This window comes from Gigantopelta aegis, unplaced genomic scaffold (genome assembly GCF_016097555.1).
Source record: "Gigantopelta aegis isolate Gae_Host unplaced genomic scaffold, Gae_host_genome ctg2967_pilon_pilon:::debris, whole genome shotgun sequence".
NCBI classification, from domain to species: Eukaryota; Metazoa; Mollusca; class Gastropoda; order Neomphalida; family Peltospiridae; genus Gigantopelta; species Gigantopelta aegis.
Window position 1 is genome coordinate 1 of NW_024533119.1, and position 53,692 is coordinate 53,692.

General features: G+C 36.7%; 2 protein-coding genes across 2 annotated transcripts; one reads left to right on the forward strand and one right to left on the reverse strand.

The window, feature by feature from the left end:
* Positions 1–3,998: 3,998 nt before the first annotated feature.
* Positions 3,999–10,554, reverse strand: LOC121391792 (sushi, von Willebrand factor type A, EGF and pentraxin domain-containing protein 1-like). The gene is made up of 4 exons (XM_041523293.1): positions 10,512–10,554; positions 9,168–9,347; positions 6,641–6,820; positions 3,999–4,293 (listed from the first exon to the last, which is right to left on the reverse strand). The coding sequence occupies exons 1-4, from the start codon at positions 10,552–10,554 to the stop codon at positions 4,076–4,078; spliced, it is 621 nt and encodes a 206-aa protein (XP_041379227.1). The 3' UTR covers positions 3,999–4,075.
* A 10,750-nt stretch (positions 10,555–21,304) lies between these two features.
* Positions 21,305–38,717, forward strand: LOC121391791 (asialoglycoprotein receptor 1-like). The gene is made up of 4 exons (XM_041523291.1): positions 21,305–21,381; positions 23,095–23,162; positions 35,396–35,487; positions 38,625–38,717. Exons 1-4 carry the CDS (start codon positions 21,305–21,307, stop codon positions 38,715–38,717), a joined length of 330 nt encoding a protein of 109 aa, XP_041379225.1.
* Positions 38,718–53,692: the final 14,975 nt, after the last annotated feature.

Below are 53,692 nucleotides of genomic sequence, written 5' to 3' on the forward strand. Positions count from 1 at the left end.
CCTTTTCAACAAGTTGGTCATTGGGTCGGGGTAGGGGTCGTACCGATTCATTTGTCTTTGAAAAACGCGATGTAGCTTTAATGTCTAGTCCTAAACGGGAATTAAACCCTTGTTTTGAAATGGATGCTGGTACGCCTATTGCGAGTAATCGTAAAGTATCGTTAGGAACTGGTTTAAACGAGCGGTCGGTACAGATTGTTCAACCGGGTACGGTTCTTAGGCCAGAACCGTAGAATGGGGAAAAGTCGGAGGATTGGGCCGAGTGGTTGCAAACTTTTGAACTCTACGGATATTTAAACAGGTGGAACGATGACGATAAACCTAGATTGTTGGGGATTTGTTTACGTGGAAGGGCACGTAAGTTATACTTTGACATTGGTGGCGATAAAAGTGATAATTGTGAGGAATTGACACTAACCTTGAGTGATAGATTTCACTCGAAAGGAAGTGGTCATTTAGCCAATGTAGAGTTTAGACATTGTCTGATTCGACGGCTAGCACAACAGACTTATCCGGGTATAGGCGTAGTTGAAATGGAACAGTTGTGTGTTACCGAATTGATTGAAAAAATAGGACAAAAGGCGTTGCGTTTGCAAATGCGTCATAAACATTTTAAAACTTTAAATGATGCCGTAGCATTTGCAATTGAGTGGGAAATGATCGAAAGGGCGGATAAAGAGGGTCGACTAGTCTCGGTGACATCTGTTACTTCTAAATCAATTGCTAGTACCGATATTGAAATCGATTATTTAAAAGATATGGTACAGAAGTTAACTCGTGAAATGAGGGAACTTAAGGTATTGCGAAAAAAAGAAATACAAGATAACACCTTTAAAAGGCGAAGAAATAGGTCTTGTTGGAATTGCGGCGATACAAATCATGTAGCTAGATTTTGTACCAACTCGAAAGACCCAAAATGGTCCCCACAAATTATTCAGACCAGTCAGAGACCCAAAAGGTAAGTATTGAAAATGAGGTCCAATTTTCAACACCGTGTTTTAATGGGACCAATATTTACTGTCCTAAATAGTTTGTATTGGGGAGAATGAACGGTAGATTGGTAGACATGATAATAGACACTGGGGCCGCTATCACGATGACAAGCGAGACGTGTTTAAAATCTATAGGTGGAAGTTGTTCTTTAATTCCATTAGATTTGGATTTAGTGGAATTGGGGAAACGTTCCTTGCAACATTTGGGGATGGTAGAAGTTAGTCTGACCTTGGGAAATAACCGGCTGGTTGTGCCCATGGTGGTCATAAAAGACTTTAGCTATAGGGTTATTTTATGTGTAGATTTTCTTACCAAATGTGGGGCAAAAGTGGACTTGAAGAACGATAAACGATAAACTTAAACTTATGTCGGGAAATGTGCCAATCCATCGTAGGGGAAAGGTAGTGTCAGTAGATGTTGTTACCAAAGAGACTGTGTTGGTTCCCGCTAAACATGAGATGACGTTTTTCGCAGATTTAAACGGTGAATTCTGTGGTGAGGGGTGCGTAGTCAGCAACAATGTGTTTGAAAGGGACAATACCATTGTCGTCGCAGGTTCCCATTCGGGTTGCGAATTTAACGGAAAGGGAAGTGAAAATTCCCAAGGGAAGTTGTTTGGGGAAGTTAGTCGAGGTGGAAGATTTATGTGAAATGGTTTCGGAGATCAGTCCCGTGAAACCGAATTTTGATTATGCTAAGTTTGGAGAATTAAATGTTGATAATCGGAAACTGTTGGATAGATTGCTAGAAACATATCGGGATGTATTTTCTACAGGTGCAGATGATATAGGACGTACTAATATTTTTTATCATAAAATAAATACCCTCGATAGTGACACAATTAAACAATCTCCTCATCGAATACCGTATCATAAAAAAAGTGAGGTGAAGAAAATAATGGATGATATGATAGACAATGGTATCATTAAAACATTAAAATCACCGTTGGCTTCTCAAATTGTCTTAGTTAAGAAAAAAGATGGTACTACGAGATTTTGTGTAGATTATCGTCGATTGAATGACGTCACCCTAAAGGATGCCTATCCATTACCACGAATCAATGACGTGTTGGATCATTTATCAGGGTCAACCTGGTTCTCGCCCCTTGATTTGGCCTCGGGGTACTGGGAGGTGGAGGCGGACCCCGAGAGTAAAAACAAAACTGCGTTTTGTATACCAGGGGGACTGTATGAATTCAATGTAATGCCACTTGGTTTGTGTAATGCGCCAGGGACGTTCCAACGATTAATGGATTGAGTTTTGGCTGGCTTACAAGGGCAAACTTGCATGATTTATATAGATGATTGCATTGTTTATACGAGTGGCCCGTTTGATTAGCATTTAGCCAGTCTATCCCAGGTATTTGATCTTTTGAGAGAAACTGGTTTAAAGTTGTGTCGAAATGTGGGTTTGCACTTAAAGAAGTGTCATATTTGGGATATACCATTTCGGACAAGGCGATTTCAACTAACCAGACAAATACAGAGAAAGTCGAGAGTTGGCCTATTCCCAATTGTGTGGGAGACTTGCGTAGTTTTGTAGGTTTAGCGTCTTATTATAGACGGTTTATTGAGAACTTTGCAACCATTTCTAAGCCAATGACAAAGTTACTTGAAAAAGGTGTTAAGTTTGAGTGGTCAGAGGAGTGTCAGTTAGCATTTCAAAAACTTAAGAAATCCCTAACAACTAGCCAGATTTTAGCATACCCGAATTTTAAACTAGATTTCATTCTGGAGACTGACGCTAGTGATGTGGGTATTGGGTATGTGCTGAGTCAAGTACAGGAAGGGAAAGAGCGAGTTATTGCGCATAGTAGTCGCACTTTATCCAAGCAGGAAAGAAACTACTGTGTAACACGTAGGGAACTTTTGGCCGTAGTAGATGGTGTTAAACATTATACGCATTATCTATTGGGTCGAAAGTTAGTCGTCAGGACAGACCATGGTTCGCTCACGTGGTTCATGAATTTCAAGAATCCGGAGGTACAGGTGGTGAATGGAAACATATATTCTAAATAATAAAATGTAAGTAAAGTGCAATTTTATTTGTGAGAAAATGGGCTTAGTAGCGAAAAACAACGGCGTAATGATTAACAACTAGCGCGTGTCCCTTTAATAATTTCATAAAGTTGATACTTTTTGCCGTTTTTCTGATTCACACCAAAATATACAGAAAACGATTTAATTGTGTCCTTATCGATGCAAGTCATACTCGTTTCATTTGTACACCTGACTGACAACAGGGATATCATTTTCGCTAATGGAATGGCTTTTTTTCATCTTCCTGAACAAAATTTTGCAGTAACAGTATACCCGGTATATTAATTTTATCATCTGATCATGGGAGTGACGAATTACGGCAGAAGACAGAGTTGAAGGAACATCAATACGAAGCGAACACTTTTAATGACATGCACTTACAAATGACCGACTAATCAATTTATATTATACCAGGTGTTCGTGAAAGACGATGAAAAAAGCACAGCATATATTGCAATAATGATGATTTTATTTTCTACCACAGCACAATTAAGCCGGCTTTACACAAGGACACAACCGACAGAGGTCATACCTTTCAAACCATTAACAGTGGAATTAGTGCCTGTTTTTAAATGGTACAAATGTAATTAATTGCAAGGTTAACGCGATTTATCTGACAACAGTGGTAATAAAAGAAGAATCAAGGTGAACAAGAAGTGCAGGTATTTCAATAATTAGTCGAGCAATAAGGACCCAGATTGCATAAGGCGTGGATGCAAAGCCACAAACCTGTCACAAATCTGCTTTGTGCTCACTGCACTAGAAAATCCATGCATTGCGATAACAGCCAGGTCAGCTAGTCTGTCTGTAGTCATGGTAGTACGAAGCCATGTGTGTATTCGTCTAAGGCAGGAGAACGATGTCTCTGCCTCTGTACTGCCTATGGGTAAGACAGCAAGGACCTTTAGAAGCTCTGATGTTGGGAAAGAACATGTTGTGTGCGTGTTCGGAAAGCAGAGTGGGCACGGATGTATATTTGATATGTAATTACAATCGTTAAAAAGATTCTGTTTGTCGATAGCATCTTAAAATGTGCAGCAAACTCAGGAATGTCCCTTTAGTAATAACCTAATACCCTTACCAGTACATGACATGATCACTGCCGTCCATTGTCCAGTCGATTCACACGTAGATGACGTCATGGTTCCGTTAGACATGACGTAACCAACGTCACAACTGTAATTGGCTACTGAATTAAACTTTGTCCCATTCTTAGACTTGATGGCATTTGGAACAACGGGAGGCTCCCCGCAATTAATGTCTGAAATGTTAATATTTATGTTAAAAATAGAATTTGGCATTGACAAATTTATTTTGACATTCAGTTGTGTTGATGGTTAATTAATGAAAATGTTATACATATAACCAGCACTGGTATAACGTTTATCTGAAACGTCCAAGTATATTTCCATTACTATTAGGGGTGTCTCAATAATTCTAATTCACAATACCAGTGGCAGATCTAGAAAATAATAAGGGGGTGGCTCGATTGGGATGGAGTGAACCGGCTCAGGCTGAGTCATGGTGGAGTTTCTGGGGACAAATACCCCTGCAGTTTTGGCATTCGGGACATTTTAGAGCCTTATTTCACTGATTTTCGAGGATTTAATTCCTAATTAAAAGTCGCACGCCCTACTTTCAGCCCGCGAAAATTAATTCCAATTTTGGTTAATTTACAAAACTGTAACACACTTAGATCACGTTTTTTTATGAAATAGAGTGATAACACAGGTTTTATTTCGATAAATACCATGGGAATCCTCGTGACCTAACTACTTGAAATAATTTTGAAAGTTAGTATTCTGATGTCACCGGTATATGTCGCTCGAAGCACAGATATGCCTATATCACGTAAAATTTCCCAGAGTGCACACAGACTTGGGGTGCGTTCCTATCACCTCTCCTGGGCATGTTCCAACTGTTCTGTCCTGGACAGCGAACGGAATGAGTTTGGGTGCTTCTGTTGAGACAGTGGCTGCTGCAGCAATCATGATACTTGAATCGGAATAAGACGACAATGATAGTCCGTCACTGACCATGTTGACTATACTACAGTGTTTGAAATAATAAATTTTATATATAAACCGCAATTAGCCTATATTTGCTATTCGGCACCGGGTACTATTGGTTTTAAGGGTTTGTAACGTTTTGTATTGAGATACTTTCTTATCTGAACTATATTGTTAATGAAAATGTTCACGAACTGTGAAAAAAACCCTTACAAGTGAAAGACAAGCAAACGACAACAAATCGGATGTTTATTGCGCGAACCGTGCACGAGAAAACAAACCGAACCAAATTGATAACGGTCACGTGGTATACCAACGTATGTGACGTTGAAACGGGAAGATCCCCTCTAAAAATAAATTAGACTGTGTCTGCTCAACGTTTTTTTCTCAAACGCGCCTGCGTTTCTAAGAAATACGAAAAATGCATTTTGTGGTATTACAAACACCTGGATTACCAAAAAACACTTCAAGTGAATGGAAACATATATTCTAAATAATAAAATGTAAGTAAAGTGCAATTTTATTTGTGAGAAAATGGGCTTAGTAGCGAAAAACAACGGCGTAATGATTAACAACTAGCGCGTGTCCCTTTAATAATTTCATAAAGTTGATACTTTTTGCCGTTTTTCTGATTCACACCAAAATATACAGAAAACGATTTAATTGTGTCCTTATCGATGCAAGTCATACTCGTTTCATTTGTACACCTGACTGACAACAGGGATATCATTTTCGCTAATGGAATGGCTTTTTTTCATCTTCCTGAACAAAATTTTGCAGTAACAGTATACCCGGTATATTAATTTTATCATCTGATCATGGGAGTGACGAATTACGGCAGAAGACAGAGTTGAAGGAACATCAATACGAAGCGAACACTTTTAATGACATGCACTTACAAATGACCGACTAATCAATTTATATTATACCAGGTGTTCGTGAAAGACGATGAAAAAAGCACAGCATATATTGCAATAATGATGATTTTATTTTCTACCACAGCACAATTAAGCCGGCTTTACACAAGGACACAACCGACAGAGGTCATACCTTTCAAACCATTAACAGTGGAATTAGTGCCTGTTTTTAAATGGTACAAATGTAATTAATTGCAAGGTTAACGCGATTTATCTGACAACAGTGGTAATAAAAGAAGAATCAAGGTGAACAAGAAGTGCAGGTATTTCAATAATTAGTCGAGCAATAAGGACCCAGATTGCATAAGGCGTGGATGCAAAGCCACAAACCTGTCACAAATCTGCTTTGTGCTCACTGCACTAGAAAATCCATGCATTGCGATAACAGCCAGGTCAGCTAGTCTGTCTGTAGTCATGGTAGTACGAAGCCATGTGTGTATTCGTCTAAGGCAGGAGAACGATGTCTCTGCCTCTGTACTGCCTATGGGTAAGACAGCAAGGACCTTTAGAAGCTCTGATGTTGGGAAAGAACATGTTGTGTGCGTGTTCGGAAAGCAGAGTGGGCACGGATGTATATTTGATATGTAATTACAATCGTTAAAAAGATTCTGTTTGTCGATAGCATCTTAAAATGTGCAGCAAACTCAGGAATGTCCCTTTAGTAATAACCTAATACCCTTACCAGTACATGACATGATCACTGCCGTCCATTGTCCAGTCGATTCACACGTAGATGACGTCATGGTTCCGTTAGACATGACGTAACCAACGTCACAACTGTAATTGGCTACTGAATTAAACTTTGTCCCATTCTTAGACTTGATGGCATTTGGAACAACGGGAGGCTCCCCGCAATTAATGTCTGAAATGTTAATATTTATGTTAAAAATAGAATTTGGCATTGACAAATTTATTTTGACATTCAGTTGTGTTGATGGTTAATTAATGAAAATGTTATACATATAACCAGCACTGGTATAACGTTTATCTGAAACGTCCAAGTATATTTCCATTACTATTAGGGGTGTCTCAATAATTCTAATTCACAATACCAGTGGCAGATCTAGAAAATAATAAGGGGGTGGCTCGATTGGGATGGAGTGAACCGGCTCAGGCTGAGTCATGGTGGAGTTTCTGGGGACAAATACCCCTGCAGTTTTGGCATTCGGGACATTTTAGAGCCTTATTTCACTGATTTTCGAGGATTTAATTCCTAATTAAAAGTCGCACGCCCTACTTTCAGCCCGCGAAAATTAATTCCAATTTTGGTTAATTTACAAAACTGTAACACACTTAGATCACGTTTTTTTATGAAATAGAGTGATAACACAGGTTTTATTTCGATAAATACCATGGGAATCCTCGTGACCTAACTACTTGAAATAATTTTGAAAGTTAGTATTCTGATGTCACCGGTATATGTCGCTCGAAGCACAGATATGCCTATATCACGTAAAATTTCCCAGAGTGCACACAGACTTGGGGTGCGTTCCTATCACCTCTCCTGGGCATGTTCCAACTGTTCTGTCCTGGACAGCGAACGGAATGAGTTTGGGTGCTTCTGTTGAGACAGTGGCTGCTGCAGCAATCATGATACTTGAATCGGAATAAGACGACAATGATAGTCCGTCACTGACCATGTTGACTATACTACAGTGTTTGAAATAATAAATTTTATATATAAACCGCAATTAGCCTATATTTGCTATTCGGCACCGGGTACTATTGGTTTTAAGGGTTTGTAACGTTTTGTATTGAGATACTTTCTTATCTGAACTATATTGTTAATGAAAATGTTCACGAACTGTGAAAAAACCCCTCACAAGTGAAAGACAAGGAAACGACAACAAATCGGATGTTTATTGCGCGAACCGTGCACGAGAAAACAATCCGAACCAAATTGATAACGGTCACGTGGTATACCAACGTATGTGACGTTGAAACGGGAAGATCCCTTCTAAAAATAAATTAGAACGTGTCTGGTCAACGTTTTTTACTCAAACGCGCGTCCGTTTCTAAGAAATACGAAAAATACATTTTGTGGTATTACAAACACCTGGATTACTAAAAAACACTTCAGGTGAATGGAAACATATATTCTAAATAATAAAATGTAAGTAAAGTGCAATTTTATTTGTGAGAAAATGGGCTTAGTAGCGAAAAACAACGGCGTAATGATTAACAACTAGCGCGTGTCCCTTTAATAATTTCATAAAGTTGATACTTTTTGCCGTTTTTCTGATTCACACCAAAATATACAGAAAACGATTTAATTGTGTCCTTATCGATGCAAGTCATACTCGTTTCATTTGTACACCTGACTGACAACAGGGATATCATTTTCGCTAATGGAATGGCTTTTTTTCATCTTCCTGAACAAAATTTTGCAGTAACAGTATACCCGGTATATTAATTTTATCATCTGATCATGGGAGTGACGAATTACGGCAGAAGACAGAGTTGAAGGAACATCAATACGAAGCGAACACTTTTAATGACATGCACTTACAAATGACCGACTAATCAATTTATATTATACCAGGTGTTCGTGAAAGACGATGAAAAAAGCACAGCATATATTGCAATAATGATGATTTTATTTTCTACCACAGCACAATTAAGCCGGCTTTACACAAGGACACAACCGACAGAGGTCATACCTTTCAAACCATTAACAGTGGAATTAGTGCCTGTTTTTAAATGGTACAAATGTAATTAATTGCAAGGTTAACGCGATTTATCTGACAACAGTGGTAATAAAAGAAGAATCAAGGTGAACAAGAAGTGCAGGTATTTCAATAATTAGTCGAGCAATAAGGACCCAGATTGCATAAGGCGTGGATGCAAAGCCACAAACCTGTCACAAATCTGCTTTGTGCTCACTGCACTAGAAAATCCATGCATTGCGATAACAGCCAGGTCAGCTAGTCTGTCTGTAGTCATGGTAGTACGAAGCCATGTGTGTATTCGTCTAAGGCAGGAGAACGATGTCTCTGCCTCTGTACTGCCTATGGGTAAGACAGCAAGGACCTTTAGAAGCTCTGATGTTGGGAAAGAACATGTTGTGTGCGTGTTCGGAAAGCAGAGTGGGCACGGATGTATATTTGATATGTAATTACAATCGTTAAAAAGATTCTGTTTGTCGATAGCATCTTAAAATGTGCAGCAAACTCAGGAATGTCCCTTTAGTAATAACCTAATACCCTTACCAGTACATGACATGATCACTGCCGTCCATTGTCCAGTCGATTCACACGTAGATGACGTCATGGTTCCGTTAGACATGACGTAACCAACGTCACAACTGTAATTGGCTACTGAATTAAACTTTGTCCCATTCTTAGACTTGATGGCATTTGGAACAACGGGAGGCTCCCCGCAATTAATGTCTGAAATGTTAATATTTATGTTAAAAATAGAATTTGGCATTGACAAATTTATTTTGACATTCAGTTGTGTTGATGGTTAATTAATGAAAATGTTATACATATAACCAGCACTGGTATAAACGTTTATCTGAAACGTCCAAGTATATTTCCATTACTATTAGGGGTGTCGCGATACTTCGAAGCAACGCTGTTACATTTAACTAACGCTGTACTGGGAAAATAGTTTTAGAATTGTCGACAATAAAATATCGATGATAAAAAGAAGTCCGAAAGTAGCTACTGAAGCTAAGCATTGTCCGTCCCTTAACTTTTCTTGTTCTGGGATATCTTCTCATTGGTCAAACCGTAGCAAAGCGACTTTGTTCATTTCTGGATGAACGTAAAAATTACGTCAGTCAGTGAACATTCATATCTGATGACGCCGCTATATTTTGTTGTTTTGTCTTATTGAACGTTATTGTTTTAGAGTCAAAACAATAATTCAAAATAAAATATGAACTTTCAACGTTAGTATTAGTAAGTATGTTTTAAATTTAACAAAGAGTGCTTGTTATTTCTGTTACCATCATCTGGGTATGAACAAAATAATAAAAATCATTTGCAAAGTTATTCGTGAACAGATTGTTGATGGTGTATTCTAAATGGTTACATAATAACCGGATACTCCATAATTTAGCTTTAATGTTGACGGTGTATTCTGAAGGGGTCGTGCACTGATTTTCGTGAGACTTGCGTCTACAAATAGACTCGTGCCATAAACTATTATTCTAAATGCTTAAATAATAATCGTATCCTCCAGATTTCAAATTTAATGCAGATGGTTTATTTTAAATAGTTCACTGAAAAATATCCCTGAAAAAACAGAACCATGCCAGAAACTAGTATTCTAAGTGAAAGAAACTCTTTGTAGTCCAGTCAGTTTGACCCAGAACTTACGTCAACCCAAAACAAATTAGAGGAGAAATGATTTTTTTTTGTTTCATGCATTCATATATGTATCTAGTATAACATATTAAAAATCCGCTTTTGAAAGTGTGTGCTAAATATGATTTTGGGGAGTAAAACTTTGAAAAATAAAATGTGGTATTTTCTAAATATTTGTTTTACAAGTTTGTATTATGATTATATTCCTTCACACTTTGTTGTCATTGAAGGAAAACGTACAGCTCAGCGTTACACCGACCATGCAGGTCTTACGTCCCATCATGTTACCGTTCATGCAGGGGCACCCACGGGATTTTGTTTCAACAGGACAATGCAAGACATCACACAACTCGTGTTGTACAACAGTTCTTAGCCAGAAACAAAACAAGTGTCTTGCCATAGCCAGCCCGTTCACCTGACATGTCATCCATAGAACATATGTGGGATCATCTTAATCAGAGAATTCGACACCGACCCAGTCCTCCAATAAATAGGAATCAGATGGTACAGGCATTGAGGGAGGAATGGAGGGCAATACCTGATGTTATCATTAGACGCTTAACGAACTTTGTCCGACGTTAAGTTTGTGCTTGCCTACTTGCACGTGGTGGGCATACTCGCTACTGAAACATTGACATTCATTTTGTTACAGTCATGGCCATGTGTATTCGCACTTCGTCATTAGTAATTTTATGTGAATTTACACATCTTACCTCCAGTGATGTTTGGGAACTGTGATGTTCACATTTGATGGTATACCAGTGTTCGTATCTTATCAAATTATAATAGTTTCAAAATACAACACTTGCATCAACTTGTGTTTTGTGTCGTTTTTATTGTTTTTAAAACGTTATTGGTATACTTTCTTTTGATCGTCAGTTTATATATACTCGAATTTTTAAAAACTAAATTTTAAAAAGCAATTCCACAATATATGACCTAGCAAACTGCCATGTGTATACACCTCTGCCTGACAATCATACTGCTATTTCACTTTTGGTGTTATCCATATTTGATATATTTACACAGAACAACAGTTCGATCAGTTATTATTACTTTAACAATACTCAAAAACGAGAACAATTTGAAAAAAAGAGTTTGTTTTGTTTAACAACATCACTAGAGGACATTGCTTTATTAATCATCAGCCAAATATATTATGATAATTCTCACATATAATATTAAAGAGGAAACCAGCTACATGTTACCATTAGTAGCAAGGGATCTTCATATGCACCATCCTACAGACATGACAGCACATACCACGACCTTTGATATACCAGTCGTGGAGCACTGGCTGGAACAAGAAAAAGCCCAACTGCCCGTCAACGAGGATCGATCCTAGACCGACCACGCATTAAACGAATGCTTTACTACAGGTCTACGCTCTACCAACTCTCCTCAAACAAAAATAAACAAAAAATCAACCAAGAATGAACAATCAAATAAACACAAGAGCCAAAAATAAAAATAAAACAGAAAACAATATATATTACACCTGGAAAATGAAATACCGAAAACGAATCGAGAAGATGGATTTAAAGTGACTGTCCCGAGTTTGTTTCCATTGTTAAGATGTTGTCAACTAATAGAGATGTCTTTATGATTAAAATTACCATAGGCGTACAGGCTCCCATTTTTATATGGGGTCAGGATGGGTTTCTCCCGAGTTAAACGAAAATGCCCGAATCTGTATAACAACATTATCATTACTACCAAACAGTTATATAGGGTTGCAAATGAATCACTACGCATTTGTCCATGGATTACAACTAATTTTGTGGGTAGAATGATGGAAATACATGGTAAAAAGGTCTCAGGTTAGCTCATTTTGTCCGAATATCTCTATCATTTTTATTCGAATTGAGGTTTTGTTACAGCACTAAGAGGCAACCCCCCCCCCCCCCCAACTTTATTTTGATGTAAGGACATCCAAAATGACGTCATTCGAGTTTGACGTCATTTCCATTCAAAAATACACCGCGCCACATATTCTTACGTCATTTGAATATCTAGTAATGGCGGACTGGAATTATAGTTGCGTGTACAGTTTACAAAAACACGTTGTATTAAGCTTGAGATTATATGATAAAGAGATTATTACCCTCGTGCATTTCGGTATCATCAATATCATATATTAGTAATACAAATAATGTATTATGCGAGCCTCCTAACATATGATACTGACGATACCGAAAAACACTGGTAATAACCTCTATATATATTAGTGCTGCAACGATAAACCGGTATACCGGTACACCGCGATAATTGATCAGCTCGATACAAACCGCGGTAAAGATCATTAAAAAGTTATGGCTTCTGTTTTCATTACAAAAACAACCCATAAATATTAAATTTAAATAATATCAACTATATTGCAATACATATTGCAATACAGTTTCTTATATCGCAATATATCGCAATACGGTTTTGACCGTATCGTTGCGCCCCTAATATATATATATGTATATTTGTTCGTACGTACAAAATTATTTGGACACCCAATGCAATCAATTTAACGGGCGGGACGTAGCCCTGTGGTAACGCGTCCGTCTGATACGTGGTCGCTCTAGGATCGATCCCCGTCAGTGGACCCATTGGACTGTTTCTCTTTCCACCCAATGCACCAAGAATGGTACATCACAGGCCGTGGTTTGTGCTATCCTGTCTCTGGGATGGAGCATATAAAATATCCCTAGCTACTAATGAAAAAATGTAGCGGGTTTCCTCTCTATGATTGTCAAAATTACACCCAATAGCCAATGATTAATAAACCAATGTGTTTTAGTGGTGTCGTTAAACAAAACAAACTCAAACAATCCAGTTTGGGCTACTTATAAACATTCTGACTTCCAGAAACACCGTGAATTTGCAGACACTGATATATCCTAAAGAAGAAAACTATATTTAGAATGTGATTTTACTCTTTAAAGAGATTTTATTATTCAGAAACATTTTAAAATGGTAGGAAACTCGCGACAGTCTCTTTAAAAAAATAAGAAGTAAAAAGAAAAATCAACGTAAGAAGCAAAGAGAAAGTTCACCAGCGACATATCCATGCGCAGCTCCAGCCTCCGTTCCAACGTTACAATATGTAGAACATATTCCATTTTCATCATACGTGAAGAGAACACACCGATCGTCACTTGAACAAGTTACAGAACAAACCACCTTACTTGGAACCACACCTTTCCAAAGATCGCAAGCATTCTCTACCACGGGAATACTGAACACTCGTCGAAATAATTTTTGTTTCAATGCAATTGTTCCTGGCGCGAAAATAGTAATCACTATTAAGTTGATTATAACTTGATGTCTAACTGTGCAAAACATAATTTGCATTAAAGTATTATTTGAAATAGCTGTCGCTAGTGTCTTGACACATGATTTGGTCACAGCAAACCACAATCCGAGAAGTGTATTTTGTTTCGTGTAGTCACTTGACAAATCTGTACACAACAATCAAACTGTACGCTGGGGAAATGCGCAAAATTCTAAAGTTGGAAATGCAGCATTCAGTTAATTGTATATGTGTCGGTGTGTTCTGATAATCAATATATGTATTATATATGTATTAGCATTACACAGGCACGGCGTAAGCAAATTGACATTGGGAGGGGCGTGTGTGTGGGGGGGGGGGGGGAGGGGGTGACTGAGATCGAGGGCGCAAAGCACAATTTCTAGCCCCACACCCCCTGCTCCCCCGTACCTGTAAGGAAAGGCACAACAGAACGTAAACGAAGAATACTGTTGATTAATAGAAAAAATACAAATCAAGTGATCAGTAATTGATGTTTTGCCCAAGACCTAAAAAGCACCCACCCCTACTCCCTCCAAGAGAAAAAAAAAAAAAAAAAAAACCCCAACGACAAACAAAATAACAACCATCCAAAAACACAGGCAAACAAACAAAAATAGCATTACATATTGACAACTGCCGCACTTCCACGTGAAAGGTCGGCAACAGTGTGTATGTGCGTGTGTGTGTCTGGTTAAAAATCTACTAGCCCTACTTCTGTAGGGGTCAGCCCTATGTTCCCTCAGATCTCTGTTCCCTCAGGTGTTAGGGTGAGGGTTCCTCAGCTCTATGTTCCCAAAGGGTTAGGGTGAGGGTTCCTCAGCTCTATGTTCCCTCAGGGTTAGGGTGAGGGTTCCTCAGCTCTATGTTCCCTCAGGGTTAGGGTGAGGGTTCCTCAGCTCTATGTTCCCTCAGGGTTAGGGTGAGGGTTCCTCAGCTCTATGTTCCCTCAGGGTTAGGGTGAGGGTTCCTCAGCTCTATGTTCCCTCAGGGTTAGGTTAGGGGAGGGTTCCTCAGCTCTATGTTCCCTCAGGGTTAGGAGTGAGGGTTCCTCAGCTCTATGTTCCCTCAGGGTTAGGGTGAGGGTTCCTCAGCTCTATGTTCCTCAGGGTTAGGGTGAGCAGCTCTATGTTCCCAGGTTCAGGGTTATTATCCCCTGCGGTAGTAGCGTTAATATCTATATGTAATAGTCAAAGGCCAATATATAGATCTATGTTTAGGGTTAGAAGAGTCAGAGTCAGCAAGAAAAAATACTATTTAGCGGTTTTTTGTTCTTCTTCTTTTCTAAAATAGCCATTATCATAAAAAAAAATTGCCACAATAATATTGTTGAGAGGGTCGTGTTTTAATAGTAAGTAAAAATATTTTTTCTTTTTCTTTTTAAAATAGCCATTATCATAAAAAAAAAACCCATTATCTCCAAAACATATTTATATCCATAGAGGATACAACGCCTTTCGGTGAGTGGGGGATTTGCCGTGAAATGTTGACAGTGGCCAGCTGTTGGCATACGCGTTACATGTAAGGGGGTGTTACTAATTACGTAACGCTCTAGGGGTAGAGGAACAGGGTACTGTGTTCGATTTACGTAACATTTTTCAAGACTATATGTTATTTTTATTCATTACGTAGACCTAATAAGGTTTTTTTTTAAATGCGCGGTCAGTCTAGGATCGATCCCCATCGGTGGGTATACAAAACGATCATGGTATGTGATATCCTGTCTGTGGGATGGTACATATAAACGATCCCTTGCTAAAAATATATGTAGTGGGTTTCCGAGGCGCGTGTGCAGGGATTTCAGCGGGGTTGGGGTTATAGACTGTGTTAAGCGAAGTTTGTATGGGGCCATGCTCCCCCAAAAATACATTTCAATTTTGTTTAAGCTTAGGAAAGTAAGGGTTTCGACCTCCAATACCCTCCCCCTGCACATGCACCCGATTCCTCTCTAAGATTATATGTAAAAATTACCAAATGTTAGACATCCAACAGCAGATGGAAGGAAGGATAGGATATGTTTTATTTAACGATGCACTCGACACATTTTATTTACGGTTGTATGCGGCCGGATGATTATTAAATCATATGTTTTATCTTTAATGTCGTTAACCCCCCCCCCCCCCCCCCAACTTTACCCTTTCCAAACGAAATAATATTTATTTGAATTTGTCGATTTTGACACGTAAAATTAAGAAGTGAAAACGTTCATTGTCTACTTCAGTATATTTTATTTTAAAAATATATACATGATTAATGTGTTACTAGTATACAAACTAAACTTTGAAAGTTCTACTAACACTTTTCTGAAATAGGAAGGTACGACTGTCGATAATACGTTGTCAAGATCAAACCGGTTTTAACTAGACTCTAGTACAGTATCCCCAACCGAAAGTTCTTCGTACAGGGCAATATTTCTCTTTTAATTTTTTTGAGACGAACCCTACAATTTGAAATCGGCAAACGCATGTGTTAGCTGAAACTGACAACAGGCTGTCGTTTGTGCGTTGCCGAGCTATGGCGGCACAGGCGACTAATCAAGCATATACGTTTGACGATATCCGTTCACAGCGAACACACACAACTTTTTTAAAAGTGCATTTGAGCTTGTATTTTACATTTGTACAAATTGTACAAATTGGTTTTCAAAAATGTGCAAATGACTAGACCAAACTCTAGAAATAAATACACTTTAACGAAAGTTTTTTTTTTTTTTTTTTTCTCAGTTGAATGTTTAAAATAAATTATGAAGTACACAACCGTAATGAGGGCCGTATCTCTAAACAGTGTAATTTGTTGACGTGTAAGTGCCGTCCTCAGTTGCGTCGTTGTTAAGCCATCGGACATGAGCCTGTAGGTACAGAGTTAGCAGCCTGGTACCGGAGTAACGAACGCAGGTCACTGGGATCAGTAGTACTATCGGACCTCCATAGCTTAGCAACCATAGTCCTACCCGGACTTTCATACCTGGTTTATTTTTAAGTAGTTGTTTTTTCCTAGGACTTGTATTCCTACCGGACTTAAATTCCTTCTACATAAGTGAGAGAAATACTTGTCCGGCAAATTAGATGTCCGTTTGTTATACACTGCAATTTGCACGAGCTGTCAGAAAGACTCGAGGAAAAAAGTAAGGTTTTGGCAGCCTTTCCTCGTAGTGTGATGGATACTCTTAAGATTATTGTGGGTTCAAATCTTTATATATAAAAAAAAAAATTTAAGTTTGAGTATCAATTTATTTTGTTTACGTCATAGATTTGCAGATCAGACACGTGAGTGAATTTTTGTGATCGTCTTACATTTGTGTTAGCATATTGAAGTGAGACGAGCATCTTGCTTTTTTCAAAAGTATATAATGCAAATGCAACTACAGATATAAAGTAGGCTATATGTCAGGTGTAAAAGTGTCATGAGTAGTTAGACTGTTTACAAGTATATCTGTAAATTATGTGTGCATATTATTGACAGTATGATAGTTGTTCAAGGGTTACTGTTTTGTTTTAGTCGTGTAGTGACCTATTGATCTGTTAAAGCCCACTCTTAATCACTGATATTTCTATTAATTGATAAACCTTAAAGGAAACCATTTTTTTTATCGATGATATGGTTGGTTCGGACTAAGATATCATAGAGTCCAATATGCACTGGGGTGTTTTGTGTGTGTGTGTGTGTGTGTGTGTGTGTGGGGGGGGGGGGGGTGAGTTATAATGTGTTAATATTAATTTTTGAAAATGAGCAAAATTGACAAAGCTAAGCAAAGAGGGTCGGTCTAGACTGTGGTAAGTAGAACTTTGCTTCCCACATTCTTTGTACATGCACCTGCAACATTATAGACAAAAAGGCACACACGTAAAATATAAAATAATACGATAATTTATATAACGCAAATATCACATTTTTTAGTTTATTATTATTATTATTATTATTATTATTATCATCAAATATCAGTACATAATGTCTAACAGATAATTTCGTTGGTATATCATATGGACAAGTTATACTTATTTGCGAGTACTAATACATGTAACATGCTTCCAATTATGGAAAATGTTTTCGAGTTTTCAAACATTACTTTTAAATGTGTAAGCATTTATTAGTTGGAACCACGCGCAATGAATAAAGACCTTGGTTCTGCTCATGTAATAAAGTCAACATAATGTGTACATAATTTTGAAAATTATATAAATGGAAAATATTAGAATAAATAGAAAATATTTAAAATAAAGAGAGGCGCCGGTATCCTAGGTTAATTAAATAAACCATAAAGGAATCTGCTTTTGTTTCGTTTGCATTATAATTTAATTTGTATGAGTACCACCGGACTTAAATTTTGATTGTCCAGGAATGCAAGTCCTTCGCGGACTTGATATCCCGGCAGTCAGACCAGTATTCCTAAGGAACTTGCATTCCTAGGTATATTAGACCTAGGACCTGCATTCCTAGGAGATTAAGTCCGGGCAGACAACTGTTGCTACGGACTTGCATTCCGTTGACACTGGATCCCACCCAGAGCGACTTCTGACGACTCAGTGGGTAGGCTTAAATTCACTACACCCTCTTTTCTATCACTAACAAATAACAATTAACAAATAACCCAATGTGCTGGACAAACAGCCCAGATAGCTCAGGTGCGTGCCCAGGACAGCGTGTTTGTACCTTAATTGGATATATGCACGAAACAAAACGAAATGACGTATAAGTAGTCATTAATATCATGATTGAAATATCAAAAGTTTAGAATATTTCTATGAGATTATAAATTATTTATGCATGCTGTACAGTCACCAGCAACAGCTTCACAAGTCAATTTATAACACAATGAATGGAAATGAAAAGCATACCACTTGTCTGAAAAAAGTGTGTTTTGTTTAACGACACAACTTGAACACATTGATATATTAATATTCGGCTATTGGATGTCAAACATTTGGTAACTCTGACTCGTAGTCAATAGAGGAAATCCGCTACATTTTCTTAATGCAACAAGGGATCTTTTATATGCACTTTCCCACAGACAGGAAAACACATACCTCGGCCTTTGACCATTTGTTGTGCACTGGTTGGAACAAGAAAAAAAAAACTCAATCAGTTGAACGGATCCGCTGAGGTGATTCGATCCTGCAACGCAAGCATCTCAAGCGAGCGGTCAACCGACTAAGCTAAGTCCCACCCCACCACTTGTTTGACGTCGTACGCTTCTTTTTGATTTTGCGTTTTACAAGTTTTCACTGATTATTATTTTTTTATGTGGCTTTTTATATAATTAAACCATTACTTTCCATACAACTACAGCGTGCTTTGACGTTGTTTCTGATGAATATTTTATAGTTCGTGTGTAAGCGTGGAAAATAAATGCATTGTTACAAATATATGCTCACAAAGACAGGACATTTAATTATTAAAATATATATTTGTTTATATGTAGCTTTAGATATTGATTTTGATATTGATAATGAGGAATAATCGGGAGCACTGAAGTGCCAGGTTTTTTTTATGTACAAAAACCGCTAACGACAGTGTCAGTTATATTTGTGTGCGTGCATACGTGATTCCGTGAGTGAATGCGTCTGTCTGTCTGTACGTATGTATGTATGTATGTATGTATGAATAGCTATATGTTGTATGTATGTCGTATTTAACTATTACATACATAGATATTAACACACTGGCGCAGGAGATAATTAAATCCTTTCTGGCCTCACAGATTATCCCATGCCGCTGCTGAGACTCGAGCCTATGACACGGTATTGCCTGCAAATTGCAGGATCGACCGCGTACTGACTAAATGGTGACTATATTAAAAACATTCAAAATGGCATTTGGAAATACACAACTTGGAGGAGTGGGAGGCAATGGATTGGAAAATTCAGATATGTTACCAATATTGAAAACCTTTGAGGATTAGGGTCTCATATAACACTTTTTCTGTAACGTTAAAAAATACAACAATTCACAGTGTTAATTTTCAGTAGACATTTTACATAAAGTTTAGGCTCAGCACCTCAAATATTCTTTTTGATGGATCTTATTGCAGCAGTAGCTTGTGGTTACATCTACGGAATATTTATATCCTATATTTAAAGTTTTCTTGGAAGAGGTTTTGTGTAATGACCCTTGTAATAACCCTACCCTCTTTCCTCAGAAGCAATATTTCAAAGGACTTGTTAACAGAATAACTAAATGAAAACATCAATAAATATTTATTAAGAGGAACATGGCGAACCTAAACATAGATGTAATTGGTATACATCTGAGAAATGGAAGCAGTAGTGACATCATTTGAAGAATAAGGTCTCACACAACACTTTTTGTTTGATGTTAGGTAATGCCATTTTCGCCATTTTACAACAGTAATTTCAGTTGAAGTTTAGGTTTACACTTGTTTTCAGGGCTTAAATATACCAGAATGTTTATTGTACTCCCACGCATTGTTTACATCTTCTATATATAAAGCATTTGTGAAGCTATTAACATGAACATCCACATTTTTTGTTTACATACATATATATTTTAATACAATTTTTTTTTTTTTTTTCTAATATAAACCCACTAAAGGTTCCCGTCAACTTAAAATGTACTTTGATCACATATTTATTGTTACATGCAGGCGATAATAAAGATTATTATTTAAAGTCATAACAACCAATCAGTTGCATACATTGCTCTCATAGATTAAAAATACCATGATAAAGATGGATGCATATTTTGCAGATGTCAAAATTCAGTGCTCCATTTCCATCAATGTCTTCATTTACAACCTGGTTGTCACAGTCTTCAATTATGAACATCATATCAGTCTATATAGATGCTATACAGTCTTCTTCTGTTTCCACTTTCCAGCCTGTATCAGCGGCACTCGGTGTTACTGGGTCATACTGTACATACAATCTGGATATCGGTCTCGATGGTGTCGTGGTTAAACCATGGGACATAAGGCAGGTAGGTACAGAGTTCGCAACCCGGTACCGTCTCCCACCCAGAGTGAGTTTTAACGACTGAGTGGGTAGATGCAAAACCACTACACTTTCTTCTCTCTCACTAACACTAACAACTAACCCACTGTCCTGAACAAATATCCCAGATAGCTGAGGACAGCGTGCTTGGACCTTTATTGGATATAAGCACGAAAATAAATTGAAATGAAAGTGAAATGAGCAATCTGGCTGATTGAATATTGTGTATGTTTTATCAAACAATCCCTACATAGTTACACTTGGTATCTTTCGATTTGTTTATTTGTTTAACGACACCACTAGATCACATTGATGTAGTAATCATCGGCTATTAGATGTCAAACATTTGGTAATTTTGACATATAGTCTACGAGGAAACCCGCTACATTTTCCACTAGTAGCAAGGGATCTTTTATATGCACTATCCCACATAGATGATAGCACATACCACGACATATTATATATCAGTTGTGGTGCACTGGCTGGAACGAAAAACAGCCCAATGGGCCCACCGCCGGGAATCGATCCCAAACCGACCTCGCACCAAGCGACCTCTTTACCACTGGGCTACGTCCCGTTCCTGGTGTATTTCGAGGTTGATTGCATGTTGTGTATGTTTTATCAAACAATTCCTGCATAGTTACACTTTCGATACTGGTCTTCTTTACACAGAAATAAACAAAAAACAGTATGAGAAGTGACTCCCCGCTTTCAAGAAGATAAGGAAGAAATGTGATAAAAAAATAGGCAAACTGAAATTTTATTGCTACGTTTTTTAATGTTTCGTCATGTCTCGCGTTCATTCGGAAAGACTTCGAATTAGACACACGGTTCTGATTCCCGGGTACACTAGTGCAATCCCAGCGTAAACAGCTGTAAGAACATTTTTATTGTTGTAGAAATTCGTGCGTGCGTGCGTGCGTGCGTGCGTGTCGTGCAAGTACTCTGGACCTACGTACTGGGTAAGCGACGAGGAGTGCGTACTGTACGCTCGAACGCACGCGTGATCATGAAGGCGTTTACCACATAAATACTAGTTAAAATGAACAAGACCACAAGATCTCACTTTATTGCATTGAAAACCACAGAATTTTATACATGAAATATTATGCAGATATCAACCAAAGTTGTGAACTAAAAATACTATTAACACTAAACTATGAAAACATATAGTTAACCAGTGATGTCAATTACAAGTATCACAGTTAATAATCTATATTTATTTAAACAGCCAAAAGACTAGACAGTCGCCCATTATCCATTGAATGTTCTCAGTGACCGACTAACAACACCAGGAGACTAGACAATCGCCCATTATCTCAAGATGCTCTCAATGAACAGTCAGTTAATATTATATACACTTACATACACTTACATATATTTATTTAAACAACCAAAAGACTAGGCAATCGCCCATTATCAACTGAGTGTTCTCAGTGACTGACTAACAACACCAGGAGACTAGACAGTCACCCATTATCTCAAGATGCTCTCAATGACCAGTTAATTAAAGAGTTATACACAAACGAACTACAATATTTAACTACAGTTAATATTATATACACTTACATACACTTACATATATTTATTTAAACAACCAAAAGACTAGGCAATCGCCCATGATCAATTGAGTGTTCTCAGTGACTGACTAACAACACCAGGAGACTAGACAATCGCTCATTATGTCAAGATGCTCTCAGTGAAGAGTTAATTAAGAGTTATACTCCAAAGAACCATAATAGTACATATAGTTATAGGTACAGTTACAGATATTTATTTAAACCACCAAAATACTAGGCAATCGCCCATTATCAATTGAGTGTTTTCAGTGACTGACTAACAACACCAGGAGACTAGACAATCGCCCATTATCTCAAGATGCTCTCAATGACCAGTTAATTAATTATCTATCCTAAATTTAATAAACAAGAAATAGTAATTATTGAGTTGGATCCCAAAACTTTACTTTAAAGTCATTTAAATTGGATAACCTATTAATTTAGAAATATTGCAAAGGAAGCTAAAGACAATCGTCTATTTACCTCTCAATGCTGTTCAAAATCTAAGAAAAATATTCAATGAAACGTTATAACTGCGAAGTTTAGCTCGATCAGCTGATAGTTGTCAAAATTTGGATCCAACGGGCAACGGGCAACTATATTTACGTGCCCCTATCCACGAGGGTTCAGGCACGCCCACCCCGGATTCAGCCTCTGACATCGCCAGTTGTCGATTCCGGGGCGGGAGGGGGGAGGGGGAAGGGGTGGATTAAAAAAGTGCATGGGGTAATTTTAAATAGTGTGGTATGACCACTTACAAACTTAAATAAATAAATAAATCAATTACAAATAGGGATCTATCATATTTATATATTATTACTCACATATTTATAATAGCACCATAGTTAAAAAGCCTTATATCATTCTATTATTTTAATGTATAATTAGTAGGTGCAATTAATTACAATTTCGATCGGGCAGTTCTAAATAGATATATAATATAGTTAATTAATTACTAATAATATTTATATATATATATATATATTTTTATTTTATTAATTAGGCCCTGGAGGATAAAGGATTCGTAAAGCGGGGAGCACCGCGCCACCGGCAATCCGGCGATCAAACAGGCGGGAGGCCCACTATGGTAAGTCCGGATTTCCACGGGGGGGCGTTCCGGGGCGGGGAGGCCTCCTAACAGGCTTCCCTATCGGCCAAAACCGCCAACGCCCTACCGCACCCAAATATGCACCCTACCACGGCGTCCCCCCCCCCATCCCGCCCCCCCCCCCCCCCCCCCCAGGTTATCCATGTAACACAGGTGGGCCCTTATTTAGGATGGTATGAATGATATGATAATGATATATGATAAGCCCGCGAGCCGCCGTCTGGAGTGGTGGTGAAACGCATAGGCGTCTTTGATGTTGTTGATTGGCTGGTGGATTGATTCAATTACTATGGTGAGGTGTCCTCGCCGCTCTCCCCAAGCATTCGTGAGCACCACACCCAATCGGGTGCGTCACCTAAACGGATGACAGATGTCATTATTATATAATCCTCGGTGTCACCCAGGTGACCACTAGTCGTCAAGTGGGTGGCTCCGAGTACCGGTCAGGTTTTTTTTTGTTTGTATATATACAAATTGACCGATCACATTAATACCGTTTAAAACCTGTTTGATTTAAAAGAAAACGGGTACATATATATTAAAATAATACTACATTAAAATTGCTAAGAGGAAAGTTTCAACAACTAATACACCATATTTATTATAACAATTAATTAAAAGTATATTAATATACCATAAATAATTAAAAACTAAAACATTCACACCCAGCCATACATTCCGCCTGAGGCGGGCGGCACAAACACTGCCAGGCGTATGCGCCGCCAAGCCCCGGCGGAACAAAAACAATCATTCACGCAACCACTCTCACACTAGGTTAATTTAATAATTATTGTCTGGCTAAAAGCGCAGACCAATAAGAGAAGTTTATAGAAGGAACGGGCTCTAATTGGTCAGAGCCCGCTCCCTCTCAGCCAACCGCCCCGACACCCGATTACTATTCATTACAGTAAAGATTACAGTGAAAGATAGACGTGCTAGCAGAGGCCAGCGAAAAGAAAGAAAAAAGTGGAGAGTAAAATTCCAAAGAAATAGGATGGGTGACAAAACCGCACAGGAGGAGAATCCAAGGTACCCCACGGCAAGGCCCGGCTCTCCGGATATCACCGATTGGCACCTCGGGAACACTCGTGAGCGGCAGTATTCACTTAAGACAGAAGAAGGAAAACACAGTGTGTGTTAGAAATGAGCCGGATCGATATGCGACACTCAGCTTGAAATGGTGCGTTGCGATTGGCTGAATCTCGATCCCTAGCCGGAGCTGGTTGAGATTAAAAAAGAAAAGCCAGTGTTAAGAAACAGCAGGCAAAATAAGAGGCTGCGATTGGCTGGATTTCGATTCCTCCTCTGGAAAAAAAAGAAAGAGAGGAATGTGGATGTTACAACTATCCAGTCAATCGCCAACATGTGAATGATGAGACAATGTGCGTAGGCTGTTCGGTGATTCTAAAATGGATTAAAAAAGGAACAAGTTAATCAACATAATTAATTAAAAGATTAATTTAGCAATTAAAAAAAAAGGAATTAAAGAAAAAAAAAGGGTTTTTCTTTTTAAAAGAAAATTATAAAAGATAAGGTTATTCGGTTTGTCCACGGGAGGGTAGGGTCCAAGCCATTACCACCCTGGACAAAGTTCGCCACCAGCCACCCATACGCCATTGCAAGGTGAGTGTTAAACTTAGCCGGCCCCTGATCGAGTGTGCCGATATAGTCCTCGGACCGTTCTTACCTATTTATATAATTTACAATTTATTATGTGCCAGCTACTTATTATATACTTATTTTCGTATCATTTACGTAGGTTAAAATAGCCCGTTCCACCTCCCGTTTGAGAGCGGGAGGCGGGTTAAATATTTTAACCGGATTAAATTTAATTTTAAGTTTGTCCATTATTGTTTTAAAAATAATTCTTTCATCGGTATATTTATTACAATAAAAAATATAATGTCTTACATTATCTAACTTTTTACAATTAGTACAAAGTGCTGTATTACTTTTTTTTAATAAATATTGAGTATCGTTCAGACCGAAAACAACACCAAGGCGCAATTTAGTAATAATATTTTCGGCTTTAACATTAGAATAGGTAGATCTTTTCGAATTAACTTTGGGTTTAATTAAATAATGCCATAGTCTAGTTTTATTATTCCATTCGGTTTGCCAAAACTTGAGAAAATTTTTATAGGCTATGGCCATAGTTTCATTTAAGTTAATATTAATATTAATTTCAATTTTATCCATACCTACAGCTTTTTTTGCTAGTAGGTCTGCGTTTTCATTGCCAGAGATGCCGACATGAGCAGGGACCCATTCCAAAGTTATAAACAACCCTTTACTATTATTATAATTAATCATGTTTATAATTTGCTTAATTAAGTGTGAACTCTTGAATTTAAGATTCTGGAGAGCTTGAAGAGAGCTCAGGGAGTCAGAAAGTATAAGAAAGTTGTGTGGAGACGGGTAATTAGTAGCATTAGTAAGAATCCACTTGAGCGCAGAGTAAATGGCCATCAGTTCGGTAGTGAATACAGAAACGTGGTCTGTCACTCTGGCGTAGTGGGAGCTAGAGGTATTAGGTAAGCCAGGCTTAACACAAAAGGCCATGCCTGCCTTACCAGAAAGTGGGTCCTTGGAGCCATCTGTATATATATGAATATGCTCAGGATAATAATCATTTAAAGCTGCTCTAAATATTATGTTTTTAAATAATTCATTATCTGTTTTTAAAATTTCCTTTCTTAATAGTAACGGGACACTCGGCGGTTTGATTAGCCAGGGTGGCACCAAGGGGGGAGAGTATTTTTCCAGATTATAATCCAAGAGTTCTAGATTAGATGCCATTCTGTTATTAAAGTTTACTGCGGAGTTAATATCTATATGTAAATATTCATCATTATTCGGTACCATAATTGCTACAGGATTTAGTGGTACTAAATATTTAGCTTTAAACCAATGTTTAAGACAAAGCTGGGTGCGCCTAACACTAAGAGGAAGAATATTTAGCTCCACACGCAGACTGTCATTTGGTGTGCCCGGGGAAATTTTAGTTATAATCCTAAGCCCTTTGTTATACATTGATTCTAGCTTATTGAACTGAAATGGTGATGCACAGCAGAAGGCTTGGGCACCATATTGCAACCTGGAGACGATAAAGGCTTCAAAAATCATTAAGAGAGTATGTCTGTCAGCCCCCCAATTAGTTGCCGCTATAACTCTAAGTAGATTAATATAGTTATTGCAATTTTTTATTACTTCTTTTATATGTGCGTTAAAGGATAATGATGGGTCAAAAGTAACTCCTAAAAATTTAACTGACATTACTTGGGTTATAGGGTAATTATCTAGTGTTAAATTAAGTACATGACGTCTCTTAAGATTATTAGTAGTAAAAAGAATAGCTGATGTTTTAGATCTTGAGATGGTAACCCCCCAGGTTTCAGCCCAATTTTGTAGTTTATCAATATCTTTTTGAATATCTATTTTAATTTTTTCTAAACACTTTCCAGATCGCCAAAAAGCTGTGTCGTCAGCAAATAAACCAATACTAAGCTTAGTGTCCTCACTAGACGAACCAGTGAGGGCTATAGCTAGGTCATTAATAAAAATACTGAAAAGTGTGGGGGCTATTACTGATCCCTGGGGTATACCGTTCTCAAGGTTCAATTTATCAGAGAATGCTTCAGTAACGTTAACAGTGAAAGACCTATTATTAATGAAGCGTTCAATAAATGCAAACATAGGCCCTCTAATGCCCATGTTATACACTTTGATTAGTAGCCCGTGTCGCCAAACCATATCATAGGCCTTTTCCAGATCAACAAATATTCCGACCACTTTGTCGCCATGACTAAAAGCATTAACAATTTCAGATTGAAGTCGAAATAAGTGGTCGGCAGTAGAGTGGTTTTTTCTAAAACCACTCTGATATATGGTCAAAAGATTGTTACTTTCTAGATAGTAGCTGAGTCTGGAGTTAACCATGGCCTCCATAGTTTTACAAACACTGGATGTTAAGGAAATAGGACGATAATTAGAAGGATTAGTTAAGTCTTTCCCTTTCTTAGGGAGGCTGACGACCTCAGCATGCTTCCATGCTAGGGGGAGATAACCCTGTTTCCAAATATTATTATATAGTTCCAGGAAAAGTCTGAGGGTAGCTTCAGGCATGTTTTGGAAAAAAAGATAGCTAAATTTATCCAGACCAGGAGCGGTACCTTTCCTGTGAGCAAAGGCCTCAGTCATTTCCTTGAGAGAAAATTGAATATTATAATCTAAATTATGTGTAGGAAATTTAGCATCCAGGGGAATTTTATGTTCTTTTTCTATAGTTTCTTTAATATTAGAGAATTTTTGTGGGAAATTACCATTACTTGAATTTTTTTGAAAAGTTTGTCCAAACACTGTTGCTTTTTGTTGATTAGTAGTATATAGTTTATTAGCTTTTAATAACGAAGATTTAGCGAGAGGTTTTCCCTGGATGCGTTTTATTTTTGCCCATACTTCGGAGACCTTGGACCGCCTATTTAATGACGAACAGAATTTAGTCCAAGACTCCTTTTTTAATTTACACAATTCTTGAGTAACTTTAAATTTACTTTCTTTAAATTTACCTAAATTAGCCGGGGTTTTATCCTTCTGATGATTTTTACGCATTTTATTTCTAAATTTAATCATTCTGGCAAGGTTATCATTCCACCAGGGAACTGAGTTATACCTGACTTTAGCATTTGAAATTGGAATAGTTTTATTAGCAATTACTGTAATATTATCAATCAAATTCTTATTATAGATATCTATATTATTATTTCTAATATTATCCGGTTTCAGATTCAAGCATAATTGATAGAAACCTGGCCAATCTGCTTTATTAAAATTCCATCTTTCTTTGGCTTTAGGCGTTTCCCTCCATGACCCATTTAGGATCCAACTGTTTACAACTGAAGTAACAGTTCTATTTATACCCCAACATTGACATCACTGGTCTTTTTTTAATTTCTAGTCTGACGTCAAATATACTCTCAAGAAAAACACAATATAGTCTTACAATACACAACGGATACACAAATCAGCGAATATCTAAGCATATATTTCTAATATCAATGCTATTTATAATCCATAACCTTAATCAAAACAACAACATCGTTTTCACAGGTTAAGCAATAACACTACGGTTCCGGTCTATTAACCAACAGTGCTTTACAGCAAACCGGAAATAGTTCGTCTCGTGCATTTCCGCTCTGAAAGCAGACGACATTTAGCAAGAAATACTAGGGTTTTTTTAATGAAATAACTCAAATATTAATATTCAGTTAAGTATTTACTGAACTATAATGACACATAATTTAATCACGGACATTAGCCTGTCCATCTACACATTAATTACTTCAAATCATGAAATAAATAAAAAGGTAAACGTTTGAATAAACGTAATATAAATAGCATGTTACCACTTATTAATAGTGATTATAAAGTGCTTTGGACATTTTTTCTTCTTTTTTTTCACTTTTTACTTTCTAAAGATTTTTGGTACAAATTTACGGTTCATACAGAAGGGGATCATGTATACTGACTTACGAATGGGTTCTCGTGTTTAAATATATGTTTGCAAAATTCTAGAAGCCCTGGCAGAACCATACAAAACTGACAATTTTAGTATTCAGTTATGAGGAAATTGTTTCAGGTGATCTATATTTTAAAATATCCAGGACGAGCACGTCCCGGAGCTATTCTCCTAGAGTGGCACTTTCTGATTGCAATTTCAGATCCCTCTGTGAAAACCTCTGAATGCGGAAGTTGTCAATATGTAGTGCTATTTTTGTTTGTTTGCCTGTCTTTTTTGATGGTTGTTATTTTGTTTATCTTATGGATTTTTGTTGCATTTGCCTTGGAGGGGTTGGGGATTGGGGGATTTGGGTGATTTGTTGTGTTTGCTTTTTAAGTCTTGGGCAAAAGAAACAAAACAAAGGTTTTTTTTTAGAATTTGGTTTTATTTTTGAGGATTGTTAAAGTAATAATAACTGATCAAACTGTTGTCCTATGTAAACATATCAAATATGGATAACACCAAATGTGAAATAAGAGTATGATCTTCAGGCATAGCTGTATACACATGGCAGTCTACTAGTTCATATATTGTAGAATTGCGTTTTAAATATTAGTTTTTAAAAATTATATTTAGCGACATAAGTAAGGCTAAAGTCTCCAGTATATATAAACTGACGATCAAAAGAAAATATACCAATAACTTTTTAAAAATAATATATTACTCAAAAGAATTGAAGGGTCAGACGATATTTTCGACATTATTTTCTGAATGTCAATTATATTAGCTAGACCATAATGTCACGCATGGTATTGTTCCATTTTGACGAAAGTGGGTCTAAGCAACCCATAAATGAATTAAAATCCACTGTCAGTGACACTGTCGACTAGTTCTAATGGCGAAAACATGCTTACATTTGCACGTAAATTAGGGCGAAAGCGAAAGGTCTGCTAAGTGCCCATAACTTGCTTTTTCACAAAGCGCTTCATTTGCACGCTTTGCACGTGTATTCCATGTTCCCAATGCTGAATTTCCGTATAATTGGAGCTTGCGTTCGTGTACGGTGCACACTCCAAATTTGACAATGGTACGACGTCAACTGACTATCGAAGATGGAGGAAGGGCTATTGCTTGGCTTCAGGATGGCAATACGCAAAGAAATGTTCCTCTGAGACTTGGTGTCAGTCAGAGTGTCGTTGGCCGACTGTGGCAACGGTACCAAGCAACGAATTCTGTTCGAAATCGTCCACGTTCGGGAAGACCCCGAAGCACTACAAATAGAGAGGACCGCTACATCACCAATATGGCTCTACGTCAACGCACAACCACTGCACGCCGATTACGTGACAGTCTGCGGTCTGCGACTGGAACTCAAGTGTCTGATATCAAACCATACGCAATCGTCTGAGAGCCAATAATCTACGCTGCCGTCGCCAGGCTGTTCGACCACCACTCCTACCACGTCACAGAACGGCCAGACGTCACTGGTGCACGCTTCATCTGCGGTGGCAACGTGTTCAGTGGGGTCGAGTGATGTTCACTGATGAGTCCAGGTTTAGTCTCCAGTTCAACGACGGTCGGGTTCGTGTCTACAGACGTCCTGGGGAGCGCTTCGCTGACGTTAACGTTAGACAACGTCACCGGTTTTGGTGGTGGTAGCGTCATGGTGTGGGGCGGCATCTCTATCCACCACAGGACCCCCCTCTGTGTGGTGGATGGCAATCTGAATGGAATCCGCTATCTGAATGAGATTATCCGGCCGTTGGTTCTCCCAGGCCTTCAGCAGATTGGCGGCGGGGCAGTTCTGCAGGATGACAATGCCAGACCCCACCGCGCCAGGGTAGTAACGGACTTTCTCAGACAACAAGGTATCGCCAGGATGGATTGGCCAGCATATTCGCCTGACTTGGCCCCAATAGAGAACGCCTGGGACGAATTAGGCAGGAGAGTTCGGGATAACCATGCCCCTCCGGCCAACCTTCATGATCTGGGTCAACTTCTTATGGCAGAGTGGCAGGCCATTCCCCCAAGAGTTCTTCAGACGTCTGATATACAGCATGAGGCAACGATGTGTCTAGTGTATTCGCGCCAGGGGTGGATTCACACACTATTAAACGAATGTTCTAATGTGTAAAATCCATGTTTGACAACCTTCAAATTTGACAGCATGTCATGTGACTTTCTTGTATACAGTGACGTTTATTTGTGTTTTTTTGTAAATATGGAACAATAAATTAAATTTTTGGTGTAGTTTACATCATCAATCTAATACACTCTGAAACTTATTTGGTTATACATTTTTGACCCTTAAATTCTTTTGAGTAGTGATGCAAATGTTGATTTTGAAACTATCATAATTTGATGAGATACGAACACTGGTATACCATCAACTGTGAACATCACAGTTCCTAAACATCACTGGAGGTAAAATGTGTAAATTCACATAAAATCACTAATGACGAAGTGCGAATACACATGACCATGGCTGTAACAAAACGAATGTCAGTGTTTCAGTAGCGAGTATGCCCACCACGTGCAAGTAGGCAGGCACGAACTTAACGTCGGACAGAGCTCGTTAAGCTTCTAATGATGGCATCAGGTATTGCCCTCCATTCCTCCCTGAATGCCTGTACCATCTGATTCCTATTTATTGGAGGACTGGGTCAGCGTCGAATTCTCTGACCAAGATGATCGCACATATGTTCTATGGATGACATGGCAGGTGAACGGGCTGGCCATAGCAAGACACTGGTGTTGTTTCTGGCTAAGAACTGTTGTACAACACGAGCTGTGCGAGGTCTTGCATTGTCCTGTTGAAACAACATCCTGGGTTGTTGCTGCTGCCTGAACGGTAACAGGATGGTACGTAAGACCTGTCCGATGTAACGCTGTGCTGTAAGTTTCCCTTCAATGACAACAAGGTTTGTTCGCTGTTGACCACAAATACACCCCAAACCATCGCACTACCACCATCAAACAACACAGTCTCCTGAACACACCAAGGAGGCGTTATTTTTCCCGTTCGTCGATAGATCCGTATTTTAGCTGCAGCAGCTGGAACCTGCTATCATCTGAAAAAAACACACGTTGCCAGTTCCGATATTGCCAACGTTCAACTTGACATGCCCAATTAAAACGACGAAGTCAATGTTGCCTCGACAACGTCGTCCCTCTGAATGCTCGATATGCCCTGATGCCATGCTGCCGTAGTGGACAACGTACTGTGTGACGACTGATAACATGTCCAAGCGCAGTCCCTGCAGATGACGTCACAGTGAAGAATCTGTTACGTAGATGTAAGATGTGGAGATTGCAGTTCTCATTGTCTGTTGTGACGCGTGGTCTTCCACTTCGAGGTCTGTCTACAGTCTTGTCAGTAACAATGAAATGCTGTGTCAACCTGGTGATCGTCAGTTTCGTACAATTCATAATTCTTGCGACGTGGGCGAAACTTGCTCCCAACTAGACCATACCAATGGCGCGCGCGCGCTCTCTCTCTCTCTCTCTCTCTCTCTCTCTCTCTCTCTCTCTCTCTCTCTCTCTCTCTCTCTCTCTCTCTCTCTCTCTCTCTCTCTCTCTCTCTCTCCAGCAGTTAGCCTTGCCATGGACTTGCCATGCGTTTTGCTATTCACCGATGCATATTCTTTGCCATGGTACATTTGTTTGTACCTTTGTGTGCACGAGCAGCATGTTTCACGTGCAGTGTAAATTTCATTCATTAACACATTTTACACGTGCAGAATCACCCAAAAGGAGCAGTGTGCAATTATTTCGAACTGGTTATGATACATCAAAAGATACTGGGACCTATCTAACCTTCCATGAACGTATATTGTGTTTATTTAACCAAAATAGTTTTGGTATACTTTCTTGTGATCGTCAGTTTATATTTTAATTATTTAACAGTGATGTATGGAGCTATGTTGGACCAAATCCGAAAAAAACAATCCTCGCATATGCCATATTTTTTGGTGAAATTATACCTGCTTTTAAGAGATGTGTGTATTTTATTAAAACATTTTACATTTTGGTGTTAAACAAGCATATTTTGTATTCTAAATATTCCTAAGTTTACTTATTTAACACCAGAAAGCAATATTTTATGTATGTTTGTATGCCATTTAATAACAGACACAAGACTGAAGAAGGATTATAATCATAATACAAATTTATATATAAAAAATATATTTAACATATTATACAACATTTTACTTCCCAAAATCATATTTAACAAGCACTTTCGAAACCGGATTTTTAATATGTTATACTAGGTACATATATGAATGCAAAAAAACAAACAAAATCCAAACAAAATCTCTTCTAATCTTTTTTGGGTTGACATAATTTTGGTGTTCATTGACTGGACTACAAAGAGTCCCTTTCATTTAGAATACTAGTTTCTGGCATGATTCTTTTCAGAGATATGTTTTAGGTAACTATTTAAAATAAACCATCTGCATTAAAGATGAAATCTGGAGGATATGATTATTATTTAAGCATTTAGAATAATAGTTTCTAGCAAGAGTCTCAAGAAAATCAGTCCATAATCCATTCAGAATACATCATGAACATTAACACTAAATTATGGAGTATCCGTTTATTACTTAACCTTTTAGAATACACCATCAACGATCTGTTCGCGAATAACTTTGCAGATGATTTTTATTGTGTTGTCCATACCCAAATGAACGTAAAAGAAATAACAGACACTCTTTATTAAATTTAAAACATACTTACTAATAATAACGTTGAAAGTTCATATTTTATTTTGAATTATTGTTTTGGCTCTAAAACAATAACGTTCAATTAGACAAAACACCAAAATATAGCGGTGACATCAGATATGAATGTTCACTCATGACGTAATGTTTACGTACATCCAGAAATGAACAAACTCGCTTTGCTACGGCTAGACCAATGAGAAGATATCCCCAAACAAGAAAAGTTAAAGGACGGACAATGCTTAGCTTGAGTAACTACATTCGGACTTGTTTTTATTATAGGTATTTTATTGTCGATAATTGTAAAACTCTTTTCCCAGTACAGCGTTAATTCAAAGTAACAGCATTGCTTCAAATAATTACTTCTGATTAATATATTGATCATCACTTAATGTTTTGGATTTATCATAGTTTGTCACCGAATAGCTGATGTATTTTCCGTGCTGGGGTGTCGTTAAACATATATTCTATTCTACTTCTGATTAATACATATCATTAAATGATCTAGATAGCTAAGCATATTTTGGTTCTAACATTAACCCATTTTTGTTGCACTAGTTGTTGTTAATTTAACAAAGAATCAAATAAGTACTCACGTTAGGACATGGGACGGACCAGAAAGTAATATTGTCACAGTGCTACAATTTCAACTGTAACAATACACTTTATTTATTTATGTTTACATATACAATACGATGGAGTTAATAGGTAATCTGGCGTTTGTCATCTAAACATTACCATGATATCTACATAACTGGCCTCTCCATGTATTTTTTGTTAACAAAATCCTGTAGAAAACAAATCCATTAATTCCTGTTTAGCATGGTCATTTACCTTCTGTATTTTTGTAACATAACAATATAACAACACAGTATTTACATAAGTAACATGCATTAGTGTTTTCCTTATATTTATCGCAGAACATAAAAGGTTAAGTAGGTTACCGTACTCCATCTGTTTCACTTTCGTTAACACATTTTTGTTTTCAAACGCATCATATAGGGACTAGCATTTCCTATTATTTAACCACAAACATTAAAATAGAAGTCTAAAGAATATTTTTATTACCTAGCCTTTTTATATAGACCACCAACATTAAAACAGAAGTCTAAAGAATGTGTTTATTACCTAGCCTTTTTTATATAGACCATCAACGTTAAAACAGAATTCTAAAGAATATGTTTATTACCTAGCTTTTTTATATAGACCATCAATATTAAAGCAGAAGTCTTGAGCACACATTTAGTATTTAACCATTTAGAATATACCATCAACATTAAACAAGAAGTCTGAAGTATGCGGTTATTGTTTAACATTTTAGAACATCACCAACTTTAAAGGTGAAGTTTGGAGTATACGTGTGCTATTTAACCATCTACATTCGTTACACACACGTTGATGAGAACTCTATGCGTTATCTTGGGTTACAGATGGTTGTTAACACATATCAAGACATACGACTGGCTGCTCCTAGGTGATGACTAGATCACCAGTGTCATACCTCCAATGAAAAACTACACAATGGAACTCGAGTAGACTGTGACGTATAATTAACCTGACATTCATGTATCAGTGACGCATAAGTCAGCTACAAGTGCAACGGCTGTAAAGATCTTTTAGTTGAAAAAGATGTAAACATTTTCTTTTAACGTGGTTTCTGAGGATATGCAAGAAATATAATAATACATTCTTGTCCGTTAGATACCATTTATCTCACAACTCGTTGTTTAAAAACGTATCAGAAACATTTTAAAACAACTCGTTGTGAGATAAATGATATCTAACGGCCACTCATTTATTATTTTCTATATACCATATTTTAAAGCTGAAACCTGGAGTATATGTTATTGCTTAAACATTTCAAAATAGTTGTAAACGCTGCCTACGTCACAAGATATGGTATATGTGTCTCCATTTTAATTCCGATAGTCTATTATGCTGTTGATTTATGTCACAGTGTGTTTTAAATAACAGAACGTCCACTTTTTCAGCTTCCACTCCATGTCAGAAGGATTTTGTGAAATTCAAAGAGAGCTGTTACTGGTTTTCGTCGTCAGCGTTCCGAACATGGGCTCAAGCCAAGGTAATACATTTAAAGGTTAATTTAATTTAAAAAAAAAGTAAAGTTAAAATGAGACCATGAACTGTTGGGCCAACTTGAAGTCAAACTGCAGTCAAAATATTTGGAGATGACATAACACATGTTTTTATTTTCAATAAAGGCTAATTCAATTTTATATTTAAAACAATATTGAACATTCTCGTTAAACATTGTTTTTTTGTGTGTTAAAAACGGAACACGATCAAGCATTGAAGGGACAGACCCTAGTTTTTAAACACTACGGCATATTGTTCACTATTGGAGCCGTTTATGATCACTGGAATGAACCATTATTTATGTTTTATTGGTTAGATTATCCAGTTCCCTAGAACCGGAGTGTTTCTGGTCATCCTGTTGTTTTCAATACCACAAAATGTATTTTTCATATACGTGCGTCTGAGAAGTAGCGATTATTGATTCGATTTCTGGTCTATTTTTAAAAGACATTTCCCGGTTTTAACGTCACAAACTCTTTTTTCACTGTGTTGTAACTTGATCCAAATGTGTTACAGGTTAATGTGTATTTTGAAACTAGGGTCTGCGCCTTTAACACTCTTCAATAGTGAACTAATTTGTATGCTTAACCCTATCTGATATACTGGAATCATTAAATAGGCGTCCTTGTTTTCGGATAAAATTTGGAACGTTTGTCTTAAGTATTTTATAAAACGCTTTGCAACGCTTACTTGAAAGCAAAAGTGGGAATATTACATTTTACTCGTTATTGGGCATGCAGAGTATATGGTATAACAGATTTAAACTCATAGTTCCTAATTTCATCATAAACATGACCTTTATTATCGTTTTGTTTTCATACCACTTATCTTTCGAGATTTTATCCAATTAATATTAAACCACGCTGTCGTGGGATCAGGCCTCAGGTCCCTTTAACACCTCAGAGTACATAGATTAACACAGATATAGTTCAAATAATATGCACACTTTGTAACAAAAAGTAAATAGAAGATGGGAATCACTTTATTGTTCATGTCCTAAATTCCAAAATATAAGAAATAAATATATAAAACATTGTTACGAAGGACGTACAAGTGTATTCAAACTTGTCCAACTTCTAAGTACTGGTACCATTAAAGAACTTAATAGCAATGGGAAATATTTACTACGAGCAAATAGTATAAAAAATAAATTATTGGAATAAATTATATTTCAGTATGGTTAAACTGTTTCGAATATATTTATGTATGTATGTATGTATGTATGTATGTATGAGTGTATAACAAAACTACACATTTCGTGGGACTCTTATATATCTATCTATCTATCTATCTATCTATCTATATATATATATATATATATATATATATATATATATATATATATATACTTTTTTTTTTTTTTTTTTTTTTTATTATTATTATTTTTTTTTTATCATATCACTACTAAGGAATAGCATTGCATAAATCACATATTTTGAGACATAAGTATGCAAATATTTAGAACATAAGTATGCAAATTACATTATTACGCAAGTTATATACCGAAACGTGGAACTATTTTCACCTGTCAAAATTGTCGATGAACAAACATGGCGTCTTTTGAAGTCGTCTTTTACAAGTATGCAGAGTATGAGAAAATTCCCGCGATTGCAGAGACGTTATTCCAAAAACGTAGGCAAACACAAAATCCCCTTCGATGTCCCGTTGAAGTTTTCTTCTTCAAAACGACCGCGAAACTTTTGTGAAGCTGACGACCCATTCTACACTGCTACACACACACACACACACACACACACACACACACGCACACACACACACACACGGTATGCATTGCAATGCATTGGTAGAAATAAACTTGCTGGACTGATGAAAAACGTGTTCGAGTGGTAATATTTGTACCACTGAACGCCTAACGAACCACTCTGTACGCAAATTTCTGGTCCAAAAACTGGACGACAATCACGTTCCTGCTCTTTAAATCATGCAGATAACAGGACACAAAAATATTCATTCAGTTAATGCATACAGCCATATAAATCAGACCAACAAAAGAACTGTCGCACATTCTGTCCGCGATATATCTGGTGAATCCTTAAGTTTGGTTCACGCGTGTTCGTCTTCGAAGGAAATCCGACAACACTTTTAAATTCGAAACAATCACAGATCATCAATATTTCCGTGTTTGGAGGCAATGTTAGTGGGGGCAATATCGTAATAAATGTGGCTCAGCCTAAAAGTCCTGTTTCCCCCATAAAACAACGAAGAATCATTTTTTTTACAGTGATTCGACTCCAACTGAACTTGATAAAGCCCATAAATAGGTTAGTAACGTAGATATGCCTATGTCTGACAATGACGTAGTACTCAGCAAAATGTTGCGAAAAGTTATTTAGAAAAAATTGGCTATTGTAAATTTTAAAATGATAATTTCATTATTTATATATAAAACTGTTAAATTAGTATTAAATTGTTTAAATAGCTACAATCGTTTTGTATGCTTTTAAACTAGTTTCAGAAAGCATAGATAACCTTCAAGGTGTATTGACAAACCGATTATCAGCTGAGTGATTGACATGTACATGTATTCATACGTCATAACAAATTGTTACGTCTGAGCGTTGGGGTTTTGTTTATTAATAATTTAAGTGAAAAATAAACAAAACTGACAGTGATATGATAAATAGAATTCGTCACGAGTATTTTTTAATATGGGAAATATCAACCTCGGCCTGTTAACCTGTATTTGTCTCGCCAAAGGTTCGCCAAATACAGATTAACGAAGCCTCGGTTGATATTTCCCATACATACATACATACATACATACATACATACATATGTCTACATATATGTATATCAGTCTAGCTATTTATGCATCCATCTAGATATCTATGTGTATATCTATATATGCCTATCCATCCATCTATCTATCTATCTATCTATCTATATCTATCTATCTATCTATCTATATATATCTATCTATCTATCTATCTATCTATCTATCTATCTATCTATCTATATACATACATACATACATACATACATACATACATACATACATACATATATATATATATATATATATATATATATATATATATATATATATATATATCTTTCCATATTTATTTATTTATTTATTTTATCTTAATTTATTTGTTTCAGGTATATTGCGAAAACATCAATGCTTACCTTACGACTATTACGTCAGATGAAGAAGACAGATTTATCCTGGAATACCTGTTCAAAAACGCATAGGGTAAGGATGTTTATACATTTAGGGATGATTAAATAATTATGATTATTTTTACTAAACATTTCCGAACATATTAATACATTTCGTCAATTGGCATATGCGTTCTGTCAATTCAACAACATTCAATTAACTTTCCAGACGAAGTAAGTTGTTATTTAATTAAACTTAAAGGTGGTATGTAATAAATACAGAACCACATACCAGTGGTTTTTCCTCATGTTATTTATTGCACTCTATAGTGCGCCATAATTAATATTCCTGCGCACTATAAACCTGTGACGTTACGCACAATGTTTGTACCTCATACGGTAACGTCAGAAAGATGAAAATGACGCCATCTCTTTATAACGTTGTTAAAACCTATACATTGTATATTAAACTATTCACTTTGATTTGGGTAGCCCCATCTCAGATATTCTTTATGATTTTAAAGTACAATTGTGCCCAGGTTAGTGATTTAAACGTGCTTTTATTGACATTATCTAAATTTGACTTTTGACCATGACCTGACCTTGACCTCTAAAATCGCGTAGCCACTTTTCAAAACAATTGACTCCACCGTATGGCAAGTTAACGACGCCTCCCGTCACACGTGATGCAAGGTTAGACAAACTTTCAATAATGGTTGTCAATTCGCATAGGTCGATATCAAAATCAACCGATCTGCCGATTAAGTTTTTGTCTTAATTTATTTAGAAATATCGCTGTTTAATTAAAAAACAGACAAGAGGAGACATTCAAATCTTTCACTACAGGGTACATTTACGATGACAAGGTGATTGAAATTGACGAAACCATTTTAACTTCAGTAAATCAAAGCACAAGAACCCGGAAGTGACGAACGTCGAATACAATCAAAAGAACATTTAAAACATCCTATGCTAACTTTTCTTGTTAGGACTGATAAATTAAAATGTCTTGTTTGTTTCTTTTTTTTCTTCTTCTTTTTCATCTTAATTTTTTTTGTTGTTGTTCGACTTTTATATTAATGGAATCCCGATATGCCGAGGAACAAGAGAATATAAGGCGCGGCGACGACCCGCCCTCAGCTTGTTTAAAACCGTGGCGTTTTTATTTTTGGTCGGTTTGCGTTAAATGTTTTGTTTTGTTTTTAAAGAGAGGGGGGCCGTGTGCAGTAACATTAAAATACAAGGCGTGGGGGAATGCTGTCAGTGTACCATAATTTTATGCACGAAAGGTTACAAAACTATAAAAGGATACAGTCGCCAGTGCAAAACTTATGCGGGCAGTGGTTGAGATTGTGGGATTGCGAAGTTTATTGGGGTGTATTCTTACATAGCTGCACTGCTTGAACCAACCGATATACGGCACTTGCCTTGTTTATGAAACCAAAGTTATACACGAAATTAAAAAAAAAACCCAATAACAAACAAACAAATCACAACTGGCATAACCAGAGGGTGAGTTGGTGGGGACCACATCTTTCGCCCTCCAGTTATGAAAAACGTAGGACACAATTAGGAATGAAAATATAGAAAATGTAGGAGAAAAGGAGAAAACGTAGGACAAAGATAGGATTGAAACAGTACATAGCGACATTATTCATGCTCGTATTGAGAAAACACTTTTTTATGTGGTGCTCAGTTTCTACATGTATTTTGTCAGAAATAATATGAATCTTATGTATTTACATGCATAGGAAAGAAAGAAAGAAAGACATGTTTTATTTAACGACGCACTCAGCACATTTTATTTACGGTTATATGGCGTCAGACATATGGTTAAGGACAACACAGCAATTGAGAGAGGAAACCCGCTGTCGCCACTTCATGAGTTACTCTTTCCAATTAGCAGCAAGGGATATTTCATATGCACGATCCCACATACAGGGTAGTACATACCACGGCCTTTGATATACCAGTCGTGGTGCACTGGCTGGAGTGAGAAATAGCCCAATGGGCCCACCGATGGGGATCGATCCTACAACGACCGCACATCGAGCGAACGCTTTACCACTGGGCTACGTTCTGCCCCACATGCATAGGAATGCTGATGCATAGTACAACAGAGTTAACATGATTAATTTAAGCTTTCCATAATGTATTATAGATTCTGAAGTCATACATACACATTGGACATCATAATATTGTTAATCATTGGAAAATATGTTGGCTTTGAGGGTGTAATTTTAGTATGTTGATATTATATGGTGTCACAAATTGGGAAATATATCTTGCTGCCAATAAAAATTAAAATAATTCCCATAACTGTTGACTTTTATAATAACACAAGGAATATGCACTTTAACAGCAATTCGTGACATTTTCAAACAAAAAAGTAAGAAAATGTAAGTATTTTGAAGAAAAAGTAGGAAAAATAGGACAAATACCAAAAAGTACGAACACGTAGGATCGCTGAACAGACTGTAAAATATTTGCCAATTAAGCCGGTACAGTACAGTGTAAACACTGTTTAAATAAATTATAAACTCATGTGTTGTGGCAACAACTGTTGGGAATCAAACTTGAAGCTTCTGGCTCCCACAACCCAATCTCTCCCCCCCCCCCCCCCCCCCCCCATTATTTATCCTACTGTCACAACAAAATGCACTTACAAAGATTTATCTTTTCTAGAAGCATAGACAGATAAAACATAGTACTAAATGTTATAAGACAACCCATGCCTACAGAACAATAATAATTATACAAAATAAAAATGTAATTACAAAAATGTATGTAAAAAAAAGAAAGAGGCACAATTATATATTACACTAGTTCAACATGAAACTAAACCACAGATTGCAGTTCGCACAATTTGTTTAATATTTATTATGAGAATACTTCCCAACATTTTCTTTTTTCTCAAAGAGAAGGTTTTTACATATTAATCGTCATGCAGTCTAGTACCGGTAAATATATTTATTCAAAAATGTATCTTTCTGCGGCATCCATCTCCAAATCCTCGAAACTTGTACAGTCAACTGGGCAATTAAGGGTTACCATTTGGTGGGTGGTGTCAAACTGAATCCCAAGTCTTGCAAGTCTAAATTACCCCGTAGCAGCAATATGTCAAACACAAAAAACAATGAATATTGTATTAAATGAAAGTAATGAGAGTGTTTCATTTTCAGCAGCAATTTCACCCCCTGCCCCAATTTGTGTTTCACATATCAGTTGAAACTGTTCTATTATTTCTATCATTGTGTTCTCAGTATTAAGATGCAATGTAATTTGCTTGATAGTTTGCCTTCAGAATCTCATTTTCGACATCTAATCAACGAGTCCACATTCATTGGTTCAGTTGCTGAAATATATAAAAAACAAACATGTTAAGTATTTCACATCCATTTGAAGAAGTATGTTAGTCTGTAACTTAATTACATATCGTTGTATTAAGTTAAAGTTTAATTTAATTTTAGGAGAAATTTTTTTAACAGGAAACAAAATCAGTGTCAATAAACAAAGTATAACATTAAAAGTATAGTAGTACAATGTACAATAAGAAAAGTAGTAAACAATGTATTTAACTTTGACGATGTTATTTGAATTCTGTTAGAAAGTTGCACAAAGCTACATATAAGATGACATGTGGACGACGAAAAATGCCCCTGGTTTGCTAAAATTTTGGGTGTAAAATAATGCTGAAAAACAAAACTACTGTCTCCAAAAGAAAATCATATTTAGGGTAGGTAATAAAAACAAAACAGATGCAAGTGCCTCATCTAGGTGGTTATGGGTTTGAAATGTTTTGAAATTAGGGTTAGGACATTACCTTTCAAGCACATGCCCAATTGTAAACAGCACTTCTTTAACTATCATTTATCTAAACATTAAACAAATATATTCATTAATTTCCAAGATTTTAGGGTACATGATTTTACCCTCGGTACCCTCAGGCAGAAACCATTAAGTGGAAAATTCTAAGAATATCAAAGGGCTGGTCAAAGATCACAAGCACTTGAACATAATGCAATAACAGAGGATCATAAAACAAGTCTTACCCATGAATGTCCAAATTTACTTTTGTTCTTTTGGTGTGGGGCTTCCTTGCAAATGTTAACAGAATAAGTGTGGGACTCTTGGTGAGAATACACTGAAACGAAAAAAAACCCACACCAATACATGTAATACCTGCTTACTTACCATAGTAAACACAAATGTCATTAAGGTTAATGGTATACAATAAACAGAAGGTACATGTAAATATTTTAGAATTTGTTCAAAATAAAATCCATTCTGTACAAATACAAACAAATTGAGTTGTTTTAATTTGGGTGGTGGGGGGGGGTGGACTAGTGGATACAAAACCAGCTAAAGTTAAAGTTTGTTTTGTTTAAAGACACAACTAGAGCACATTAAATTATTAATAATGAGCTATTTGATGTCAAACATTTTGTATTTTTGACATGTATAGTCTAGAATTCAAACCTGCTACATTTTCCCATTAGTATCCAGGTATTTTTTTATATACACCACCCAACAGACAGAATAGCACATACCACAGCATTTGATTTACTAGTCGTGATGCACTGGTTTAAATATAATCAAACCGAGAAACCGTAACCGGCAGATGTGTTCCGATTGCAAAAAATCACAAATCTTTTTTTTTTTTCTCTTTTCTTTTTTGATTAAAAAAAGTTCAGGGTCCCCACATAAAATTAGGGTACGTCGGGAAAATTTTGACACACTTTGCAGGCGTAAACATGTCTATCTGAACGTCTTTTGCTTACCTAATTTGTTTAATTATGTGATACGTCATCTACTTAGCAGTTACTTCAGTTAAACGGACATACCCTAGTTTTTAAACACTAAGGCATATTTTTTACTATTAGAGCCGTTTTAATGACTGAAATCATACTTTACTTAGATTTCATTGTGTACGTTATCCATTTCCGTACATTCGAGGTGTTTTTGGTCATTCTGGTGTTTTTAATATCACGAAATGCATTTCTCATATTTTGTATAAACGCACCTGCGTCTGAGAGGTAACAGATATGGAGTGGAGTTTTAATTTATTTCTAGAGGGTATTTCACCATTTCACAGTCACAGACTCATGTTTCACTCAATTGTAATTTTATCCAAATGTGTTACAGGTTTGTAGATTAACTAAACTTAGTGTTAATTTTCACGGGTTGGAACTAGGGTTTGTCCCTTTAAGTCATTTTCAGGTGATATTGTGAACACATTTTCGAGCACTTTCCCACGTTCATAACGGAAATTTCAGCGCTTTTGTATAAAACGTTTTTTGCAAATATTACCTTTCTACATAGCGTTTTCGACGTTTAGCACTGTTTTTTATTGTTTGTTTTTTTGTCTTGAGTAAATAATTAATGTGGATTAATTCATGTTATGTAGTTATAAATCCATATAGGCAAATGTTCTGGAATGAATTTGAGGCACAAACATAAATGTACGTTCCGAATTATGCTTATTACAACAGATTTAAGGTAATCGAACGCAAACATTATTGTGTAAGAACGAACATTGGGAATAACGTTTGTGCAATAAATAACATGATAAATAGTTGGGACATGGTTCTATACATACATTGCTCGGTATTTTTCAATAAACTGCACCGCATAAACAAAGTGAACAACTGAGATAGTCAACTTTCGAGTGTCACATTAACACAGGCCTCGGTGGCGCATTGGTTAAGCCATCAGAATACAGACTGGTAGGTACAGGGTTCGACGCCCGGTACCGGCTCCATGGGGGTGCATGGGAACCCCATCTTCCTACTAAACTATAGAGCCTGTGTGATGTCATGTACAATTTGATTGGCTAGATATACTTCTAGAATATCAGTGCACTATAAATTGGAGAGTTCATTAGTCATTGAGCCCTGTCATTGACAGAACTCTCTGGAGAAGTTAATGGTTAAGCCATTGGATATAAGACTGGTAGGTAGTGAGTTCGCAGCCCAGTACCGGCTCCCACCAAGAGCTAGTGTTAACGACTCAGTGGGTAGGTGTTAGACCACTACACCCTCGTCTCTGTCACTAGCAACTGACCCACTGTTCTGGACAGACAGCCCAGATAGCTGAAGTATGTGCCCAGGACAACGTGCTAGAACCTTAATTGGATATAGGCACGAAAATAAGTAATTTAAAAAGTTAGAAAGAGTGGTAGGGGTCTTGACTGTGACAAGTGAAGTTTATAGGGGAGGGTCGAGTCTTGCTCCCGTGAAAAATATTCTTATGGTAGAAATAACCTTTTAGTGTGAAACCAACAAATAATAACACCAAATGACTTTAAAATTTTAATAATATAAGGAAACGTAGGATACAAAAAGAGTGTTAACAGATAAACGAATACAAGCACTAACAATCACACAATAATACTCAGTAATAGTGTCTAAGAAAGTGCACACTACTTCCAAGAATTCCTCTTCACCTTTGATCTCCAGTCTTCCATTTGGAGTACAGTTGAAATCTTCAATAATTAGATAGACTTGTTCTGTCCTGTCATTTCTTCTTCAACTTACTTCCGTGCTTTAATCGAATTAAGGTTCAGTCACGCTGTCCTGGGCACATATATCAGCTATCTGGGCTACCTGTCCAGAACAGTGGGCTATTTGTTAGTTGGTTAGTGGTTAGTGAGAGAGAAGAGGGTGTAGTGGTCTTACACCTACCCATTGAGCCTTTAGTAACTCACTTTGGGTTGGATCCAGAACTGGGCTGCGAACCCTGCACCTACCAGCCTGTAGTCCGATGACTTAACTACGACACCACCGAGGCCGGTTGCTTCTTGTCAAATGCTCTCCCATTGTACTTATCTTGAAATTGTGTTGATCCAACAATGAACTAAGATGAACTGCGATGAACTCACGACGGACTGCATCACTGACTTATTTCAACCTATGTTCGCACTCAACACATTTTATTTACGGTTATATGGCGTCGACATATGGCTAAGGACCACAGAGATATTGAGAGAGAAAACCCGCTATCGCCACTTCATGGGCTACTCTTTTCGATTAGCAGCAAGGGATCTGATATATACACCATCCCACAGTCAGGTATTACATACCACGGCCTTTGATATAACAGTCGTGGTGCACTGGCTAGAGCGAGAAATAGCCCAATGGGCCCACTGACGGGGATCTATCCCAAACCGACCGCGCATCAAGCGAGCGCATTACCACTGGGCTACCCCCCCCCCCCCCCCCCCCCATGCGTATGTGGAGTGTTTTATTTATTATTTACCGTCAGGCAATAACTACTGGGTCGGAGCTAATAATGAACAGGACGAAGGCTCTTTTTTTCTGGACGACGAATGGAGACCCCGAGCGCGTAATCTATACGAACTGGGGTCCAAGGCAACCCGATAACTCAGGAGGCAGAGAGGACTGCATGGAGATAAGGCGAAGTCTTCGCTTAACACCCTTTGTTTGGAGCGATAATTCTTGTCGACGTCTGTTCAGATTTATCTGCGAACAAAATTAGCAACATGAGAGCTATAATCTTCGGAAATTCCCCCCCCCCCCCCCCCGAAGAAAAAAAAAAAAAAAAAAAAAAAAAAAAAAAAAAAAATAATAATGACAATAATAATATATAATTTTCATTTATCATCTCAGTGGCGTCGGAAGCGGTACCTCACATTTTGGGCCTGGCCTGGTGCTTATAAAACTTTTAAGTATAGACTTAAGACTGTAATAGAATCTGAGACAGTAATGCCATGACAACCCCATACAAATTGTATGCGTGTGACGTCATTAGAAATTGAGTCTGGACTCTAAAAGCTTTATAAGCACGGGCCCAGGAATGTTTTTCTTCTTGTTCTCTTTCTATGACGGTCGAATAGCATAGATCACACCATATGCAATGCTTTTATGGCTGTACCAACTTTTAATTGCCTCCGATGCTCCTGCATCGAACACACATCGTCGGTCCAATACACAGGGCAGGACAGCAATGTGCATTTAGTACAACGTAAGGGTCGGTTCCAAGATGCATGGGCTCATGGAAAGACACATTACTGATAGTGTAGCGGCCGAGACTAAAAAAAGGCTTTATTTAAGGAGATACCCCAACCGGAGATATAACAAGCTGAAATCGGTCTCATTCGAACCCTGTGGATGTCTAGCTTTTGGAAGTGGAGGTTGTAGTTGTTGAAATGTTGCAAAACATATTGAATTAACCCCTTATGTGCTGTAACATGAAAACCCCCAAATTAGTCTTCAAATATTTGCTTATTTTATGCAGTAAGCACTGTTAACTTGTCGAAATGATGAGTATTTCTTTGAACTGGATATGTTGCAAGATACTTATAGGAATTTGATGCTAGTAATAAGGTTTAGCCCACTAAAACAGCCCCCAAATGTGGCAATTTTGGACATTTTTCTTTAAAATAAGTAACATTTTCCAGATTTAATTCAGCTTGTTATACCTCCGGTTGGGGTGAATCTATTGTTTGGGGTCTCGTCCGCTACCCTATGAGGTGTTATATATTGTCGTGGATGTTCAACAACTCTCTTAACTGTGTGCTTTGAGTCTGTGGCCTGGGCCCCGTTCAGCGAAGCTATCTTAGCACTACTATATCCGTAAATTAAATGCATACCAATGCGACCTTACATTTTATCTACGATCGCCAGCCCGTTCCACAAAGTGGCGTAGCTTACTACCCTCATAAATTATGGTGAAAATTTACAATTGGTACGAGGCAGTTGTAAGCCGCTAGTGTAGATGTCAAATGTCAGTTAGATGATGATTTGATAATTTTCTAAAAAGTGTACTAAATATTTGTGTAAACATTGATCTGATAATTTTATAAGGGCTATTTTCACAAAAAAAGGAGAAAAATAACGGTAAATAATATCTTTTTTTTTAAATGTGTTATTCATGTTTTTAATAGACACACCTAAAGCAGATTATAATCAGTGGTACATTATTTCAAGTAGCAAAACTAAAGATGAATATATTTTTAAAATGTACATGTTTTTTTTTACCCTTAATGGCAAGGCATAATGGTAAACAAATGTCTTTACCGTCATGTCTTTAGTGTTAAAAATAATGGTAAACAAAATTAATAATGGTAAATACTTCTATAAATGTATATAGATGCATGTGTTTATACGTGTTACTATTACAGACATAATACTGGATGATTGTGAAATAGGGTCAAATCTGTCTTTGCCTTTATTCAACATAGATAACGGTAACAAAATTAAAAAAATTAACAAAAAACAAAACAAAAAACAACCACTGGTAAAGACGCATAACTTGGTATTTGTGCAACCTGCAATGTACTACAATAAATACAGTCATGGAAATGGCTTTTGAAACATATTTACCGAATGAAAAATATAAACATATAAATGATGGATTTCTCATGCTTACTGGACACTTTATTAAACTAACGGTAAAGAAAGACAATAAGTGTGACATTCAAAAAAGTATTTAAAAAATAATAATATTTTGCTTATAAAGATACCCAACTAGTATCCATATACTTGACACGTTGTTCTAAACTTGATCTACTAATCAAATGTTGGATCCTAATATAACAGTAGACACAATAAAATGAAATTTAGTTTTATATTAATATTTCAATTGAAATTTAAGAAACTTATATATTTAGGAGTGGTTTACTTACATTTTGCCGTTTAAAGGCAACCACTTATTGTTTTAGGGAGTTTTATTATGCTATAACGATAGCACGTGTTTTTGTACATAATAACGGAGTGGACACTTTGGGTATATTATTTTAACCACAAGCTTTTCTAATGCATATACATGGCCAACTATTATATCCAGTGCATAAAGTGCATCCCTGTTTATTGCAGCTGCAATGACTTTACCGTTATTTTCCCCATTTTGTGAAAATAGCCCATATACCAAAAACCTTTTATGAAACTCTGCCTTCAGTGAAAAATATTCTAGACCATACGACCTTCACATGAAAATACGGGAGATAACTCTCATGCCCTATGCATTCGGCAATCATCGCTTAGCAAATGAACTGGATGTCCGATACCAATGAATACATCCAAGATGTTCCGAAAAATCTGTAACCGATTTATTATTTAACTGATTGGCACATCGTTGCAAGGAAGATTTTAATCATTAAAAGGGCACATGCTTTTTCTTTCTTTCGTTACTTATTTTCGTGCTTATATCGAATTAAGGTTCACACGATGTCTTGGGCACACACCTCAGCTATCTGGGCTGTCTGTACAGGACAGTGGGTTAGTTGTTAATTGTTAGTGGTTAGTGAGAGAGAAGAGGGTGCAGTGGCCTTACACCTACCCACTGAGTCGTTAAAAGTCGCTCTGGGTTTGAGCCGATACCGGGCTGCGAACCTTGTACCTACCAGCCTTATCTTCGATGGCCTAACCACGACACCACCGATGCGGGTTGTATCAGTCCACTTTGGTTTAGTGCAAGGTGTAAGGTGAATCGACAGCCCATATACTGTCAAGTGTTTGCGATTACATTCCCGATACTGATATCACACCGCGAAACAGTGAAGACACAACTGTTAATGATTTTGGAAAAAAACTTATATCTTTATGTAAAACCAGTGGTCTCCGAATAGTTAATGGTAGACATTCTGGCGATACAAATGGTAACATAACTTTTTACAATGCTAATGGCACTAGTATTATAGACTATCTGCTTGTAAGTGAAAAGTGCTTGAAATTAATACAACAGTTCGAGTCAGGACAGTTTAATAATTTTTCGGATCACTCACCAATTTGTTTTACAGTTAGTTGTCCATTCATTGATCTAGTTAATAAGACACCAGACAAGCAGCCATACACATATACTAACGTTAAATGGAATGATCAGAATAACGCAGTCATTATTGAGAAATTAAATGAAAACATAACCCAATTGCTACAAAAGTGTACCATAAACGAAAACAGTCAGGAAAGTATAGATGCAAGTGTAGACACTTTCTCACATGAACTAAACAAACTTATATTACCACATTGTTCAGTCACAACATACACAACTAACCAGGGTGGAAACAAACAACAAAAGGTTAAAACTGACAATAAACCATGGTTTAATGATATATGTAAACAAAGATACGCAGAATATAGAGACGCTATCCGACATTTTAACACTAATAAAACGAACGATAATCGTATTGAACTTAGCCGTGTGAAAAAAATATATAAACAATTAGAACGGAAATTAAAAAGAGAATACAAATGCCAACAAGGCAATATGTTGAATTTTCTGCGAAAACATAACCCCAAAACTTTTTATAAACAATTTGAAAAACGTAAACAAGGTACCAACTCGGATCTGAGTAGTAACGACTTTAATAAACATTTCAGAAATCTAGCTTCAAAAGAACCAATCATTAGCAATGACGTAACTGACTTCCTTTCAAATTATGATAGCTGTGCGCATGACTCGGTGTATACAGAACTAGATAATGATATAACTGATCATGAAATATATACTGCTGTACACAAGTTAAAGAAGGACAAAGCAAGTGGATATGACAATATTTAAAATTAATATTTCATTGTCTGTGTTAATGTATAGATGCCATGCCTATTATTGTTGTTTAATAATATTTTTAAATCAGATCACTTCCCGCACAGTTGGTCATTTGGGTGTATTGTACCTGTTTTTAAAAAGGGAGATGCTAACGATCCAGATAATTATAGAGGAATTACATTAGTTAGTTGCCTGGGAAAACTATTTACGTCTATCATAAATGAACGATTACTAAATTTTGACCACAAAAATAATGTAATTACAGATGCACAAACTGTTGATGCTATCTCCATACTACAAGCATTAATCCAAAGAACACTGAAGAATCGAAAACGTCTATACTGCTGTTTCGTAGACTACAGAAAAGCTTTTGATTTTATTAATAGACAAAACTTGTGGTATAAAATTATTAAACAGGGAATCGAGGGTTAATTGCTTGCTATTATCCGATCTTTATATGATAATGTTAAATGCTGTGTAAAATATACTAACGTATTTTCAGATTTCTTCATATGTAAGAACGGTTTATTTCAAGGAGAGGTTTTGTCTCCGATTCTATTTTCTATGTATGTTAACGATTGTGAAATGCATCTTTTAACTGATAATTGCCCTTATGTTGAGATTCAAATGTTAAATATTTTCCTATTAATGTACGCTGATGACATGGTTCTTTTAGCCGAAACGTCAGAAGGACTTCAGAAACTAATTAATGCTATCTCAAATTATTCCAAAAGATGGGATTTAACTGTAAACATTAATAAAACAATGATAGTTGTTTTTAGAAACAGAGGCAAAGTAAGGGAAAACGGAAAATGGTCTTATAACGGTAGTTCTTTAGAAGGTGTTAATGAATTTATATATCTTGGCCTATTATTCTTTTATAACGGAAAATTCAGTCGCTGCCAAAAAAGACTCACAGAACAAGGACGCAAAGCTCTATTTTCAATTCGCAATGTATGTAGTAAAAATTACTTTAATATTCAAACCATGTTATCAGTGTTCGATACTTATGTGAATAGTATACTTAGTTATGGGTCTGAAGTATGGGGTTTCCATTCCGCACAGGACGTTGAAAAGATTCATATACAATTATGTAAGAAGCTTCTGGGTGTACGGAATGGAACTTGTACTGAATTTGTTTACAGTGAATTAGGTCGATTTCCTTTACAAATAATAAGAAAACTGCGAATCTTCAAGTATTGGATAAAGCTACGTAATACTAGTAATTGTATTTTAAAAGCTGTATATGATGAAATGTATGAGAATGAAGATACTAGATTAACGAATGTTAGAAGGGAACTTAATATGTTGGGTCTTAACTATATATGGAATCTAACCTATGTTGAGGAAAATTATTTTAATGTAATTAAGGAAAGATTATGCGATAGTTTTAAACAACATTGTTTTAATAAATTAATTACCACGCCTAAGGGCATTCTTTATCGAAATTTGATAAACGAGTTTAAATTACAAATTTACCTTACTAAGCCATTAGAAGGAAAATATTTAAAAGAAATAGAAAAAATATCGAATCTGGTAGATACAGGAACATTAACAGAGAGGAAAGAGTATGTGCACTTTGCAACAGTAATGAGATAGAAGATGAGTTTCATTTTATATTGCAATGTCCACAATATTACGACCTAAGAAAAAAGTATATAAAAATGTATTACTATATGCGACCCAGCGTTTTTAAACTTTCACAACTTTTAACCACTGGAAATAATACAGACCTAAACAATCTTGGGAAATACCTAATAACGGCAAATATAATAAGGAATTCTTTAATTAATTAATAGAATAAAAAAAAAATAGTGTAATTTTATAGTAATTTAATGAATAGTGAAATATAATTATTGTTATTTATAAGAATGTATTGATCATATACATATTTTAATTCGATATTACTTAGTTATCTTATTGATTAATTAAGTAATTGAATGATTAATTATATTATTTATTATTATCCACCATTGTGTGTACATATTGTATATAGATGTGTTTATATTTATGTTATTATTAATGCTGATAAGATGTAAATCTTAAGGCAATAAAGAACTTGAACTTGAACTTGAAGGTTGCTCTGTGGAACGGCTGTAAAGTTACGTGTGACAGGTGTAAACATCACCGTAATTCACTACGATTAACCTTAGCTACGATTCGTTGGTGGGACTGGGCCCTGGACCTTTCTGAATTAATTTTAATATTGGACAAAACAAAGTATTTAGTTTTACATTTATTAATCATTATTTGCAAATTTGCTGGCATAGTGTATGTAGTACTAAACCAAATAACTTCTGGCTGGGTCAAAGTTCCGGGTGCACCTTTTTTGATAGAGAAGTTATGTTAGTGTATTGCTTGTAAAAACAAATAGCTTCATCTGGGCAAAAAACTTTTGCAATTTTATTTCATCTAGTACCATTTTATCAAGTAGCCATGTGCTTGAAACATGTTTGGGGTACCTGTGAAAAAAGTACTGAAATTTTGTGCGGAACTAGGGTAGTCATAGACGCTACCCATCTCTGAAATTAGCAGCTTCACCCCCGATTTTTTTCTGATTCACTTTAAGGGTGAGGGGTGGTAGTATTTATATCCGTGGTGTTTATGTCGATTGATGTAGGAGTTTTAGCCACACATGTTACTATTGTGATCTATGGGATTTGATTTGGTAGTATACACCCTGTAATATGTGGAATTAAGCTACTTATTGTAGTTATTGTTCAATGAAATGTTGGGTTGTGCAGCTTGTCGGCTCGTGCAAAAACGAACTGCATAATTATTGCTATTAGTGATCGTTTACATGTATAATGCTGGTTACATTTAGTTGTATTTCATAATAATATGTTTATAGTTTATGACACTATGTTTGTAAAACAGTTGTCATAATTTATTTATGGGGTATCAGTGTATTACGATCGATAAATGTGTTAATTTAATCAATGTACAAAGTCCGTGTTTCCACCTTGTGGTCTTCGATTTTGTTGTTTAATTCCCAGATTCCTCTGCATATAAAAGCTATGACATGGGCCGAACGTTGACATTAATATGAATGATGTAAATAGTTTCATAATTGCAAAGCGTGTGTACTTTCACAATGAAAACACCCCATGGACTTCTGAATAAAACTCAGATAGATTTCCGTTTCATCGACTGTTTCGGCCACAGACCACACTTAATTACGCTATATGTTTCTATATAGCCTTAGTGGTTATAACATTTTTATTAATATCAGCAGGCCCATGGATTTTGGAATATACCTTTGCCTGCCTGGGGGACACATACCCTGAAAAGGACAATCCCTGTTGTCCAGCTCTTTCTCCCAGGATACTGGTTTAAACAAACACACCCAATAAACCTGGCCGTAGTACACCAATTTTACACCAAAATAAACTACTTTTGCATGGGCCAGAATTACCACAAACAAGTCTTCAATGTCAACAAGTTACACATATTTACAAACTACATGCTCTCTCCTGTCAACTTCCGTCAAATAGTTGCCACTCCATAGCTGTCTGCCATGAAATAATCACAGTTAACCAGCAGACTACTTGCGCCGACAA

Bases quoted from the DNA above. Each gene is read 5' to 3' on its own strand.
- LOC121391792 (XM_041523293.1), bottom strand. From the start codon at position 10,554: ATGATGGGACGTAAGACCTGCATGGTCGGTGTAACGCTGAGCT. The intron at 9,348-10,511 runs GTACGTTTTCCT...TTAACATTTCAG, and splicing joins GGTCGGTGTAACGCTGAGCT to ACATTAATTGCGGGGAGCCT. The intron at 4,294-6,640 runs GTAAGGGTATTA...TTAACATTTCAG, and splicing joins AGTGATCATGTCATGTACTG to ACATTAATTGCGGGGAGCCT.
- LOC121391791 (XM_041523291.1), top strand. From the start codon at position 21,305: ATGTCTCGCGTTCATTCGGAAAGACTTCGAATTAGACACACGGTTCTG. The intron at 21,382-23,094 runs GTAAACAGCTGT...TGGAGGATAAAG, and splicing joins TACACTAGTGCAATCCCAGC to GATTCGTAAAGCGGGGAGCA. The intron at 35,488-38,624 runs GTAATACATTTA...TATTTGTTTCAG, and splicing joins GAACATGGGCTCAAGCCAAG to GTATATTGCGAAAACATCAA.